We start from the raw sequence: 72089 nt of genomic DNA, 5'->3' as shown, positions 1-72089 counted from the left end.
GTGAGTTTACTTCACCTCAGGGAAAAGTTTGTTTAAATTACAGATTGCAATTTTGGGACATAAAGCATATCTTTGAAGGCTGTTTTGAAAACCCTAAATCATCTAATTCATATAGATTACACTCTGTAATTTGCACTTTTTTTTAAACTCAGTTTGCATAGTGTTTTTTTTGTTTSTTTSTTTSTTTSTTTCTTTGTTTTTTAATGTACTACCTGGAACACATGGGCAGATCAGGCAGAAGAAAGTAATAGCATATACAGTTCAGCAGCTAAAAATTATTTCATTACCGGGCTTGTGCTGATTGTGTTATAAAAATATGATCACTTAGCTGAAATCAGCCTTACAAAGTATATCTGAATTAGAGAGAATATTTTTTACATTTAATTAGTTAAAACATCTGAAAGCTTTTACTGGCATTGGACAATGAGTCAAAGCTCTGGTGAATGGTGTGCAAGGAAACTGAGAGCTCTGCTCTGAATCAGAAGGGTTTCTCATAAGTTGCTTTTATTTTTTAAAAAAGGTAACTCTACTGAAMGTTTTGATTCCACTAAAATTAAACCAAATAGTTAAACAAACTTTTGATGCCTGTAACATTTAGATTAATCTGATTCAAAGCTTTTTACATAAGRAAGGAAGGTAGAAAGGGAACCACTGCTTTTGGCAAGAGTCATATACACTATAGCATTCCTCTTTCTTGTAAAGATGCTAAACATAGTGCCTCTCTTATCACACTTCCCAGCAAGAGTATATGGACCAAGCCAAGTAGTTTTAAGCACTATCAGGTCTCCCACCAAAGCCCATGGGAGTTCTGGCTGAGGTTGAAGTACACAATGTAATAAAATGGATCTAGATGGAGAACTGATAGCTCTATGGGCCTTTACTGGCAAAGAGATGGATATCCATAACTTTGGAAATGAGTGAGATTAGCTGAAATGATGTGGGCTGCAATGAAAACAGCCATGATGGGCAGCAGAGGCAGATGGGCTGTAGTCTGTTCATTGCCAGTGGAGTTTACTCCACTGGCACTAGTATACTAGCAAAAGTATGGAGAGGCAGAAATTTAGAACTTAAATTTTACTTTTAAAATAAGAAATCCATATAAGTGGTAGCCACAGAAAATTCTTATTTACATGGAAGTTTCTGAATACAGACTATGGTATTCAGGCTGGTTTATGTTATAGAGYGAGAAAATTCTGAATTCTAGGGAAAGCAAGTCTATTTATTCCACTAGTTGCCATGGATAACACTTGTTTTTGCACATCTTAGAGCCAAAGGAGTGGAATTGCGTAAACAGTGGGACTGGAATTTAGAATACTTTCCAAACAGATGTAACTGGCATCTCCATAGCTGTTCAATTAGTGGCATTTTACTGGATAATCAAGTTCATCTCAGTCCTCCTGAATCCCCTCATGACTTGTAAATCAGCTCAATAACCTGTGGGTAGAGAAGGTGTGGAGGCAACTTCAACATTAATGTTATTTAGAGTGATAAACCACAGCTACTAATTAACATAGCAAAGGAGAAAAATTAATTTGTTCCTGGAAGCCATTGGGCTGCCTGAGTCCCTGTGAAAGCTAGCAGGACTTAGAGGGTCTTCACCACCTCAAAGTGTTGTCTGAGAGATACCAACACAGCAAACGTTTATGCACGAGAAGTGTGTTTGAGCTCAATTCTCCATTGTCCCAAAGCAGAGATCAAGCACAGAAGAGAGAAGAAAAATAGAGTCATCCTGAGGCTGCATGAATGGTAATGCAACAGCAGTTTCAGTGCAAAGGTGTACCTGAAAGATTTAATATCGGGTGGAATGAATGACAGCAAATCATGCTCTATCATGTCCATCTCTCCTACCACCTGCATCTCCTGATGGTGAAGCAGGGAAGGATTTAGCATCTTCAGGAGGCAGGAGATTCAGCTCTACTATCTCTTTTTGGGAGAAGGCCCTTCCACATAGTGAGAGATTTCTACTGCAATTTTCAAGAGCATTTTAATTTGAGAATCCACTCATTTGACTTTAGTGGGACAAATCTGACATGCATTGCTGAGCTGGATTCTTAGTGAGAAACCTACCACCTGTTGGCTCCTGTTGCATTTTGTAGACATTCAGCTCCTTCAGGCTAGGACCTACTTCTGTATTTGTACAACTCTGAACAGGTGGAGTCCTGGTGAAARTGTGGAGCTCACATGCACTACCCAATATAAGTGAATTTTTGTGAATCATAGCAATAGCTGCAGTAATAAACAGGCAAGTAAACAAATCCCCCAAGGTTAACCCTGAGCCCTGACTTTGCTGAGAGCATAACGTGAGCAGGTAGTTTGCACACTGCTGGGATTTTTTAAAGGAAATAAATATGGTGCGATAGATAATAAACCGATTTTTTTCCCTGATCTTTGCTCCCTGCAGTGTGCTTCTGCTCCCATTATAGTAGATACCCAAAACATCAAAACACAATTTCATTTTATTTTTCAAAGTTCATTTACTTGCACTTGAAGGCTTTTGTTACAAAGAACAAAGCACATGTGTCTAACAGTTTGACCCTTCCTTCATCCTTCCCTAGGGGCTGCAATTAAACTTTTATTTAAGTAGTCATTTGGTGTGTGGGATACTACGCTAAAATACTTYGAATTGCTGGTTTCTGTAAGGCCCCCAGCTGCTCTATCTACAGCACCCAGTAATACATCTGAACACACTGGAAAGACTTTGCTAACACTGGGTACTCTTGGGAGGACTGATTATTTGGATATAAGAAATGAAAATAGAGAAAGGATTCCTTTTAGGGAAAGGCACTGACTGCAAAGGACAACTGGAGAGTGTATTATGTGTCTATCCATTTCTTACCCATCATTTTGTTTCTGCCATGGGAATACATCAAAATATTGGCTTCCTGTGAATAAGGCGCGTATTCATGACTTAGGACCTTGTAAATTCCATATGTGATTGTGTTAAAATGTCCTTATGTTTCCCATGCTCATACTAGATTTCTATGTATGCCGGCACATTCTCCCTGCCCCTCCTCCCCATGCTGCTGTGCAGAGAAATGGAAAATTTCGCTTCCTAATTGGATTTGTGCAGCAAATTTTTGGGGGAAAAAAAGATAGAAAAAGGGAGGAAGGGTCAGAAAGCCTCTTCCCCACCAAACAAGCTCTTGTCCCTGTGTCTTTGTCATTCTTTTCTGCATTTTGGAAGAAACAATAGTCAAATTTGTTACTGAGTGGTTTTGGAGTTGTTTATCTCAAACTCCTAGCTTGGATGTTTTTGCTTCCTCTTCTCACTCATTTCCTTGAAACCTTCACACCAGAGGAACTTCTTTCACCAGTCTATGGTTGCAAAGTAGATTTCTTTTGGAGGAAATTAAGTCAAAAGTGATGCTCTAATATCAACATGCAACTTAGGAAGTCTTCCAGTGCACAACTAATACATTCATTCTAGAAAGTTTCACGTTTCGCATCACATGTTCAATGGCAGTATTCAACCTAGAGGTCCAAACTATATTTAATTAAGAGCCACATAAAATGGAGTTGTGAAGAGCCTAAGCACAGACTGGTGTCATCTACAAGATCTATTTCTGTTACACTGAATTATATGCTAAAGTAAGGTATAGGTGGAAATATCTGCAAAGTCTGCAGCCTTCCTCTCAGTTGAATCACTAAGAATCTCTTACTCTCTAGTAGGCTATTTTCACACAGTATATAAAASCTTTGAGACCTCTGGTTCACATTTTGTGAATGGACAGAGTGATACATACATGCAAGCTACATTTCCTCCAAAAAAATCATCTTGAGATCTAAATACATGTCTGCATAGAAATAGCAATGACAGTTCTCCAGAATTATACCAAAATACTTTTTTGTAAGGACATCATAGTTGTCAGTTCATAGGTTTCCACCAGATATGCAGTATAGGACTAAACTGAAACTCTGAATTTGGAATTTCCTAAAGTTTTGAGGGACATCTTTTTGAATCATATATGTGCATTTCATGAAGGGCTTAACCAAAACTCAATCAATTCCCACCTCACCAGCTTTAGAAAGAGATTTAAATCCAGTACTAGGTTTGGATCTGAATGTTGTGCCTTGGGGCTCATTTCTGTTATCAATTAGGAGTTGCTCTTGTGATGCATCAAAAGGCAGTAGCATATAGGCTGTTGTTTAGAGATGTACATAATGTAGCTTTAAATTTCATTGGGAAACTAAACAAAACCTCTGGCCTTAGGGCTGCATGTTCAAATACTACAGTCCCATAGTGCATTACACCAGTCAACATTTCTTTTCAAATACCACTCGCATAACAATTAACCTCACTTCAACCTTGAGGTCTCTGATTAGTGATGGCCTATTGTTTAAGTTCCATTAACATAGCCCCTGTGTTGCCCTATTCTCACTCAAATGGACTAATCAAATCAGTCACCAAGGACTTAAGCTGAGTCCAACTTCTTTAGTAAGCAGCGATTTTCAATTTAAGTAGAATGGTGGATGTCATCAACACAGTCACAATTAGTATAGCTCTGACATGGAAAACATTCTTAATGATCCCCAATTTGTGAAATATCAGGGGCCCCAGCAACTTGCAATATGAGAATTCCTATGTATACTAGAAAAATTACAATATCAATAGGGTAGTCATTAATGCATTCCCTTATACCAGACTAGTCTGTGAAAGGACAGAACCTCAATTGGATTCCATTTAATTTGAGGAAGCAAATACTGTTTTGAACCAGTAGAAATAAAAACATGTTGCAGCATTTTTAAAATGTTTTTTTTTCCCTACCCACACTACATTTATTATGTAAAAAGGAAAGCATTGTTTATTTTTCCAAATCTAGTTACAGAGTTGTTATTCTTGACATTCCTCTTATTCAGATTGTGCAACTATGTTTTCATTCACATTAGCTGATACTTGCTATTTCAATCATTTGTAATTAAAAATTGCCTAGTGTTATCTTTTTGGATTATTTTTAACATTATCATCTATTTCTGTCAAGGTAATAGATGTTTCTAGCACAAAATTCTGGGAAGATACAACTGGAAAAGTCACAGAGAATGAGAGTCGTCCTTCACTGGCAGAATTCAATGCCAAGTTTTCAAATGGGCAATGTGTATGTAATGAGAGCTACTGCCCAGTTATCAGCGTAGATGTCCATTATGCACAAGGAATTCTTTTTACTTCCCTGCACATGTAACTCCTGCAAGAGCAGGATTTTCCAACCCTTCAAATCTTGCTTTCCTTTGAATACGTGGCAGGGGAAAAAAAAAAAAAAAAAAAAAAAGTGGAAAGCCACCAGTCATTCAGCAGGAAGTTGATGGCACTGATAATTTTCAAAATGGATTTTGTGTGGCATATAAGAATTTGCTGAGATTGTAACTGGTACTGTCTATATAATGAAAAAGAACCATTTTTTTTCTTTTTTCTTATTGTCTTGTTTTCTTGCCAAACTGCATCTGCTTTCACAGTCAAATACGTTTTCAGAGGGTAGACTGCAGCAGAATCATGCTCTCTCACCTCTTCAGAATATGATGAAGTTTCTAGATAATGTTCACACGTAGCTTTTCTTTTATGATCAGCTAGAACATTGTGCGCAGAATAAACATTGCCAGATGCATTAAATGTTTTATTTCTGTGCTTCAGAGAATGAAATTTGGCAGAAATATTCCCTAATTTAAATCCAGCTTTTGTCTGCCTCATTGCTTTAYACACCATGTAGTGAAAGAACTGGCTTCACACTGCTCCCACACCACCAGTCCATCTGACTTACAATAGCTCCAATCTGCATTACATGGGAGGCCATGTGAGCGATCCATTCTGCTCCTCCATCTCCACCGACAGCTGGAACTGGACGTGGAGTAAATGCCAAGGGAATTTGCATGATAGTCCATTTGGATCACATATGCTATAAATTCGCCATTGCTGCAAAATGGCAAGATGCAGGCCTCGCCTACACAGAAGTTACATGAATTTAAATTAAAACCAATTTAGTTTAAACCAGAACAAACTTCTGTGTGAACACTCATAATGCTTTGAAATCATCTCATTTCAGTGTATCTGGCACTGGCAATGTTTCCCCATAGACAGTTAAACAAATGATAGAGAAGCATAGATGCTGTTGAGCAGCTTCCATCTTTAATTAAAATCACTTTAAAACACACCTTTAGCCCCTTTGCTGGTAGGGGACYCTGCCAAAGAGGCTTTTGCTATTCACACCTTTCACTCAGAGCAGGGGACAGCTTCTCCCACGGTCATTATTTTCTTTTGTGCATTACCCACATGCAGTCACTTCCTTCTCTTTGGAGGACTCCAGAGCTGGCATCAACATATCGCCCAAAGTTTGGTGGAGTTTTGCTCCTTCGAGCCCGCCAGCAAAGGCGCTGGGGCACTGGCTTGTGGAGTGGCAGAAGCTACACATTCTCCAGGCATTGTGTGGGCAACACTACCTCTMGGCACCGGCCCCCTGCCCGCACTGCCTCCTGTTGCTCTTTTGTTCAAGAGGAAACTCGTCATTTAGAGGCTGATTATTAGTTTTCTTTTCTCTTTCCCCCAAGTCCCCCTTTAACTGGATCATCACCAGTTTTAGAAGAGTTGCCCCTTTCTAAAGAAAACAAAACAGAATAAACAACCTCTTCCCAGTCCCTGTCAGAGCTCTCTTCTTTTCACCAACATCCATTTTCTCCCCAGCAAAATGAAAGGACAAGGAGAAAAAGACAGCTTCTTCCCTCTCCCCACAAGGAAACAACAAAGAACACAAACAAAATTAAAATTAGGCATTTAAGCTGATTTTCACCACTTAACTTTTGACATGTTTTTGCAAATTTCCTTCAAGTCCCCTCTGAAGATTCAACCAATGAAACCCACTGTATCAAGTGGTGTTTCTAAGTCTGTTTGCATAACTTCTGTGAAACAACCCATGCGTTGTTTGGAGCAGCAAAGGCACCTTTCTGTTCATGGTGAAATTCAGAGGCAACAGCGGCACAAACTATTTATCCCTTTGGGGAGAAGTCAGGGGTGAAATACATAATTTTTCAACTTTATGTAATTCTGAAAATATTTTGGGTCTGATGTATCCAAAGTAACTCCACAAAAGAATCTCCAGGTGGGTGATTTATTAGAAGTTAAAGCCATGGCCCAAAAGTTCTGTTCTTTTTTTATGCCCATGTAGCTTCAGTTCAACTTCATTGTCTAGTAATTGTTTTTCTCCCCAGAAATATATTTTTCTTCCAGTAAGTCTGCATCATATTCATCATTTGGAACATATTGGAACGCTGCACTGGGCTGAGCTTGCAGCTGCTCCCAATCATAACCAATGAACGGAGAGCGGACCTGCAAAATCCTCGGAGAACGAGGGTGGGAGCGCCTGCCCCGCGCCGCTCCTCCTCCCCACGTGCTGCACCAGCGCTCCAGAGACTCCTCTGCTTTCCACTTCATTTCCAGGTGTAATTCAAAATGGCATTTCTGATCCTCAAAGCCATTCGTGGTTTAAGAGCCTGTATTTCTTTGAGACTGCTTCTCCATTTCAACATCATGTTTCACCTGGCAGCCAAGATTGGCTGCAGTTGCATGAGACGAATAGCAATGTTGACTCTGTAAAATACATAAGAGTTTCCAGAATGACAGGCCATTCTCAGTGGATATACAGCATATGAGCAGTAGAAAGATGGAGAGTGTCTCATTTCATAGAGGAGAAAGGAAAGGAAGGTTTCATTTACAAAAAAATAGTATTTCTATTTTTTGGTGAAAATGTCAAAAAATGGAATCAATCTCCTGAAAATATTCTACAGATTTGTAGAATTCTTATACTTGTATATGTGATTTTTGCCCATGCTTTATTGTGGGCTATGCGAGTAGTAATATCTTTCCTTCAGAAGCTATTAGGTGCTTTAATGATCCTATTTAGATTTGAAGTGAATTTGGAAAATATCAATAAAAATATATATCACATATATATGAAAATTATGAGATGTTACAAGCACAGGAAATCATGCAAATGGAACTTTGATTGCTGAAAGCAAACGAGTAGAATCTCATTTAATGAAGAAATGTTTCAACAGGACAAAAAGAGAACAGACAGTGTATGCAAGGCAGGTGGCTGCATATTTCTTCACTGAGACCTGTTCCCTTGGTCTAGAAGAAACCTCCTCGCTCCAATCAGAKTCAGATGTCATGAGATGAGGGTATGCTTATATGTCTTTGCAATTGTCCAGCTTCTCTTGGGACTAATGTCTGGTTTTATATCCTGAATTATATATAAATCCTTAACTTTATAATGGAGACAGAACATAACACTTGTCATACTACACTCAAGACTCCTCCTCTGTGTAACCCCCAGGACCTGCTGCTTCCAGATGATATATSCTTTTTGCCTTTCCAAAGAGCACCAAGGCTTCCCCACATGCACTCATTCTCTCTTCTCCTTCATGCTTTCCTATGCAGTCAGTTTGAGGTGTCTCATCATTTTTTGTTGATGTGGCAGTCAGACAAGCATCTTATTTTAACAAAAAGTATGTTTTTGAGAGTTAACCAAATTTAATTTAATTTAATAAACTATTAATTTAAATTAATACAACAGGCTGAGTTATAACATACACCATATTGCCAAAGATTGGGGTTTTATTGCAGATCTATCAATATTTTGCGCTTTTGCTAAAGACRGACAGTCTGCATTATTCCGTCTTTTTAAAATAAAAAGAAATCTTCGACCCTTATGGCTTCAGGGTATTTCAAAAACAGAAGACAAGTGGAATTTTAGGAGTCTTCTCTAATTTTTTAAACTCCTTTAAAATCAAATTCCATGTTCTTTGTGGTATCAACAAGCTGTCACATGAATCTGATGTGCTTTGGRCTGGAAAAACTGCCCACAGCCCTGTGTAGGCTACAGCTCAGCCTCCCAAACTGTGGGGTAACCTGTGCTCATTATAATAGTTTCGGTTGCATTAAGCCAATTCAGTAAAAATAACTAAATTGAAGAAAACATCATTTTTCTTAGCTTAGACAAGACTTGAGTGGAAAGGGATAGTGAGCGCTCAACGCTACGTACAGCAGGAGGATGGGAAACTGTCTGCTCTACTGCTGCCRGCTTTTTGAGCCTAGGGACCTGAGAGATGCCCCAGGCTCCTCCGCAGCAGTTGCTAAGGAAACATTTTAGGGAACCTTTTTCATAAATTCATAGTAATCTCCATTTCTCAAATGTCAAGGCTAATGACTCACCCTTTGATTGCAAATGGGATTTACTACCACAGAATTGCTGGCAGCCTTCAAAGCTAAATTGTATTTGTCAGCATTTGAAGACTTTTAGTACGTTGGTTACCACTGCTCCCCTTGAGTGAGCAGAAAATGTAGATACATGAGTATCTGGCAGAATTCTCTCAGAAATATTTCAACCCTCCTTCCTAAGTTTCCACACAGAAATGAAGGTGGGGATTATTTCGGCTTGGTTCAGCGCAGCAGGAATGCCTCGTGGTAGGACAGTGCTGTCAGACATCTCCTGGCACCCTGTGCCGCCAGCTTGCACCCGCGGTGCTCACAGGAGCAACCCGACAGGAGAGAGCCTGCACCCCATGGAAAGCTGTCCCAGAGGAGGATCCACGGGCACATGTGCCCCACCTTTCCCTACAGACATCAGCTCAATCCAAATTCACTTTGAGGGACATGCCCATGGGKTTTATTGCAAGCTACACATGAATCAGCATCATGGACTTTTCTCTGATTAATCTCTGTAGTCTAATTGMAAGTCTAATAAGGCAGGTTTACCACTCATACATCTGGGATATCACCTGCAACCAGACCAAGAACCTGATACTCCATTACTTTGTGCGTTCACAATCATTCTTCTGTCAGGTGCCAAGTTTGTAAATACGCTCTGAGACTTCCTTCTTTAAAGTATTTGACAAGGTATCAACAAACCCAGACTTCAAGGATGATATCTACTGCTTTGAAGGCAATACATACTTAGAACAAGATTCTCTCTCAAGTAATACAGACCTCACTGCAGATGGATCTGTTTCCAAGTTAAAAGCTTATAGGCCAGAATACAATTTAAAGAGTGGATACTTTAACACCTAGTGCTTTAAAAATACATAAAAGGACCTCAAAGAAATACAGGCCTAACTATAAAGTTTCTGTAAATGATTTTACATAAAGTTTTCATATTTATATAAGTGCATATTATAAATCTATTTCAATATTGACTCACATTATATTTAATGTATTTCCATTTAGTATATTTCCAAATAAAATGTATTTTAAATGGATTCATATTATAAATCATTGTGGCATGTGGAAAGACTTTCTCCTTGGAATTGCCTGTTGCTGGTATGCAGAGGACACCACTGATGAGAGCAAAAACCTTGGTTTTAGTCAGTCCCGCCTTCCTTCATTTCCAGCTGGCCTTATCTAAAAAAAAAAAAAGTTAAAAAATATACGTAACTCAGAAAATAAGTCTTCAGACTTTAACACATGGCCCCAAAATGCAGAAGAAAAACGAACAAAYATCTGCATTATCATATTATTTACCAAATGCTGAAATCAAAGTCCAGTCTATAGAGAATTTCCTCTTTCTGTAACAAATACCAAAAAGTTTTCTTAGTTCTTAAACAGTCCAGAAAAAAACTACTATGGTATTATTTTAGTCACACTGAGTCTTCTTATTGCCCTCATGATTATTTAAAACATTTTCTGGCAAAAATCCTAATAATCTGACTGCTTTTAGTTTTAGATTCATCATTACCTATTCCTTCCGCATCTGTGTGCCTTACTTCATGTGAAGTAAACTGCCACGCRCACCACGGCATGGACAGCAGTATCTCTGAAATACGCAGACTGACCCATACTGGTATCAGTTCCTTTATCTGCAAATACTGAGATGATACCTGCACAATTAAAAGCAGCCACCTACTTGCATGGGACCATCGTACGTGTGACYGTGACTTAACCTTTTAAAAGGCTTGGGCTTTTGCTTCTATTATGAAATGGAGATATTGTCTCTGAGCACTTATGGCCAATTTTATACTCACATAGTACATCTGAAACCCCGAGGTCCTTTGGTGAATTTTCTAATTCAAATGAAGTTTTATTGTTTCCTGAAATGCAGCAACTATGAGAAAATCATCTAGGTAGACTGACTCTTTGCTGTCTTGTTTCTTAACACGCTAACAGCTGGATTTACAAGTACAACAAATGTTCCTAATGCTCCCCGTTCAGTTGAAGCAGGGAGTTTTCTCTAATTYTGGCAAATGATAGGCTGAGAGAAACGTTACTTAACTCACTACATAGCTATAAATCTGCTTTGTAGATCTTGCACTTTTTGGGACACCTATGGCTAAAAGTTTTGCTTCAGAAGAACATTAAGAGTTTTAGCTTTAATAAGGTTAAAAACCATCTGAGCATTTTGAGACTACAAAGAAATAATATATCTGTAGTGTCCCTTGCGATAGATTAGAGACAGGACTTGGTTGCAGTAATGAATATAAATGGGATTCTTTATTAAAGCCACTGGACACAGGCAGGACTGAAGCTCTCTTTACTCTCCAACTCCCAGGCTAACTGCGTACAACCTATGCTTTCTAATATCGCCRCACAAGATTGCCCTAAACCCTGGCCTAGATTAAACAGCAGTGGAAGGGACTGCCAGCATYCAAGAAACCTAGCTGCTGAAACTGCTCGACAGTGGAAACTGCTTCCAAACACCAACTGGCAATACTTGTCCAGTCCCTAAATTTGCATGCATGGGAATTAAACAAGGAAAAAGGTTGCAGATTCTACTGCTGGGAATAGAAATATCCACTGTACAAAAAACCCTTTGCTTTTCCTTGCAAGTTTGAGGATAAAAAGAGATCTGAGACTTCGAAGCCTAGGTATTTAATTTTTTAGCTACAAAAATAACTTGAACTATAAACATAAATATACAGTGGTGACAGGCAGTCAGCTTTCCATATGCTGCAGCTGGTATTACAGTCTCACTCCAGGTGCTTTTTTTGCTCATGAAGGATGGATAGGGGAGTTAGAGACCGTTTATGGCCTTTGAACAGAGTCTGGACCAGGCTCCAGGCATAGGCAAAGCAGGTAACTGATCATCCGCATCGCCTAGGCCAGGGGAAGCAGGAATTAGCTCCTAGAGGCAGGATGGCCCATTTTCACTGAGGCAACCCTTTGCTTGCTCCCATTGCCATGCAAAGGGGGGTTGTGAGCTTGTGACCCTCCTCCTGCTGCCTTCAGAGGCAGCAAGAGTAGAAAAGTCTCTCTCCTGAAAATCTGGCTGTCCTCCTCTTCCCCAGCATGGTGCGCAGCAGGGTGTGCGGGGGCTGCCGCGTGGCGGGAGGGAGGATGCTGCTCAGGTCCTGGGAAGGGAGGGGTGGACGGTAGCTGCCCCAGCTAGGGCAGAGCCTCTCCTTCGCCCCCCTCATCGCCCTCTCCTCAAACCTCCCGACTCCTCCTGGCCTTCCAGTTCCTTCGCCGCAAGGCCCAGTGTGCCGCAAAGACGGGTCTGGCCTCTGCCGCCAGAGAGCCTTGCGCCAGCCCTGGCGGCACCCGCGCTTGGGCAGTGGTCACAGATGCTTCCCCTTGAATTTCTTGAATTTCTATACTCCACAATTTTGGAGGCACTGCCATTTTTGAGGCATTAAACCTAGAGATGTGAATCACCTTTGCAACTTGTTCGTGATAGTATTAGCAGGCCTTACTTTTAAGGATGCTTAGCAGCAAAACAGCAGAAGGTAGCGCCTCTTTCTCATTTTCTGTGGAGCAAAGAAGAATAAGTTGAATGCTGTTCACTAGTAGATTCACACTAGCCAGCCGGATTCTTTCCTGAGGCTGAGGAATATCTGTCAGAAGCTCTTGAGAGCCATCCACAGAAATTAGACTGCTAAAGTCAAACATATTCAGTGAACTGTGGAAACTTCTCCAAAAAGGTCTGTGGCTATCACAATTTCTCATATTCGGATGATGCCCTCCCTTGAGTACCTGCATACACAATCACAGATACGCAGCTTCCTGAGGCAAATGCTCCCATCTTTATCTCGAGAGCCCTGCTCAGCAAAGGCTGAATAAATGGGAGAGTGCTGCATAGGTGTGGGATCTCAGGATATCAAAAGGTGAAAGGCTGCTTTCTGACTTGACGAGCTAACTTGAGGAAGGAAGGCCTATGATCACATCCGTTGGCCACATGTACCAAGTGAGTGTYGCACATGTTAATATATTAAACATATGTGATTCTTATCTCCTATRTTAAAGGAATACAGTTTGCAAGCATCAGGGTGCATCRTTATTTCAAATGCAGGGTAAAAGTGGATTAAGGGCACTTAAAGATTCACATGGTATCCATGCCTATGAATAACTGCAAYGTCCAACTTTGATTTTAAGTTTCACCTTACCTTTAAAATTTCTGCATTGTAACATTGGTGAGGGACATGGGTTCATTTAAAGGCTCTTAGAAACAGCCAGAGCAACAGGAACAATAACAGCACCCTTTTAGGAAAATACAGGAAATCTCTTCAGCCAGATGTACTACAGCACTGAGGCCACCATGAAAGTCTCACAGTTAAAGAAACCTCACAACAGCTTCTAGGCAAAAGCCAAAGGGGATCATCACGTCTTCTAACACTTCGTCTTGCATTAGAACTAACTCTTGCTCAAGGAAGAAAAAAGAGCCAATAAAATGTTCAAGCTTCATTCCTTTATTGGCTTTTTGTTGCCTTATGTTATTAATAAGAATTTACAACCTTATTTACAGCATAAGCTTTTAGCATGGGCTATGCTTGTACATAATTTGAACTTTAAAAATCCTTGGGGCATCATGAATTTAACAAAATCTTTTATGTCTTAATGAAATGTGATGTAGGGTCAGATTTTTCAAAAAAGCCCTCTATATTGGACCTCCATATTTTTGCATGAGAGGAAGTAGGATCTTCTGGGCACCTTATGATTGTATTTGGATATGAAAATATGGGATTTACATGTTACGAACATTGATGGTGAAAAGGTGCACGTGCGGACCTAAGGGCCAGCTTGCAGCCAGTTTGAAACAGACTTCCTGATTTGCAGTCAGAATGCACTTCTAAAGTCCACATCACGAGGGAAGGTGTGTTGCAGGGATGYTTTGGGGTTTTCATGTCACAAAACAGTGATATGATCACTTTGTCACCTATTTGACAGGCATGYGAAGACTATAGTTCTCTGAAGTAATAAATGTGGTGGGAAAATTCAGAAACCTTTTATTTGCACAGTATTGAATATTGGTAAGATTCCCCTACCAAAAACTAAGCAGCCAAAATCCAAGGCTCCTAAATTAGAGAATATACATAAAAATGTTGGCCAGAGGCTTCTGATTTATATATTCCCATCTCTTCCTCCCTCCCTTCCTTTCCAGTACTAATGCTGCATTGAGTTGGAAATGTATAAATGTTACATGTAAGATGCAGCCTTACTGTTGCATCTTTATTCAACATCAACTTCCAGATGGGAACTATTTTTCATGGTTCATAAAGCCAAATCCAGCTGCTACATTTGGACCTACATAAGGAATCCACATTTTATTGCCTTAGCAGTGCATATAAAACAATTGCTGTTGTTTCTTCAGTATTGGTGCATCTCACATTTCTCAATACATTTTAGATATTTAAATTTTTAAAACTATATTTTATAGTTGCTCATTTAGCAGTGCACCGTAACAAGATCCTGCTTTTACAACATTTTCCAGATATCTAACATAACTGGAAGAAAAACGATCTTGGTCAAATGCTATTCAATATAGCAGCCATATATTCAGTTACTTACTAAGAGTGTTCAGACAATTTCCTATGTAAACCACAATGATATTAAATACTTCTGGAATCTCAGCTTTATTAACAGACAGGAAGTGCAAACTCAGGATCCTTTCCCCTCCCCCTCCGCTAATCTGACTCTTTGATAGTCATGTGTTAGGAATAACCATGGAGTTTCTCCTAACGCAAAATATTCCCACAGCTAAGAGAAATTAACCCTTGAGAGACCTCAAAAGAGAGAGTGGAGTCCATGTGTTCAGAGATAAAAATTTCATTAAGAGGAAGTTTATATCACCAGCGGGCTTACACAATGCTACCAGCTATTATATTCAGGCATAATTCATTTGCATTTTAGATGGTATTGTCAAAACAACTACAGCACATCAATTGCAGAGGAGAATTATTCAGCCTGGCAAAATTAGCCATCTTTGTGCCTTTCTCACTAGCCGTAGCCTGGAAGCATTCGGCATTCGCTCGGGCATGTACGCAAAGGATTTTTCTTCCTAACCCTGAACAGGCAGATGTCAGTTATTTTGCTCGAAAGCAAACAAATCCTCACTAAATGCGATGTGGAGGGACAGAGAGAGTTAATGCACGGGTATGACAGGGAAGCAAGTTTTGCTGTGAATTGGGAAGCACAAACTATAGTAATCCCCACCCTGCTGAGTGGCTTCCCCAGAGGTCTGATACAGTGCCAAAGCCTCTTACGCATACTGAGACAAAGCTTATTTCAAGCAGAATTCAGCTCCTGAAGCCACCATACTGCTTCCTGACAGCCTCCAATTGCACTGCCTCTGTATTTGTGTTTCCTGCTGTTTATATTTACTTGTTCCCAGAGCCACAACAGCTACAAAAACAAATAGTTGCTATTTGCAGGGCTCTGTATCAACACAGGTAAAGAGCTTGCTTCCCTTTTGGTTTTACAAAGATTGTGCAAATAGGTTTTTAATACCTCAGAGAGATTAATTTGGTAATTATAAACCAGTTTAGGAACACATGCTAAACAATTGGTCATATAATCAGCATCCTTGTTTCAGCGCATTAGTGCGGCTGAGGCAAAAGGTTTTTAAACTATAAGGATATACAAACACTCCATCAATTATATCACTATTATTTCTTCATTCCACAGAGACATAAGCTTGAAATATTATTTTTCTGTTTGTCAGGTCCCTGTGGATACTCTCTGGATCTATGCTTCTGTGTCTCTTTGGCCTCTATACAGTTATTGTGATGGTGTCTGGTTTGGGTAATGGAGATCTTGTCTGATATACTCATTTAAAGGACCAGCTTTAGGAAGCCTGAGAGCCATCATTTCCCTTAATTAAATGCAGAGAAATGTTTAATACTACAAATACAAAATTAATTGGGAAAAAATTATGATACATAGGATTTAATACAGTTTGTTCAATCAATATTTAAGATATTAAAAAGGATAAGTGTGGTCCCGGGTAAAATGACCATAAGTGATTTATGCACCTCAGAAAATTCCCGTGGCAAGACAACGGGGCTGGATTCTCGGTTGTGCTGGGCAGTGCATTTCAGGCAGGTAAAGTTGCTTTTGCAAAAYCAGAAACTCCTCTATGAATGTGCCAATTTCAGCAGCTTTTCACTTTTTAAACCAAACAGAGAAAAAAGAAGTTTCAAAGCATTTTATTTTGACCTTAGACATCTTTGGCTGATGTTCTGTCTGAACAGAACATTTTTATTTCAAAACAGTTCCATTTAAAATTTGTTTCATTTCAAGTCATCTTAAAAAATGCAGAAGTTTCATTTGTCAGGAAGTTTAAAAAAATAGAAATGATTTTGATCCAGGCCWGAAGATGGGCCTCCAAGCCTTTCCTTTCAGAAGCATCAGTGCCAAATGTTCCCTTCTACTGAGAAAGAGGCAAAGAAAAATATCGGGCAGAGGGCAATTACATACTTCTCCCTTGAAGACCATGCCCCAGAGACAGGTGCAACCCAGAAAACCCCTCGGGTTTAGGCAAGCTGCCCATATCACCTTTGCGCCTCCCAAAATGTCAGGCCAACTTCTTCAGTCTTTATGGCAATAYCTACACCAGAGCCTCATTTACAGAGAGCGGCCAACCTGCGCACCCTGGTTTTGTGATTCCCACTTTCCACTCCGAAGRTCGGGCTCCTCGGCACTGCCAGCCCGACACGCCTGGCCTCTCTGCCGTATGGCATTCGAGCAGATGCACTTTGCTGTTGCAGCTCCCGTCACCAATAGGCACTTTCCAGTCTTTTACTCCGCACATGMCAATTCCTGTCACCCTAGTTGGGAATGACTCTGTCCAGCCAGGATTTTTTTGGTGAGGATATTCACAAACTGACTTAAAAGCTGAGGCAGTAAATCCAGTGATACTGTAACATCACTGACCTTTAGGCCCTTCTAGAAAMCAATACTTTTAGAGCTCAACCATAGGGCAATAGCAGAGACAGTATTTTTTTTTTCTTTCCATAACAACTAGTCTCATAAGTCTTCCTCGCATCCCTTCCCCCAGTCCCTGGAGATCAGCTTTATGGAAATATTGTCTCTTGAGATCATTTCCCAAGAACTCTGTGCTTTAGTCCACAAGAAATGCACTGCTAGATCCACCCACAGAGGCAGAAAGTTACTGACCTGATGAACAAAGGAAAAGCAAGACATCCTGGATCACAACTTTTGGAGGGGATGTTAAAGAGACAGGAATGTCTGTGGGCACTGCATTCATCCACAGAATGTCAGTCCACATACGGACAGCTAACTTCCATCCCCAAGGAATCCTGCTGACTTCTGCCTCATCTCYGTCCTGCATTTCCTTTTTTTTTACCAAGGATTAGCCACCACCCAACATGGGGTGCAAAGATATGCCACAGATCAGCCTTCCTCCACAGACACACGTTATGCTGTGGTGCAAAAGCTTTGATGCAAAGTTTGGCCAGACTTGTTCAACCATCACTGCAGCCTCAGCTTCAGCAAAGGCACAGAAGAGATACAACCACCCGGCAAGACCACTACAACACACCGAGCCTCTGCCTGAGCTAGCTAATCACGTACACTGGATCTTGCAGCAGAATAAGCACACTATTAGATCAACTCAGTTTCAGAAAGTGAAACAGCCCAAACATTACAAAAGTCCTGCAGAACACAGAGCCACATACAAACAAGTTATGGGCTGCCATATGGGTTGCCAGAACTGGGTATATGAAACTGCAGTGAGGTGACTGCTCAGATATTCTCAAACTAGGGCCAAACTAGCACTGTAACAGAGACTGACCAGTGTCTGGAGCAGCACTGCACTTTTATTGACCTTTGCAAGCTTATTAGAAAATGTAATCTTTTATCCTCCAATCTGCAAATAAGGAATAAACAGGTTCATCCACCAGCTGCATTGCAGAAACCGTCCCAAAGGCTCCCTCCTGTTTGCATCTCCCTGAGGCACAGCCAGCACCTGTGCAAAGACTCACAGAAGGAGGTGGTCACAGAATAAATGGGACCCTGAATAGGGTTGTCATGCACATATCTACAGTGAATCTGAGCACACAACAGGCAGAAGTGGCCGCCGTGGTGACCAGCAGCTTCAGAGACACCGGCATACCCTCTAACTGGCAGGCAATTAAAATAACAGTGAAACCTGAGAAATCTTTCATTCGCAGTCTGTAATGTAATAGTTCTCCACAGATCTTGGGGGAGGCATATGCTATGGCTGGTAGACTGAACCACAAATGGATATGAAGGAAAGAAGAGGGTTCAGAACAGGGAAGTAGCTGAGCACACAAGGTAAACTACAGGCCACAAAGTCATCTGAGCTCCTAACTGGGGCACATAATGTTGAAACTGTATGGCACACTTGAGTGCATCAGGAGCTAGAAGGGGCAACTTCAGCTGTGTTGCTAAACACCTAAAATCCACCTAAATCCCATACTTAAGTAATGTGAATACAGGTACATAAGTGTTTTAGACGAAGACCAAGACTTCTTTCAGAAAACTAGAACTAGGCTTCCATGTTCTCACCAGTGTCTAAGCAGGCAACACAGTGTGAGCAGAAAGCAATGCAGAGGAAGCTGCTTTCTGCAGCATGCACCCGTTCTGTGACCCCTTGGACAGTGGGCAGTGGATCCAGAAAGAACAAGCAATGGCAACATGGTGCCATAGAAGCAGTGGTACAAAGCACTACAGTGGCCCCTTAAACAGAGGTGATCAAAATTTGTTTTTTTCCATTGGATCCTCAGGCTTATTATAATTTCAGGGATGAGACCAATTTAATTTTTATAGAGATGTGTAATCCACCATTTCAACACAGTAATTGAAACAGGCTGACATGCAGCTATGTGCCCTAAGAGTCTTTCAAAGCACATATCTTGGCACTTCCCACTAGAGGATAAATGACATGACTAGAAACCATACCAGATACTCTATGTCTGTGCTTCTACGCTTTTGTTGCAATTGTTGCCTTTGCCAGCAAACATCCAAGTGGCATTTCTTTAACTAGTTCTTAAAGTCCTTCAGCAGTCCTTCATGCTTTTACACAACGCAATTTGATCTGTCCCTTAACTATGGCTAATCTAAGTTTCCCTTGAAGTACTTTAAGTTTATATTTTCTTACCAGCTCAGAGAAAATGTGTTAAATAGTTCATTTTGTTCCTGTCTGTAGCAACTCTTGGCATATTTGAAGGCTGCTATGTTCTCTTATGCATACTCTGGACAGACCCTATTCTTCCAATTTTCTTGTAGGCCGTTCTTATCCTTTGTCTCAGGACTTTCTCCTGTGGTCTACACAGTTTCTGAAAAACAATGCCCAGAGTTTTCCCATGCTGGGCAAGTATGGAGGACACATACGTCTACTTTCTAGCTTATTCTCTTAAAAAGAAAAATCTCAGTAAGGCATTCACCTCTTTCAGAACATCCTTTTGCTGATGGCTCATATTCAGGTTGAACCCATCATAACTTCTCATCCTTTTCTTTAGGATCAATCTTTTCCTCTCCATCCTGCATTTCTGCAGCTGACTCTTCCTCTGTATATACAGTAGGTACTTTCTCTCCTTACTGAATAGCTTTTTTTCAATCATTTCTCCTATCTGATTTTTGTACCTTCAGCCTTTCCATATTTACATTGCCTATGGATTTATCAAGCACAATCAGTTCTAGATCTGTTCCAGCTAGACACTAATCAATATCAGACCCTAGTAGGGGATCCTGCTTGGGACAGATTTCCATTTAAACTGTCACTGATAGCTCTTCAAGTGTAGCTTTCTAATCAGGAAAACAGTCCTGATTCAGGTTTCATCAAGATCATGGTTTTTTTACTTATGGGCATGGCAACAGASTTATCAACAGAGGGAAAGGTGAGATGTTTCCCCACCCAGTCTGCTTTCATCTCTTCCAGTACCTTCAAGCCTTTTTGAGCCTTGCCACTACAGTAGCTTGCCAGGAGTTCCCATGCTGACATGTCAGAGAAGGAGATGGAAAAGAGCATCAGGGATGGAAAGTGAAGATGGCATAGAAGTCCTCCCAGGCTGATGGGAGGGTGAAGTGGAACAGGGCTGATTTATTCTTTATTTATTTTTGCTCTAAGACACTTTACAAATCTTGAAGGCCTATTTGTGAGCAACGAAATAGTCTCACCTCAAACCAAGCTTTCTTTGTTACTGAACCAGTACAGCTGCTAAGAATATCAAAGAAGTGACTCTAAGCGACATGAAAGAACTGTCTTTGCAGATCCTAGAGAGTCTACTGCAGACATGAGACCAAATTCAATGAGATGGGGAATAGATAGCTTGCAATGTAAAAGATGTGCACACGGAAAATTAGAGAACTTACTGACACTCAAAACTTGCATGGTTTCACTGCAATTTTTCTTACTATTAATCTTGCAAGTAGATACCGATTTCTTTTCCACCATAAGTACAATCTTTTCTATAAGCTAGCACAGAAGGATCAGTATTTGAAATGAGGAAGAATACAGAAGAAATGATGACTCTTGAACCCTGTAGTGGTTCGAGGCAATTACTCTAGCCATACACAGAGCTATCTGTCAAAGAAATAAGGGAATGAATATGACACTTAGGAGAGCAGGCAATGGTAGCAGGAAAGCTAGATGTGAAACGCAAAAAGAAAATCCAACTCAAACTTTACTTCACAGTCTATGAACTTGTCAGAGGAATTGTGACATGAATCTTCAGGTGGTTTCCAGTGTTGCATTCCTCCTGTTTCTACCCCACCTTTCATGGACATCCATGGCAGAATAAAATACAAGCCAAAGATATTAATAAGCATCAGATATTGTTACAGAGACTATACATATAATTTGAACTTCACAACTAAAAGCATGGATGTATTCATAATCTTTGCTTAATGTTAAGCTATGTCTTTTTTAAAAAGAAATCATCAGTCTATGTGATTAAGATTTAGAGAAGATATTTCATTAGGAAAATTATAAATCACACTTCTCAGAAAGCAAACACTTGACAAACTGTTGAGCCTATGTTTAATGAATAGAGTCAGAGATGTACACTAAAATCTATATATTTAGAAATAAATTAGAGTTCAGTAACTAACATGACATGTAGAATATTTTGTTTTACTCAATGACAGCAATTACCATTACAAATTTTGATTATTCACATTTAAAATACTGGCAATCTGACAGCCTTTAAAACATCTATTTTGGTTGCTAGCTTAATTATCTTTTCAGCTGGCATAGTCATTGGTTTTACAAATTGGAAAAGAAGAGTTTACATGGGGAAAAAGCACAGCAGCGTATTAGTAGAATTTCTTGGGGTTTATCCCCAGACAACAGCTCTTAATTCATTGCTCAAGCTGCCAACTTCACTAAATTCAGATATAGGAACCCAGTTTCATCTGTTTACATTCTGTATCTGTGTAGTCAGCCATGAACCAGATGTTCTGCAGGATCATGCTAGACAAACTCCCATTCAGGCTGAAAGCCGTGTTCAGAACTGCTTTAAGTCAATYGCTTAAGCTTACAGAAGCCCTTTTGCTTCCCCTCCTTTTGATCCACTCTTTCCCTTGCACCTTTCAGCAATCCATGGTGATCTCATTTACCTTCTCCCCTCAGAGGCATCACCAAATCTTGTATCAAGTTGCTCTATATTTTCAAGAAAGACTCCAAATCAATCTGATAGTAAAGGCAATAGATTATTGGTTATACCTTGTCAATTTGATAGGTGCTACTGCCTGAAAAACGGTCTGAGTTCACAGAAAATGAGAGTAAATGGAATACTAGCTACATAATGGCTCCATGAGTAGAAATAAAGGTCTTATTTTACCATAATGCTCCTTTAACCCCGCTTTCATCCATGATTTTAATTTCATTTGAGTTCTTCAATATATTTTGCATTCCTACATGTCTCACACTGTCAAGAAAGCCTTCTTTGCAAAGAGAAATGCATGCCTGAAACGTTCTTTTCCCCCCACTGGGGATCAGCCAAAGTACATTCATTACCTTAAATTAAAAGGAAACACTCAAAAATAATATATTCAGGGATGTGTCTGCAGCAGTCCAGAGTGTCAGATAAATTTGAACYCAAATGTGCAATATTTCTATATGTGCAAGATGCTATGGTCCAGTGGAGCAAGCAGACTACTGAAAGCATGAGGCACATTATCTGTCAGCTACCCATACAACTTACATTTGTGCCAACAGGAACTACTTGTATAGAAAGAAGGGTCCACATAACTTGGGCCAGGACTTATCATCTCTTTCCTTTACCTTCCCCCTTCAGAAGGAATGACACTGCGCATGCCAGAAATGGCAAGGAGGGGAGGAAAAGGTATTCTGAATATCTGTAAAATGCAGGGACTACTAAATACTTGTTTATTAGCCACAGGCATTGTGTGATTTACTGACATAAACATTGCTTTCTTTCCTAAAGAAATGCAGAGCTGGATGAACATAAAATATCGGAAGAACATACCTAAAGTATCTTCGGTGCTTCTAGTACGTGGGGTGAAAGGCACGATCAGGTCAAAAACATAATGAGTGGTACCAAAGCAATTATCAAAAAAAAATCTGCAGTTTGTATTTTTGGACTTAGAACTTCATTTTTCCTACTCCAGCATTTCAACTAAGATGGACTCTGCAGTGAGCCATAAAGCGAGGATCAAAACACCTGGCTGGATAGGAGGGCGTGCATCATTATGACAGATACCCAGAATGAAAACAGGTTTTGCTGCACAAAGAAAAGTCTTATTGTCCTACGCTCTGTTGCATTAATAGCATAAACAAATGTCCACAATAGTCCTCTATTTCCTGCTTTGAAAGACATAACGAAAGACCTTTATGAAGCTTCTAGGGAGACAGAGGAGAAGGGCAGAATAGCTTCCCTCTCGCTTCTCTGACTGATGTCACAGTTCCTGTGGCCAAAACATGTTTGTTGCTAAGCAACTATGTATATATTACACTCTTCTGCTTCCATTTGGGATTTAACATATGCATTTTCACTTTCATCTCCGATGCATGGTTACATTTGTTTGCTGTGGGTGCCAGGATGAATGGAAGCTGTCCGGTATGGGATATGCATAAGAAGTGAAAGGCGCACAGAATGATTTACCAATGTGCATCATTGTTTTGCAGCATGGTTCAATGGGAAACCTACTGAGTGCCATTCACCAGTGGTTGGGCCAATTTTTTCATTCAGGAGTGATGCTGGCTGCTATATAGCAGCTATTGGTTCAGAAAGTGCAGCAGTTCTCAGATGTCATGAAGTAACATAGTGTGCAGATAGTCTGACTGGTAATTATTGCAGATGGATTCTTTCTAGGATGATAAAAGAGGTCTGTTCTTTCATCTGGAGTTTTGCGTTTTATGCATAAATCCACTTTTCCCTACACCTCTCACACTTACTTGGCAGGCAATGAAAAAAATCACCTTTTCCTTTTGAATTGCATGCAGATGACCCAAATCAGTGGCACGCATCACTCACATTTTTCTCTGAATCAATTCTAAAAAGAAATGAAAAGAGAGGGTCAGGAGAAAAAGAAGGCAGGATGTGAGAGTTCATTTATATTACAAACACTCTGTTACAGAAGAAAAAAAATCAGTTTTAAAAACCACATGTCTATTACTCTGTAATGAAATTATAAGAGAATGCTATTAGTCATGTCTGTACGTTTATTCACATTGTGAGTTCAATAATTAAATTAGAAGATCTGACATGGAGTTTACTAAACAAAAAACCATGCTACAACAAAAAAGAAAAAACAGGATATTGCTAGCTTCCTTTTGGGTTTAGTATTGTCTCTATTAATAAGCATTAAAGAATAAAACACTGGAGGAATTCTTGCAGTCTAGATTATTTGAGTTTTGTTATGCTTTTCAGTTTAGCTTAATTTCCCACTGGAAGCTTCTAAGTACAGGCCTAGGATTATCATCACGTAAAGGAAAAAAAGAAATCTTAAACTCAGTTTACTGCCGGAATTCAAGACAGGAGAGAGTGTGCAGAAATGAAGCAAGGCAGTCTTTAAACAAGCCACAGTTGTTACATAACTTTGGGGAAAACTGAAGGCTTTTTTCTTTCCCCTGAAGCTCAAGAAAAATAAGCTTATAAAAAAAGAATATTGTATGAACGCAACTGGCTTGCCCATTCTGTAATGCATTGATTTAGGGCAATCTCAGTTGAAAGAACAACTTTTCTGTGGGTGTGCATTGGTACAATGAGTTAGGATAGAGCAACTCACTCTTGTGGCTTTCTCTTCCACGCAAGATAGATCATGATAATTCAGTCAGTGTTATTTTTATGTGCTGGGCCCCTTTGCGCTGTGAATTTTCTGCACCTTGGGGTGCATTAAAGCCACTGAAGGATCCATGCAGACCCATGGCACTGCTGTTTCACTGGGATTTCCCTTTACACTGCTCAAACGGAGAAAACAAGCTGTAATTTAAGCAAGAATCCAGCCCCTCAAAAACAAAATTTGCTTTATAACTACGATGGTTAATAAAAAAAAAAAAAAAAAAAAAAGATTGCTCTACACCTTTAAATAGGCCTGTCAGGAACTATCTGCTGTTTGAAAACTGCCTTTATGTTGGAGAAGAGAGATATGTGGCATTTTCCTGTTAGTCTTAGTGCCACATTACCAGTTATTCAGTTACCAACATTTGTGACACATCAACGTTTGCCGTAAGCTATTACTTACATGTTAAATTGTTATCTAGAACCACAGAAATGTAAATGCTTGCCCCTGACACTGTACACACACTCTCCAAATTTTGAAATTCACTGCACAGATGAAGGATTGACAGCAGCTTCTGTGTTTAACTTTTGATCTCTGGGTATTTTGCCATCCTTCAAAAAGCACTGCTTTTCTAATTCACATTCCTGTTGCATTTGAGTCTGCCCAGTTCTAAAAGAGCGTGTGACTTACAGGATGGCTTATGATAATATGTACGGCTATAGTTCTGCCACTATCTGTAATAAGATGATCAGGAGTCCACTTATTAAAATGAAATATATTCTTGATCTCAAATATTTTATATTCTTGAATCTCCTTTAAAATATAAAAGAGTGGCTTAGGTCCATTTTATATAAATCAATGATTATTTTTTAGCCAGCTGAGCTGTGTCTTAGAAAGCAAATTAATTTGATATCCACAGTGACATAAGCAGTTCTCAGGAACAGTATCTTTGTTCAGCAACTGAGGCTGCTATGCCATAATGATCCTAGAAACACAGAAACACATCAGAAACAGTTAGCAAATATATTCTCTCTTCTATGAATTAGCACATCACCTGCTAATAAAATGTAAAAGTAATATTCAAAGCATGGGTATAGAGTACTATTTTTTCCAATTCAGAAGCCATCCTGAAGTGCTCAGCTGAAGGTATGATTTTTCACTGTTTTCCCCCAGAGTCTACATTTGGAGACTATTATGAAAAGCCGAAGCTAAGATAGATGCACACATTCCAGGGATTCATTCATACAGAGTCCTGCCACTGCAAGTCCAACTGAGGCGATGAACCTTTGTGGACCTTCCAGGAAGCTTGTGAATTTTGTTGCCAAGTTCAAGCAGCTCTAAAATACATAAGGAAGTGAGATCCTGTGGTATTTATACAAATTCCCATGTCAGACATAAAGGAATATCTTTGTCTACTGTTCAACAAAAACACAAACTTGCATGAATCTTTCCCAAATGTAAAAGTGATTATATCATTACTGTGCTAAATCTAACAAAAGGTACATAAAGTATATGCATGGAGACTTGTTTTGAGGGGCTTTGGGGGAGGGGGGATTGCTGTTGTTGTTATCCTGCATACCTTGGTCTGTTTTATCTGCTATTACCTTCTTATTATAAATATTTTTAAATATAGTCACATGCAATTAATAATCACATACTACTCTAATACTAGTTGTAACTCAGACATGCAAAATAGAAAATTTTTTATTGCTTTTTATGCTTAACTTCAAAAAAAAAACCCAACAAGTCATCCTGCCTTTAGGAAAATATTCATGAAGCAAAACTGGCAATAGAAAAATAATTATTTGAAAAACATTATATGAGGTGAGTTGTTGCTTCCCTACTGGATGCCAGTTTAAATTGAGCTAATTTGTTTTACCAGTAGCTTAAGAAAACCCCAGCACAGCAGCATGACAATTATATCCAGGTGCAAGGACTTAATTCAACAAATTCTAGGTGGATCCTTCCAGTCAGCTCTGTGGACCCCATCCTCAGCTGTGGCTAAGAACAGATGCCCTTGGAAAAAAAAAAATCTGTAATCATGATCCATTCAATCCTTGAATAGTGAAGCTGAAATGTGTCCAGAAAAAAAAAGAATATAAATGATATTTCTATGTCCAGAATATCAATTGAAGTGTGATTGAGAAACAAGAACACTTGACATAAGTAAATCTGAGGAAACACTTAGATACTTTTTTTGCAGGATTGTTAGACAGTATATGTAAAAACAATAGCTCGTCTGCAAAATATAAGCATATGTTTCACTGGTTCCCTAGGATTTAATAGCAGCACCTGTAAAATCAGAATCATAAAACCTAGCATTCTTAATTTTGTGAACATATTAAAAACTAGACTCTACAATTTGATCTTTTTATTAACTGGTCTATGTTTGATAGATCAAAAATTAAACCATAATCTTCAAAGGCAAGACTTCAAAATAAACAAGGACCATACAGGTATAGACTGTAATATGCAAAGTTTAGATGTGTAGGTTTTTTAATCTTTTAAGCCAGTAATTGTACAACTACAGTAAGTTTTAAGCTACATTTCTATGACAATCTGCAGTAAGACAAACATACTAGCTGTCTGGTTATTACTCAGGCAATGCTTATTAATTTCAAATCAAAATATTTTTATAACACTTTGCTTACATATCCTTCATTACAAATGGGTTAWGCCTAGGAAATAACTTATATCTAAATGCAGTGGAAAGTGTCACGGGATTATTTGATAATTGCTGAAATACTTCCAGATGTGTACACATTTTGTGCACAGTGTACAGTTAGTGTCAATTATTAGATTAGCAAAAACAACTAAAGTTCAAAAATGTATACTTGTGTATATGTATAGTATGTGTAGATACAGATACATTTTATATATTTATATATGTACACACATCTTGTATATATACATATATATACATACATACATATATATATATATATATATATATGCATGCCTAAATGAACAAAGATTAGCCTATTAGTCTTCAGGGCATTTTTCCAGGAACTTAGCTTACATTACAATAACAATATGTTACAATAACACTTTTGTTGTTGTGTTATTGTTAACATAACTCAGGTATTCAAATTTTTGAATAATATTGCAAATTATATTTTCCCTTCTACAATTTTACATTCATTAATTTACTAAATACCGCCCCAAAAATGCAACATTTTGTATTATGAATTCCAACTTTAACTAACACTAATTAGAGGTGTACCAGATGACTCTGATTAAACTAGTGGGTAGTGCTTATTCAGATTTAATGTCCGCAATCTGGACATTTTGAAAAACAGCCAAGCTGGGCTCAAATAAAAACCTGCCAAAAATCCAAACTCCAAATTCAGCCAGGCATGTAAGACTGGTTCCCATGAACATTAAAAATAAAATTAAAATCAGTTGGAAGTCTTAGTTTCCTTTAAACAAGCAAACATCCTCCCCATACCCTCAAGAAATAGTTCTGCCTTATAGATGCTGCCCTTTTAAAGCCACCTCTCAGCATCTAGAGCAAAATGAGGAAGATGAGCCAAAGAGGTGGTTGTTTTTGTTGAGAATATCAGCTCCTACATCTCTGAATACAGGTTTCTTGGTGAGCGTAGAGTAAAATAGGAAGAGGGCAGCTGCCAGTTGAAACACATTTTCCAAGACTGTCATCCAGAAAGAGAGACATGTTTTTCACTAGCTTTTAATTTAAAACACACTTTACAGAGACATATCTTATTCATCCGAACCTTTGAACATCTGAGGTAAGGTGAGATTTAGGAATCAAATATAGCGAGCTCAGTTTTCTGCTGATGTAAGATGACATAACCACTTCAGATAATGGACTTGTGGCTGCTTATACCCACATTTGGATTTTATATATTTTATTCACTCACAGAGAATGTTTTCCATTTACACTGGTGTTAACTTGGAATGTAAAATCAGAATCTAACCCACTATGAGATACTATCTTAACAAGACTACAGATAGAACTAAATCCATCAAGTTGGATAAATTTAAGCAACATTTAGGTCTCAGGTCAAAATTCAGATGATACTTGTCTCTGATTTGACCTCCAAAAATCATGTTTTTAAAGAGGAAAATACTGAAGGTTTACGAAAATCGTTACTCTTACACTGCCCATTCACTTTGCAGTACAAAGAACCAGAACTCCCCCTGGGGAGTTTATTTTCAAAACCTACATTTCTTCAAATCGGGATGTCCAGAGAAGTGTAAGGATTTTAATTGAAATTATCCAGTATGTTACAGCTTTCTAGAAAGGAAATGTGCATTGTAAGGCCAAAGGGTCTAATAGTTAAAATGTTTAAAATAAATGTCTAGCTGGTTTTGAGAAAAAGATAGATCATTTGAGGGGTGAGGGGAAAAAAAGAAAAAAAAAGAACAGGAGAAGTCCTGGTTTCTTTCCCACTGGGTTTCAATATGACTTTCCCTAAATTGTACTGGCTGGAAAAAAAAAAAAAAAAAAAAAAAAAGAGAGAGAGACTCAATAGGCTTAGGGGTTAAAAAGTTCTTACCAGATTTTTTTCTATTTTTAAAACCAAATTGCTCTTCTCAACAAAATCTTTTAAAAAATTTAATGTGTTTTATACTTAATTTGAACAGTAAAAGCATATTAGTCTACTGGAAACACCTTCAGTAGACCTTTTGGTTCTGCATACAAGCATAAGTCCTTTACATTGCTAAAGCTGAAGAGAAACGGGTGGGCTTTTCTTCATCTATAGTATTTTGTTTTACACAGTGAAACAGAATGAGAGAATTCTGGATTTAAGTTTCTCAAAAACTTATGCGTACAATAAACTGAATTTAAGTTCTAATTTTGGTTTGAAAATTCATCTTTAAAATAAAAACATTTAAAAACAAGCTATAACATTTTAAAAGTAGATTTCCTCAAAAAAATACATTGTGTAGGATTTTTACTCCTTAGCATAGCAGCCTTTTGAAGAAATGTTTTGGAAATAAAAAATAAAAAATGACTAACATTAGCATATGGATAAAAAAACTTGCTGTAGATTTTTCTGATCAACAGCTAAAATAGTTTTGGCATTGTTTAACAGCACAGATTAACAGATTTTTTTTTCCTATATTTCACAATAGATAATTACATCTATAATCATTATAGGTCATTGGTCATTAATTTATTTCAGACTATGTACCTCTGTGGGCAGTAATTACTGCACATCCTTCAAAAAGATATCATTAACAAAATGAGAAGAACAGAGAAAATATGTTAATTACTATAAATGTTCCACTGGTTCCTCTCTAGAAAAAAAACAAGCCTAGTGATTAAGATCCCACATACTTTTTCCTAGACAATRTCATGTAACAAAAAAAATGACAGAAAAATAAACACTGCTATAAGGACAAGACAGAACTTATCCTAGTTGTTCCAAATTTCAGTTTAAAAAACTTACAATAATCTTCATGACTCAAAATGAGAAAGGTCAATACACATCGAGTCAATTTTCCAATACTTTCAGGCAAAAGCCCTTTTAAATCAGCATTGTAAAAGCAAGAATCTTCAAACACTTGTGTACTCAGGTTTAAGCTCGTATGCCTGATTAGCTGACCACCATAAGTACTTACAGAATTGAGTCCTACATGCTTATGCACCCTCTCCTCCCCGCTGAATCCACTACATACATGTTTATCTCTAATAAGTGGCATTGGGCTGGATGGCTAGTCATGATTAAGGGCCTTGGTTAGCTGTTTCCTATAGGTAGAGAGKTTGGTTCAATGTTTCAGTAGGTCTCTGGCAGAAGCTGTTTATTTAGAGAGCTTACAGTGAAAATCCTGTTTGCCGGACAAAACAACAAAAACAGTTTCCAAATCCATTTTTCCAGCAAACATGAAGATTCAGTGTGAAACATCATTTGTACCAGTACATGAAGCATTGCTGTCACAACTTACAAGTTCAGAGTCGACCATTTTCAAAAGACTTAGAGCAGCTTTTGCGTAAAAACGAGGCTCATTACACTTCCTGTCCCACTGAGTCTTAAATTCAGTATTTGTTCAGTTAATTACAAGAAGACAGGGAATGTATTTTTCATATTCTTCTCTAAGATAGAGCAATGGTTAGATTTCAGTTCCTTCAAGAGCACTGTCCAGAATAGCTGAAGAGTGAGGGAAACATTTTGACTTAAAGCTGAACTTCTCCAAGACAAAACACATGCACAAAGCACAGTCTAACCAGGCTCTTTTCCTGCAAGATCAAGAAAGAACATGAGCAGTGAGGCAGGCACCTCCATGCCACCAATACTCTGTGTGCATTCTTCATTCTTAGCATGGTGCACCAACCTGCATATTCATAAACAAAAGGCAAAAAAAATATTTAAAACGTGTGGATGTGTGGTGGGGGAGGGTGCTAAGAGAGAATAATGATAYTCGGTTAAAGATCTGGTCATTGCCATGATCCTAAATCTCTTCAGACTTCCCAAGGAGGATAAGTATATGAAAACGTAGGAGAGGCAGGGAGGGAGATCATCTTTTCTACATGGTCAGGAGCACATCAGGAGGGACAGAAAGGCAGAGGGTGACCTTGCATCACAATAAAGCCAGAGAAAAAACTGAAGAGTCAGTTGAGATTTATGTCAGTGGGACTACACAGAAACTGGATGAGTGTGAATGGTTGTGGGGAAAAACAAAGCAAACAAAGCGTCATGATAGCCAACATGTATGTACAGGTTTCACCTGAATCAACACCTGCCAGCATCTTTGAGATATTTGCACAGCTCTATATGAAACACCACTGAGTGAATGCACTAAACTGAAAAAAATAATTCCTATACAGTAAAAAGAAATACTACACAGAAATCTGACTAAAAAAATATACCATGGCATAGCACAATGTTTTGTAGGTCATTGTGACTCCCTTAAAGCCCTTCACAAATTCAGAAATTGGCTACTTAACTGTAACAGAGATAGATCAAAAATTTCACTTCATACTAAAAGTCCAACTTCTCTTCAGAACTGAAGAGATTAAGTACCATCCGCTGGTGTCCTTTCTGACAGCTCCACACTTGAGTGGATCATATTGACTAAACATCACAGGCTAGACAAATTCTCAGCTTTTGAAATAACTTGAGCTCAGTTTTTAAGCTCTCTGACGCAGCAGTCAGAACTCTAACATGATTTACAGTTAAATTAAACATAAAAACATCTTCATTAAAATAACTGTGATAAGGTTAGGACCTAATGCCACATATGCTTTCTAAAGGCAGACAAAGATATAAACACTTTGGTCTGCTGTGCCCAGTCAGTACAGAAACATAACCACGTACACTGCATTTATGCAGCATCTGAGAGTTGTAGGCTTTCAATATTTTATAAAACATTCTCTTTCTTCAGGTTGACTCCTTTTAGTACATTCATAATTATTCATGCACTTTATCCATTAATGTTTTATTTGAAATAATTGACTTTGTGTCCTTTTTATATAATATTACAAGAAAGATCAGTTGTAGTTTGATTTTTAGACTACTGTGCAGCCAATACCAATCTATTTTAAGGGAGTGATAATATATTGTCATTCACAAAAACAGAAAAGAAACTTCTGTACTTTTCATGTAGCAGCAAACACTTAAATTCTTCTACTTCCAGATAGTTTTGTCAAAAGGTGGATGGAGGACATTATATTCACACCATATTCACACCTCACCAGCCACCTGCATTATTACCAGGGCACTCAGTAGTATAACCCTGATTAATCAGATAAAGATTTCAGATCACTAAAATTATAAAAAGAATACTTAATTGGCCCCGCAGACATTTCAACCTCACCTCATGCAGGAAGATTTCTAAAATAGAAAAGCAAGAGCCTTGAATACTCATTTACTGTCACAAATCATCTTTTTGCTAATATCATCTCAACAATATCTGGCTTGTACCCTTTGCATCCGGTGAAAATATGTTTTTTCTCCACTTTGTCAAAAAGTCCAGTACTTTGGATACCATTATTAAGAAAGAATGACCAGACTTGGAAATAAATTGCTTCTTCCTTCCTCATATCTCAAATCCTCACCCATTTTCAATAGGTAAAGTGCCTGGAATGCTCATGGAGATTACCAGCTATGGTAATTTGTCATAATAATAAAATACTAGCCTCTTGTATGCAGTTTTCATCAAAGCATTTTACAGGTGGTGTCATCATTGCCATTTCCTCTAATAGAGAAACCAAGATGCAGATATGATAAAGATGACTTTCTTACATCAACGTACACTAGCAGAGAATCTCAGATACCCTTTAACTTTCCTAAGTAAAAGCATAACCAGGAATCATCAGATGAGAATGAATGCTAASACAAGCTCTATATAGATCAGATTTGAGCCAAGTATCACAAAGGAAACAACTGAAGTCAAGGAAGTCTCTCCTGGAGAAAGTAAAGACAGGAAGAGAGAATATCTTGCATGGGGCTCTGTTAATGAGTGATGAGGATGAGGACCAGTTCTGATCTACCCTCATGAGGAAGACAGATGACAGCTCCCTATAGCTCCCTCAAAAACATTTTCAGATGTTTTCTCACCATTCCAGTAGTGTCCAGTTCATTGACTGGACTTTCTAAAATCCCTATCTTTACTAGCAGGTAATGTTTTTCTGGTCTCTTCAGATTTCCACAGCTCAACCTAAACATCAGACCTTTCTGCATTAATATTGCAGTAATGTTGGAGGACCCCACACAATTAGAGGCACTGTGCTGCATTTTTACACTCTTATCTGTGCTTTGGAAGACTTAGAAAATACCTGAAAAAATAGCCTAAATCTGCTTCTTTTCTGATCAAACCAAGAGCTATTACATCATCTTTCTCCACTTCTCAGCATACAAATTCCCCTTCAAGTTCCTTCAACGGCTTCCCCTTCACCTTTTGTATCATATTCTAGTATTTCATCTTTACTTCAAGGCACTGCACTCCACCAGTCCTTTCTGTGTGTCAGCCCTCTTTTCCTCATAGTAAACCTCCCGCTGGCTGTGCTCTTCTCATACTGCTCTTCCCAATGCCTCTTCATAACCTTCTCTCAAGATTTTTCTTAAATGTTGCCACTTTTACACGGAAAATCCGTTCCAGCTCTTGAGCCCCAACTACCCTCTCTTCAGTGAATTATTTCTATAAAAAAATTCCTTTTCAAAGCTTAGGATAAAGGATTAGGTATATACTGCAGAAGGACAGTTGTTTTTTTGTGTTTGTTGGTGAGAAGTGGGCTTGATACACAGTTTTAAACAAGAAATTACAGAATTACTGAACTTATGAAAWACACTGAAAATGAAAGGCAAAGAATGAAAGTCAGGATAACACTTCCAGAAAAAATAACTAGCAACTGTGGGAAACTGTACTGCTAATATGTGTTAATAGAGGCAAAGAAAGAGGCATGCAAGAAAAAAATAGCTCCATATATAAAGTGATTGGCTTTAAGCCATTTCCACTCAGATATGAAATCTTGGAGTTATGACAGTTCCACAAAAATGTCGGCTGAATACTTGGTAATAGTCAAGAAGTTCATTCAAATGTTAGAAATTATCAAGAATGGAACAGAAAACAAAAAAAGAAGGCATCTATTACGTCACTGTGCAAATCTGCACTTCCCCTACACCTTGTATCCTGTGTGTACTTCTAAGGCCTCCACTTCAAAAAGGATGTTTTAAAACTGGAAGAGATTCAGAGAAAGGCAATGAGGAAGAATGGTTTCCATACTAGGAACAGCTGAGCAGGGTGGGGCTTTTCATCCTAGAAAAGARATAGTTTAGGGGAAAAGTGATAGAGGGTTACAAAACCATAAGTGATCATGACAGCAGTGTAGAGACACTGGTTGCTCAATGCCTTTTTCTTTTCCTTTTCTTTTTTTTTTTTAAAAAAAAAAAAAAAGGAAGAACAAAGGCCATCAGATGAAGCTAGGTGATCCAAGGTCAAATCAGCAAGTGATTCCTCATTCATATATAGCAGAATTATATAAATCCCTGTCAAAAGATATTGTAGGAGTTATGGGTTCAAGGGTAGGCCTGATAAGTACTTGGAAGGGAGATCTACAGAAGGTTACTAAACAAGCAAGCCACAATGGGCTTAGAGTCCCTCAGCTGGAATAGTTAGAGACCAGAAAAGTACTCAGTGGAAGTATTTTAAATTTTTTCTTGTGTGTAAAGGGAAGAATTTATACTCTTCCACTGACACCAAATTCTGGCCACTCTTGAGAACAGAGTGCTGGCTAAACAAGTCCTCAGCCTGAGCTAGTACAGGTGCTCTTATGAACTAATTTCTGAACATTTTAACAAAAATACACAGAACAGAAACACACTTCATATTTCTGAAAGCATCATCTCTTTAAAGAACATAAATCACAAGGGGAGAAAGGAATGAGACTGATGCTTCATCAGGCTGTTCTATGATCCAAGGATGACTAAGACTTTAATAGCAGGAGGCAAACTCAGAATATCAGTCGGTTCAGAGATAATCTCACATGTACAAGACTGCTTATCTAAACCACTGTATGTAAGATCCAATTTAGGTTTTACACACTGTAAGGCAGACTGTCTCTCCCAAATTTATGATGGATTATGCTTGGGATCATTCTAAAACATACTGAATCTAGGTGAACAATCCTTGGCTCCAAGGGAAAGCTGAAGGGCTGTAAGGGAAGGTCTGAGCCTCCACTTACCCAAGAGATGCTAGCATGACGACATGCTGTCAGTAACTTGAAAATCTCGGCAATAAACAAATATAGGTCATCATCAAGAGCCATGTCTTTTCTCAATGTTCTGCTTGCCACTTAAGTAAGCAAGTATCATCTCCCTTTCTTGTTGCATATATCAGCGAGGCACCTTGTCAGGGATTAACAAAGAATAATCCAGCAATGAATTATAGCCAGAGAATGTGGAACAGATTTCATGGGATGATGAGACTTTGGCTTGAGTACAACACACACAACGCTTGGAACATCTCCTGTGTCAATGATTTAACACTTCCCTGAGTATTCTGAATACACAGGGTATTTCATAAGCAATAGCTGACCTCAATGAGGGTAAAAGATAACTCGGCTTTCCAAATCTYAGGAGAAAAAATGGCCTGGGAAGCTTTCAACCATGACAATATCCTGAGTCAATACATTGTCTCTACAGAAACAGGACTTCTTACAAAAATCCTTTGTGAAAGATGGCAAAAAAAAAAATCACTAATAGCTAACCTGCGTGTTCTTCCTTGCCCCACACATACTTAGAACAGGCTTGGAGTCTGCACRTTGCTGTGGCAAGATGAACACATCCATACTTTCACTGCAATAAGTGAGGGGAGCACACCTGTAATGCTAAAAAAGGTGTTAACTGGAAGCTGTTCAAGTATGACACATTGCACCCATCTCTGAATTGTAGAACACAGGTGAGGCTAATGGCTCTTTCTACACTTATTCAAAGCATCAGAGACCCCTTAGTCCTTAGATAGGGAGAATATTACTACAGTGAGATGACAAACAAGAATTCCATTGTTTTAACTATAAGCAATCCAGAGTGTGCTGTTTGAACGGACGTTGCTGAACAACACCTGTGACATCTTCTCTCTGGAGCACAGTAAAGAACTGATTCACATTGCAACAATAAGAGAGTTACTGCCAGAGGAGGAACGAGTACGTAAATAATGACTGGAATACACAGACCATTTCTAAAGTGCATTAGAAACAGAATATATAACTAAATACACTGCAATATTCAAAATGAGGTGTTGCTTTATGTTAGTGTTTTACATTTATGTAGAACTTCTTATCCAGACCAGTTCCTCTCTCCTCAGAGAAGTTATCATGCTGAAACCTGAAAACTCTAGGGCAGATATCAGCAACCCAAAACTGAGRGGAGAAAAAGATGTTTGAGGCTCAAATCAACACAGTCAATACTACTTCTTATAGAAGGTACTAAAACATCAATGCTGTCCTTGTGAAATGAGTTCTGGTTTTTAATTACACAGAGTTTTGACAATACTACTCTGATTCAGAGATAGAGAAAGAGGAGGTAAACCCACCCAGAGGATAAGCCAGGCACTGATAAACCATGTTAAAGACATTCAGGTGTCTATGGAGAGCAACTAGCCCTTCTAGCTTCCAAACTGCATTCAAATGAAAAATAAGTTTTCTTTTTTTTTTTAAAAAAAAAAAAGTGTACTGCAGATATGAGAGCTAAATCTCCTTATTCAATTGTCAAGCCTGCCACCCAGTACATACACAGACAATAAGATTTCCTCTGGCATCCCACATTCTCTCCTGCCTACACCCACCCACTGAACTTGATCTGTTGTGCTTGGCTAAAGCACATCTTCCCTTCACTGTTTTCCCTTTTCAGTCCCACTAGATAAGCTTTCCTACTGCCTTGAGTAAAGATCTCAATGCCAGGGAGAGCATAGCAAGGTTCTATTAAAAGTTAGAAAATAGAATAAAAGAAATAGAAAGAACATCCTGCTTCCTCAAAGAAACATAAAGGCCTTCCTTTTCKCATTCAATGCTCAGAAGAAAACAAGAATATTAAGTATTTATTCTTTTCAGCTAGTTACCTCTGCTTAGGTCGCCTCAGAGCTACAGTACCCACCCCAACTTACCTCCCCCTCCCTGAATCACTACAGGATTTAGAGCTACCCTGTGGTACCCCCCTTTAAAGACTGGCGGGTGAATCAATTAAATCCCCACAGCTGGCTACTCTGAAAATCCCTGCACTCAGTTCAGGCAGCTGTGGCCCTCCTTCTAGCAAAAGGGAGAAAATTAACTCCTTCCCTACCCTCTCCTGAATGTAGTTTATAATAACTCATTATATATATAATAACCCATTATATATACCATACTCACCAGTTGAGGACTCTAAGATCTTAACTCTTGAATAACATAGAAGGGGAAAAAATACCTAAGCTTCTATATTTTATCTATTTTTTTTTGTTTTATCTATTTTTTTTTTTTACCGCAAAGACCTAATCTATTAATTTCCATTAAGAAACTAAATTTGATAAATAGACAACATTATAAAAAGAAAATGTAATTAGCGTGTAGCCTTGGTAGATGTAAACTTACTGGTACCCAGGAGTAATAGCAGTTTATGTGAAAACTAGAATGTTACTATAATTATGAAAATGAATGTATAATTTATGCACAGATGATGGAAAATATGCAAGGTGTGTAGAGGATATGATTATATTACATTTTCTTGTTTCTATTGATAGATGATAAATCTTTAAAATATGTTGAAACTGTGCATTAGWCTGCATGATTTTTGGAGGGCCATGATTTCTGATAAAGTTTTTTTTCTTTTGTTTTTAATTAAACTCCATTTTACAACAGCAGCCCTTCCTCTGCTTTATTATGCCAAAGAAGCATATGGAAATATAAACTCTGAGATGTAACTGATTTATTTTGATGTTGGAGCATTTTGCTCTTGTGTAAACATTTCTTGTGACATGAATATGGATAGTTTCAAATCTTAGAAGAGTTCATTACTAAAGGTAGCATATGTTTTTGACTCCTGAACCATGAGGGAAATGAGAACACCCAGCTTGCCAAACAGTAAATTGTAAACAGTTGGTACACCCCTAAGCAAAAGATTGAAATAATTACTGTATCTGTGTTTCAGAGTAGCCAACTCATTTTTATGTCTCATTTTTGTTTTTTTCATTTTGCTGATTTAATGTTTTTCTGCGAGGTTTGTAGATGCAGACTAAATATATACTTTGGGCCTGCAGCATCGTGATTCTAAGTGTGCAGATGTCAGTGTGCATTCATGGATTCTCGGATACCCTACGACCATGTACAAAAGTCTACGCTGAAGGAGGCAGTCAGCTGTTTCACTACCAGACCTGCTCATAAAATATGTATTTGTTAACATCCATGGATTCTATATTGCAATGTACCAGGCTTCTCCACCCCACTGAGGAGTTATGAACACCTTCCCCACTTTGACTGTCATCAGAAACTGAGGCCACTAACTATTCTGGCACTCTTGCAGAACTTGTAAGAAAATGGCCAGAGCTGAGTGACATGAATAGTTATTTCATGTGTCATGTGTAAATTCTTACTGAGATTTTCCAAGGAGCCTGGCATCCCTGTGCTCCCGCCTCCTATGGAGTTTTCCTAACAAATGGCTCAGCTCATGCTGGAATTGTTTCCCTGTTCTGCCACAGCATCCAAGTCTTTTGCACTACCGTGCTTGGGGACACCCACACACAAATACCTGCCTCAGAGAGCCTCCTCTCTCCTCCGTGAGATAACAAAAAGCTTGGAAGGTAAAAAGACACAGAGGTAATTCTTCCAAGACACACGGACGTGACAGCCACAGCCTTGAGTACAGCCACAACCTTGAACCCTAGGTTATCAAAGCAGTTGGGTATCTAACTTGAAACGCCTTCTTAACGGCTTCGAGGTCCCAGCCACAGCAGAATTATATCATTTCTCTACATTCATAGCAGAAATGTATGTGCCCTTTGGAACATGCATTATTTAAGGATTTAGATGTATCTGAAATGCTGGATTTGGAGGAAGCACAGATATGGATTTAAATGTAGGAGAGAAAGCTGCCCAGTCACCCAGCTGCTACCTCATCACATGACTGCTTATGGGTTGTACTCAGCAGTCCAGATAAGTCCACCCTGGGCATCAGTATTTAAAGATTTTAGGTGCTTATCTCTGTGGATCTGGGTCAAGTGATTTGCCTAGGTCCAGGAAATGGGTTGACAGCATAGCCAGGATTAGAAGCCCTGAGTCCTGAGTCATGGGTTGTTGCTCTCTGTAGTGTGGCATAACCTCCTAAATACAGAAATCAGAAATACCATACCTACAATATATACTGGCCACAGACAAGACTTGAATGTAAGGAGCCACTATTCTGTGCATAATCCCATAAGCATGTATGGGTGCATAAGAACAAAAACCATTTCAAAAACAAGACACTTCCTTACGCTTACTCCTCCCCTGGGAGAGGAGAGAACAAGTAGCTACAGATGTGATTGACGTTGTTTAGCACGTTAAATGGAAGTCAGTCAGACACTGCAGTAAAGAATAGTGTGAGAACAGGGACAGATTGGCTAAATTTTACTGCTGAGTCAAAAAGACTGTAGTCCATCTCCTCCATTTACACTACTTGATGCAACACACCCTCATATCATATGGCCTTGCCCACCGTCCATCTCCCCACATCCATACCACAGCTGTGCTAAGCCTCAAGAACTCGTGCACAGTCAGATTCACATCACAGGTATCCGCTGAATATTCCTCCTGGGCTGGATCAGAGTGCGTTTACCCAATTTTGTGTTTCTTTACAAATACCAAGAAGAACTTACCAGGAGGAATGAAACCTTGACACACACCTAGCACACACATAATCAAATCACTTTATCTTAAAATTAGCTTGATGTTCTAACACCTGGGCCTGATCTCATGTTAAGTACTTTTGAATAAAGGCAAATGCACTCTAAGATTCAAGTTTGTAGCAATATAGTAAGTCAGGCAAGTATCATAAACCTTTCACACAGCTCTAGAAAGAATTCCTTTTGTCCCTACAAGAGTTATATATTTGGCAAATTCATCTCTTGTGTAACATTATTGTCTTCCACTGTAGTTACATGAAGGATGAATTAATCTGGTTACCAAACAATMTTTTACAAACAAATAATTGAGGATCACTGAATGAGGAATAAATAGACTCTGCTATTTAAAAGCCAAAGCAAGACAAAAACTGCTTCTCATATTAACTCCTTTAAATCTCTGTAAAAAAAAAAAAAAAAGTGTCAAAGGTCAGGAAATATAACACAACCCCGAACTGCAATGTTCCATGCTCTTTCAGCAAAAGAAGGAACTCAAGTACTAGTGAAGGACAAGGAATTGATCAAGCAGCAACAAGTTCATTCTTCTGACATATAAAGAGTAGAACATAGCTCCTTTGTTCCACATTTGTTCCATGCAGTTATCAACCAGAATTTACTTAGGCTTGTATTCAAGTGTCATTGTGTGGACTTATTCAAAGAGTAGGGCCAGAGTGATGGCACAGAGATAACTGCCACATTTCTCTCTCTCTCATCCACCCAGCAAATGGACTCCATTAAATGTGATCCATCTTGGGTTTTTAAGTAAAATAAAACGTCAAGTGGAAATGAAGAGGAAAGAAACATTTTAAGAGAAATAAGGTGGGTGTAAAATGTCACAAAGTGAAAAGCATTGCACTCTCTTAAGCATTGCAACTTTGAAAAGTCCTCAGAAAAGATCCAGGATGCTTGTGAATTATGTTGGAATTGCCTGAGTACAACAGATTTTATCATACTAGGTAACATCTGAGTGACAGCTCAGGCCAAAATTCATTCTACTTAATGGGTACAGAATAGGTATAGCATAAGGAGTGATGTAAAAACAGCTCGTTCATCTCTGAACATCTGGTGATGCTTTTTCCTTTGGTCATACAGCCTTCCCTCTGCCCTTTAATAAAGAGGCCCTCTGCCTCTTTAATAACTTGCAGAGAAAGCTTTTTTGTTTGACCCATCCCACTTGCTAATTATGTGATACAAACTACATTGCTGCTTCATATATCATGAAGGTATAGCACAGCTCACTATGTCTGAGGTGGCTGGCAAGGTCTCCCATGCAAGCACTAGGGTAGGRCTGCCCTGCTCTGAGCTCCAGACAGGACAGTCTGGACAGGAGGAGAAAGTAACCTCAAGGGAGAATTGCAGAAGAGWCCAATCATTGCTTCTCATTTGTTTTTCATTATATTTCAATTGTTCTGACTGTCTCAGGCACATTCCTCACCAGCATCATCCTTTTGTTTTCAGGCAATACAGACCAAGCTGTAGGACACCTCTGTCGTACAGCTCCTTTATGGAAGGATTTTTTTTTCCTATGGAAAATACATTCTGGTGAAAGATGGTAAAAGCTGGCATAGCACAAGACTACATTTGGCCAGTGGTTTTGATATGCTTTTCTTCCAGGTTTCAGTGTCTATCCAGCCCCCTTGTTTCTGTCTTGAAGGAAGTTTTCATCTTCATTAAAATTCATTGCTCCCTATTCTCCCTCCAGGGTTTCTTATTGTTATTTCTATCTTCAGTATATTCAGTATAGGATATATAKTCTATATATACTATAATTACCCAATGTCCTCCCCTGTGCGTGTCTTGACTTGTTCACAGGCATTGCCTACTATTTATGCTTTGCTGCCAACCAACTTTAAAGAACATTTCAGCATTTGTATCTCCCTGGGGATAAAGAACAGGACTGTGGCCTTATCCTACTTTTATTGACCTTTATTCATATGCTCCACAGTCCCTTCCAGCCTCTTCACTCAGAATTCTCTCGCATCTAGACCCTCTTGCCTCACCACCTCACTTTCTGTTAAGTAGTTTTCAATTTTACAGGTAGGAAAAACCAGAGAGCAAGTGAATCACCCAAGAGCACACAGAGAGCATACACCAGGTTTTCTAAATCTTTGGTTTGTTGACTATGAACTAAACCACTCTTCTTTCCTTTGTGATATCCTATACTGTAAAGATTTTCTTCCCCTTGTCTATACACCCACATTATCACCCTTCTTCTGAAACACTTCTGTTCTTAAAACTCAACTGAAAACTTTTCAATTCCCTTTCCCTTTTTTTTCATTGCACACAACTCATTTCMTTTTCATTCTTTCCTTTTTCTCTTCTTCTCTAGCCCTTACACTGGATCTAGGTTTCAAGAATAATTTTGTTGGTATTTCTTCCTTATTTCTGATTTTCTTACATTCAGAGTGCTCTGTCTTCAGAGATTGTTTTTCATTTTTGCCTCTTTGGCAGTCACTTTGGCAATCTGTGTAAAACATTCCTTTTCCTCTTTATCTGTCTCTCTGCAAAGCATTTTGCACTACTTTTCAGGGAGGATGCTTTTAAATAAATAAATTAGATTTTGATTGTATGGAAAATGAATAGACTATAGCAAGCAAGCTCTGAGAACACTGAAAGCATCATAAGTAGCAACATTTTTCTTTAGCCATCCTTATTAAAAAAATAAACCTTTTAAAATCTTTAAAATTTTGGTATATAGAATATAATTGGTGCCTTCTTGTCATACTTAGTGTAAAATCAATTTTATAACTAGGTAGCCCAATTTGGGAAACCACTCAGAACAAGTATTTATAGAAGGAAATTCAGAGAGAGAATCATCTGCAGTTAAAATGCAAGTCTGTACTTTCAGAAAATTCAGTATTTTTCCTTGTCCTCATACAGATTTTATTTTCCATATTACATCTCTTACATCCTGTCTTCAACATGTAACCTTTCAGGTATAGGTGCTCAGTTGCTTCAGTGTCACTAACAGCAAAAGAAAATAATACTTAAATCTATAGCAGCTGCAAAAGCCTCCCCTTAAATGGAATGCACTGTAGATGTGCAAGCCTTCACTATTAAATATTTTCAGCTGCTTATGTGATCTACACATGCGGCAAGTTAGYGAAGTGTTAGCTTGCAATGCTTCCAGCCAGTCATATATCTTTTTTCTCCATGTGTTGTTGTCTTCTATCTTATACACATCAATATAATCTTTACTACCCATCTCCACTTTTTATAATGCTCCTAATATAAATCTACCTGAATGTTTGCATAATAGAGAAAAAAAGATATGGCTTAATATGTAGAGTTAGACAATTAGATGAGGAAATCCATTTTATGAAATTTCCCTCCAATGAAGATAGGTATTTGAGAAACATTTGGTTTTGGAAAGAAAGAAATATTTTGGTCCCTTATGAAATTCTGATATTTGAGAAATGAGCCAGCCCTGCCAGCTCTCACACATAAAAAAAACATACTTGCATCAGTGTCTTCCGGATCATAAACGCTACTCACCCTGGCTGCAGCACCTCGCACTAGGGAGGATGATGGGCCGCTCAAGGGAGGCAGAGCTTCCAACGCRCTTGGGCAGGAGGGACACACATTGCACAAGCACTCCTTCCTGCGGCGCACGGATACGGTTTCTAGCATCCTCGGAGCCATCATCCTGTCCACCTTGCACCTCTTCAATTCACTATGCATAAACTTCAGAGGACACAGAGCTTGTTCTGAGCAAAGACTTAAAATCTCGACTGCAGAAACACTAACATCCACAAACATCCACAACAGTCATTCATACTTGTCTTCTTATCATCTGAATAGCCACGGCCCACTCATTGCTGCTATACAATGCCTACAGGAATCCTATAGGTTAGGATGGTTTAAGGATATGAACAAGGAAAAGGAAGGACAGTAATCCTCTTTTTATCAATCCAGTAGAGTTGATTAAGGCTGATTAAGGCTGATTAAGGCTGACAAGCCACTGGCACACAAGCCTTTTTCAGTTCTTACAGAACAAAAACACCTAAGCTTTTACTTCTGTTGTCGTTCTGTCTAATAAGCAATATTACTTTTTTCTCCAGACCTGATCTCAATATTTTATGGAGCTTCAACATAAAAAACTTCATTTGCCATCATCCCGCYATGTACAAAGATCCCTCAGAAATCATCACAGCGGTTTAGTAGCTCTATATGCAGTGAGTGATGAAGGATTTTCACTCGGGGGCTGGTCTGCTCACAGGGCTGATGACATGGGCGCACTAACCTGTCCTATTCCTTCATGCCTGTTAGCACTCACAGAACTGACTGTGTTTCCTGACACAGTAAAGCAATTATCAAGTTCTGCTCTTCATATGTGGACCATAGTGAATTTGAACCAACTCTGGCAAAACACAGAGAGAGTTACTCTGGATTTCCATATGTGCTGGAATATAATTTGACCTGTCCCTGGCCCACAACTTCTACTTCTTAATCACGAAAATCCCTTGAAAAAGTTGATGTGTAAAGTTATATGCAGACCCGTTAGTTTTTTGCCCCCATTATTACACCAACAGACAAATTCAGACAGTCTTCAAGAGGTACAAAKAGTTGAAGGACAACATGTCCTATAGATAGCCACTTGTATTACTTCATATATGGCTATAGCTAGAAAAATTCACTGCTCCTTGTGAGAAGACCTCAGGTTAGCAAGAGCTTTGAGGTGGCCTTGTTTAGACCTGTATCTTATAATGAGCTCTCTGACTAAGACAAGAGAGCATTTAAATGAGAAAGTCAGATCTTATTATAATATTAATTAGAAAACTTAATTTTTCATATGGAGAAACATGCAAATAAAACAAATACTATCACAGATGCCTAAGGCAGTAAGACTATTATATCCAAATTCAGGCTTCTGTATAAAACTGACTGTTCACAGGCAGGAACCAAATGGAACCTCTGATTTCAACAGAAAGTTGTGAGTGTTGGGTACATAGTCATTCACAATTAGGAAACATAATGTAAATTTAGGATCTAATTTTCAACTTGAACATTTGAAAATTTTAGTCTGTGTATATGAATATACTGGCTTTTCTTATGTGGCTTTGTTCCAGTGTGTCTAGATACATATCTTCAACAGTTCTGCAAAAATGTAAATTCAGCCACGTCCCAGTGGCTTACTATGTTTCTSCTGTTAATAACAAACAGTTTTAAGAGTTACCCATATGTTTTTTGTCAATCTTCAGCTTTCTAGGATTACCTGTGTACCACATCTTGAATGACAGAAATATTATGATCTCATAATTTATACATTGTTGAGCACTATGTATTGTGCCCATGTGAACCTTGTGYCGTTCTCCAGATGCAGAAATCTGAAGGGAGATGGCAGTATTAGTACAGATGTATGACAAAGCAACACTACTGCTGGTCAGAGAAAGTCACAATTTTATGTTTTAGGTACAGTTTTGTACATGTCCTTTAGTTACCCTGCTTACCCAAGCTTAGCAGTGCTATGGCATTGAGAATGGACTTTCTGTGGTTTATTTTTTAGGTCCCACTGGTTCATATAACAGCAGTTAAATGTACAGATTGTGTAAAATCATAAAAGTAGCACAGATAGTATTGAGATAACATTTACTTTTTTACCTATTAACTCAGTCAACCTTCTGTTGTTGACTTCAAAGTGAAAAAGATGTAATCATAAATGTGAAATTAGTGCAGTTCAGCTCTCCTATAAACACACTTCTCTGTCTTTTTAAAAGTCACAAGGATGCTTTCTCTATTACCTGTTAGGGCTCTTKACTAAATCTCTCCATTCATTTCCAAAAGGACTTTAGTCCTGTGCTGTATATTGAGAGATAATGTTTAATGTCAGAAAAGTGCCATTTTCAAAAGATGGCAATGTGATGAAAATATTGTTATTGCTTATATAACAAGAAATAAAGATTCTACAAAAGTATACAAATTCATATAATGATCCAGATGTAGATCGTATTTTCATATAATTGTTTCCTAATGTGAACTTACTGAATGAGCATTTTCAGTAAACATTTGTGCTAAATTTAGGTCAACATTTTCAAAAGCAAGTAGTGCTCATCAGTGATTTTGAACCACCTCAGAGGGCTCAAAAAATGTCTGCTCACAAACCCCTTAAATGGATCTTTGCTTGGTCACCCCAGAACTTCAGGATCATGCAACTTTAATCACTCTTTTACAATCTTGGGAAAAGTGATATGATTGCAAGCTGTTTCTGWCTTTTTGGAATGTATTCACTCTTCTTAGCATTCATAAGCACCAGTGCTAGGAGTTTGGCACAGAGCTTATGGATTGCACAGTGTTTACAGTGTTCATATTCATTGCTGGCTTGTGAGGAGAGTCCTAATTCACACAGCATCATTTCTGCCCCACGGCTGATTGACTAAAATCTTTTTGAAGGGGTTAAAATCAGTTATTCTATACATAGTAAGTAACATATCTTGAAATTCTCAAATATAATTCTGTACACTGCCAGTATCATTTCTGAAACATTTGGACTTCACATAAGTCTTCACAAATATTTGCAGAACCTGTAAATACCCAAGTAGAGTAAATAAAATAAGCCCCAATTCATATTAGGCCAGTCCAGGATTATTTTCAATTTAATTCATTCTTTACTTTGAATTTTTTTTCACCTGATATCATTAGAAATAATTATTGTTCTTCTAAGTTGCAGTCAGGATCAAGGTTTAGCTGTGGTAAGTGCTGAATATGTGTTAGAGTCCCTGCTCCAAGCAGGCTGCTAGTTTAAGAGACAAAAAACAAAATCCAGATGGGGAAATGTGATATAACACACAAGCACAGTGGTTAAGGTGATGATAGCTTCAAATCTTAGCCAGGAGCCTGCAAACTGCACAGAAAACCCCTACAGTAACCCATTGATTCCAGTGGGGCTCTGACAGGCAGCTAGAGCTTCCTTTAAAGCACTAGTGCCAAGTCAAGGGTATGTTAATTCCCTTGCTAAGATTTTTTTCATCCTTCTTTTTTTATTAATTCCATTTTTTGTTACTTTTTCCTATTTAATTTTAGCCCTCTGCCTATTCTTGTAATCAACTATGACTGCTTCTATTTTCAGATATAATTAAAACTATTTGATTTAACTTTGTTTTTTTAATTAAAAAATTAACTTTGGCTATTTTTGCTTCTAACTTTCAAACATTTCTTTCATTCTTTTAATTAAACTCTTTTCAGTTGAATAAAGTTATGCCTTTTATAGTCTTTTTTTTTCACTATTTAATTCCATCCCCCCCCACACCAACCTCAGAGTGACTGCAAACTTTTAGTTCTTGTTCTCTCCCTCTCAACAAATTCTGAAAGAATAAAGTGATTTCTTCTACAGTCAGCACAATGTCTTGATTATCATTATGTTGTCTAATTTGATCTCTACTAACCCATTCAACAACATGAATTTCAAAATAAAGCATTATATGAAAAATAGTGTGAAAACAAACTATCTAGTAATGATTAGAACTCCTGCTGATTGCCTGGCTCTATGTGGCATGTTCGAAGCACGCCAAAGAAGTGTGGCTACCATAGTTAGCAGTTCAGTTTCTTCTGTGATASTAGTATGAAATACAGAAAATAAACTTTCTGGGGCAGTAATGACTTATATGGTACTTAATGAGAAAGCTGTGTCAGAACTTATGGCTAATATGGATTTTTAATATAACAATAGATAAGCTAATGAACGTGAGAGGAAAAGGTTTTGTGATGAAAAGCAAACAAGCTGTTTGTTTCTATAAGAAAACTTGCTATTTATTGAGGTCTGGTTAAACTGGACTATTTCAGGGTTACTGCATTTCAGCCCAAGACTGGAAGGGTCAGATACCTCTTCAATTATGATTTAACAAACTATAAGCTGAAGAAATTAAATGGGTGTGTGTTTAAAAGGTGAAAACATCTGTATCAGGTTGACCACAGATAACTCAAAGGGAGGAGCAAACATTCTGGATGTCAGTGACTCTGACTCAGGCCCTACTCTTCTGTGTAAGTCTTTCACTGTAACATTCAAGGAGCTTTGTGCTGTGGAGCATGGACAAGGGTCCATATCAGCTGGCTCTGCTCCATCCCATCCTCCCCCTCAAGGAAAGGACCAGGCAAAGTGCAAGATTTCAGTTCGGGGGCTTGTACTTTTCTCTGATTTTACATGGCCAAGTGTTCAGTGTTAGGTGTTACAGGAACAAAGACTAGGAAAAGAGCTATGTTCTCTTGGGAGCGGAGGAAGGTTTGTGAAGCTCCTATTTCCGGTATGAGCTCACAGGAAAGTTAAGACATTTCGTCTTAACTTTTTATACTGTATCTCCATCAGACAGGAGTTGTAATTTTGGTGGTACTGTACTGGCAAACATTCCTGTTGTCAARAAATGTCATTTTGTCAGCATAATTTTTCCACTCAGGAAACTAGCATAAACTATGCTGACAAAAGGACATTTTTGCTGGTATACGGTGAATCTACCTGAGAAAGGCCTGCTGATAAAACTACTCTAACAAACATTGTATGGGTAGACTAAGCTTTGAACTGATTCTCAAGAAATTTCTGGCTTCTGCAGAAATGAGTTTCCTTTCCTAGGAGATACTTTTGTTGCTCCTCAAGAGTCACAGTGGATACAACTTTCATCTCAGAAATTAAAATAATCTAACTGAACACTGAATTTGGACTAATGATGAAATACCTAACAGAAGAGTGGATTTCAGAGTTTCTGTAGTCTAGTCAGGAAACAAGCAGAAAAGAAAAAAACCCTCAAGTGAAATATGTGATTACAGTGTGTTTACAACTTGACATGGAAGTACCATATACTGTGTTGGACGCCTTCGCTGTATAAACCACAGTCTKTTCCCCTGTATACAATAAGCTTCAGAAGTTGTCATTTTTGCATGTAGAGGGTCCCTCAAAATTCTCAAGCCTCTTCCCAGCAGTTGGCCATGCAACAAATTGTAGGATCAGACCTAAGGATCYGAGAGAAATCTGTACTCACACAGTGCACTCTATGGCAATTCTTAGGTAATTCAGTGATAAATTGTTTCTAGAGCAAGAATAAATATCACGGTACAAACAGAGAGATGAGAAAAGTGCTATAAAGAGCGTTTGATGCGTGCCATTCTGAAAAGTCATTTGAACCTCCTAGAATTTCAGTTTATTTTACCCATATAATTAAACATTCTTGACCATTTGTTTATACCATACTTTAAATGAGTTTTTTAGCTTCCCTATTAGAGGACTGCATCCTGCTTATGGGCTGGGAATGACACAGTATCTAATTGACCACCTCTGACTTACAACTCTCTGAGACAATGCTTTAGTTGTTAGTACAATTATTGGTTACATACAAAGATCTTAAAGAATAGCCTAGGCTTTAGCCATGCRACTTGCATTAAAAGCAGCTGGAATAGTAAATCTTGTCTGACTAAAATGTAAGGATACATCTTTGCTAGTAATATGCCTCTCAGTCTTTGCAACTAATCAGTCTCATCTGTGACAGCGTGACACAGGTAACTGTGAGGGACACTTTCATTTTACTGTGATTCTTTATGTTGTAAATTGATCAACTTTTTGGAAAGTGACACTGATACTGGCATATAAGAGTGCTACCCCAGATGCCCTCAAAGCACACATGCTACAGACCTGTTTCACACAATCCATAAAGAGGTATTCCCTGTCCTCAAGTTGTACAAAAGGTCTTAACCACCTTGAAGCTCTTCCCACCTTCAGAGGATGAACCACAGGGAGAGAAAGTAGATGAGAAGGTGGAAGGAATGGTTTCTATTGTATTTAATTTTCAGTGACATGTTCCTCCTTTAAGTAAYAGAAGTCCTCAGAGATGCTTTGTGAGGGGTAAGACTCCAAGATTATCCATGATGTAATGTCTGTTGCMGAAAATCAAACTCTGGCTCAGCTAGCACATGAAAGTACAATGGTAATTTTATTGCAGTCTTTATGGAGTAGGGACTGGCATTCTTACAGAATAATGACCAGGAAAAGTGTCAGTAAAAGAAAAAGATGCATGACAATTATTTGAAATGACTATTTAAACCCAGAATTTCTTAACACTCAAAGTTTGACAAGTACATACACTTTTGCGTAACTAAGTGGAGATTTGGACTTCAACGGCACAGATATGATGCAACTGTGTGAGTTCCTCTGTATGGAGTACAAACGGTCAATTTTTAAAGGTATTTAGGAGTTTTGAGTTAGAGAGGGAGTTAAGAAGCTAAGTACCTTTAAAAATCTGCCCTGAGTTTTAAACCACCAGCATTTGTGGGTTCATTCAATCATTTGCAGTGCATACATGATTCATTCATTTAAATTCTACCAGGACATGATTTGGGATTGACTACATCAGGGATTAAGCTTTTGAATATTCTGAAAGTTGTATCAGTCAGTTCATGTCATGTTTTGCCAAAGCCATTGAACAAATATATTTTTTCCAAATGTAATAATCCTATTGTTGAACATTTATATCATTTTCTCTTGTGCATTTTGCTAAGGGCATACATTTGTAATCTGAGAAGTTATAAATAATTAATATGATTTAATTTTCAATATCACTGAGAAGGATATAGTATCTATAATTTTAATAAAGTACATTGCAGCAAAATGGACATGTGAGAGTTGACTGAATAGAAGGTTAATATAACCTGTGATATTTTCCAAATGTCCAAAAAAATGTTTTGGTTGGCAAGAGTTGTATAATGTAGCTATTAATTTCAGTGGGGTTATGCCACAACAGAATTCACTCAGTGATTTTAAATATGTTTGCACAGAATGACCCCAGCAGCTGAAAGAATGAATCGTATTTTGTTCCTACAATATCAAGTCCAAAATTAGTATCTGTGTATAATTGATTGTACTCATCAAATTTTGAAATTTAAGTATATAGTCATAAATATTTAAATATATATTTCTATTTGTAATTTCCAGTGTATTATTATGAAATTACATAAAGTCAAACATCCATAGCTGTGACTGATATAAGTTGGGTGGCTTCATCAACAGTTACGCTGATTAACATCAGCTGTGGATGTGGCCTAATAAATAGCAAACTACATAATGAGCAAAATAACTCACTCTGATATTAATTAGAAAAAAAGAGCTAACAAATACTTAATCCAAATGTTGGGGTTTACAGAGGGTGTTCCAAAGCATATAGGAGTTGTGGGCAATTTGGAAGCAGATCAATGTGTTAAGATGTAGAGTTCCCACATTTCTCTTCTTGACTCTAAACCCCTTGCATATTTTGGGAGTAAAAGAGGACTCTACAGTTTTTTTTACAGATGCTGGAACCATGCCAGATCCTCCTGTTACAAATATTTCTATATACTGCTAAATACTCCCACCGGGCATACTCTTTGTATCCCCATAACTACTGGTTTTGCTCAGTCCATTACTCAATTAAACTAGCCACTAGTCCAGCTGGAATGATCTGGTCAGAGAAATAGGGCATCAAAAATTCAGACATATCAGGCTGAAGAAACTAGTCTCTTAATAAATCCTGTATGCAGAGATTTATTATGCATTTTTTGCATGAGAAGAAAATAAAAAGCACTGCCACACAGGTGCAAATATGTTTTACTAAGGMTCATGTAATGACATGACTTGAAATGATAGCAGTATTTAAAAGTACGATGTGAGAGAAACAGTCTAGTGATAATAGCTATAAATTTCTTTTAGACCTGTATTTTCCACTCATTCATCTATCACTGACTTCAGTGGGGCCAAGAGTTCAACTCTGATGTCCTAATGGTTTGGGAAAAATTGAAAGCATCTCAGCTTAAACTTTTTTTTTTTTATTTTCCACCTATGAACAGTACTTGAGATCAAGCATGTTTTCCCTGGTGAATGTGAAAAAAAGAAAATTCATATATTTACTACCTTCTACATGCAATTTTTCTATTTTCTTATCATTCTGTAACAATGAAAGATGCCACATTAGTGTGTAGAGCCTTAATCTTAACCTGTCAGATGCATTCATTCTTTTCACTATAAAAACTTGCATTTTACATTTTCTTTCCTTAGACCCCAAATTTGCAAACGCTTAAGCATGTGCTTAATATTAAGTCTCATTCAGTACAGAATGAGAAAGCAATGAACTGTACTTAAGAGACATCAGTGCTCTATAGATACATTTTGTAGCTGTTTTTCTAGACTACATTTAATTATTTTAATGCCATATTGAACTGTTTCATCTCTTCTGCAATATATGAGAGAAATCTTGAAGCTGCTCTTTAGACTTCTTTTGATCTGGTGAATATTTTCTGTGTTTTTGAGAATTTCTTCAAACAACCCAATGATTTAATTGCAGTCTTTTTCCTCTAGTCTAGCAACTAAGCCAGAGTCATCCCACATTAAAGGCAAGGAAAATAGACTAGATTCATATACAATAAAAATATTTATATTTAATATTAGTATTCTTATAGTAGGTCACTAAAGGAATAATAAAGATGGTAGACTGTTGTTACTGCTTTAAAAAAGGGATTTTTATTTAAGCAAATCATGTCAGTGTCTGAAGCCTACTGGATTATCTTCTAACATATGGTAAGTATTGGTTATGTGGTGTGCTGGCTTGCATTTCATTGTTGGAAAAGCATAGAAAACTGATTTTAGTATGCCTTTGCTCTTAGCAGCAGGGTATAATCATTTTTAAAAGAAATTATGGAATCAAGCATTAGCATACTGTGTAAATTTAGGATTTATGGAAGGATGTCATATATCACACACATATATTGCTTTGGGATGCTTAGGAAATCTCCAGTACCACATGTCAATGTTTTGTAGTTGTTTAAAATGGTAACTAAGCACATGCAAAAAGATAGCAGTCCTAGGAGAGTCTTCTAAAAATCACGTTGTTAAGTATTTAATAAACATACTGAAATGTTAATATATTATCCATTCTACAACCACTGAACTTTAAAGATTTTTTTTTTCTGCTAATATGTCAGTTATTATTATCCCTGAGGGTATTAGTTAAGCTTCAGATATTTAGCACCTTGCAGCCTTGCCATTTTTATAGGATTTTGTTCAGGTGCCTAGAGGTGGGAGGTTCCATGTAGGTGGAAGCAGGGCCTTGCACCCACAGGAAAGAGAATTGGGTTCGCAAGAGCTACAGACAACCTAATTCTCTTTTCTCAACACAAGGCAGACAAACYCTTGCTTTTCCAGCCTTCTTTCCCAATAATCCCTTCTTTTGTGCTCCCACTTTCTGGTACTGCTGTGAACAGGAGTGAGTAGGGCCAGTCAACACAATTTGTGCTTCTTCCCATCCCCTCAACATCAACTCTTGTCTTCCTTCAGTAGGTCCTGCAAAATCTTCATCCTCCCAGTCCTTCACCCTGCTACTGCTGCAGGAACCTCCCGCTGCCTCCCTGGCTCTYGCCCTGGGCATCACCCATGCGGATGCTCCTATTAACTCTTCAGTGCAGCGGGAAACTTCCTATGGGCTTTGGATTGGGCCATGAGGCCACTCCTCTGCTGATGCTCTTATGCCTTTTCTTTCATGCCACCCCCAGCATCGACTCTGTTTCAAGAAGTGATGTTGTCTTGGTGGCCACCTTCCCACACCTCCKGCTGACCTCAGTTCTACCTGGTGCAGAGTGAACACATAGACCTTCTACTCAGCGAAGCACTGAAAAACATCAGTGAATTTTGGCCAGATGCTCTAAGACACGTACAGCCAATTAAACAGCTTGYAAATTTTCATTCTAAATAGGAAATCGAATTTGTAATTAAAAGGTGAGAGAAAAGCACACATTAGATACTTGCAAGCTCACACTTACTGCTAATGGTARACTTCACTTTAGATTTCAGAGGCATAATTAATCTACTAATGTCAAAAAATAAAAATAATCTATTTCAGGCATCCATTCTAAATGCTTAATAAATACTTGTGTGTGCTCTGAAACTTTGTTTCAAAATTCATCTCACCTTTATGAAAGCAAACGTACAATTCAAAAGACAGACAAAAAAAAGAATTTTGTGACCTTTCACTACTGTACCTTTTGGTCCATTGAATCTCTGTAACTTATCACCTCCCATTCAATCATTGCTATTTATTCTGTATTTATATCTAAATATGTCTATAAGTATGTTCTTCATCCACACAGTGAGAGCTGAGCCACAAAACCCCCAAATTAGGGGGATTTATCCTACTCTGTTGGATTACRGCTATACGGAGGTTTGTAATGAAGCCACTGTGGTGGAGAGTCCTGGCAGCAGGCTATGAAAAGAGGGTAGCAAGTCAGGATATGTCCCTCTTTACTTGTTACTTCAGGCCTCTGCTGTACTAATGACAACAAGCTGCCTGTTTTAGATGCTCAGCAGTGAGGGACTGAAGTCCTTTGAGATATGAGACTAACATACTTCTTGGCTGTTAAGTGATAGGCAGAAAATGACACCGTATGAGTAACAAACACTACCACTGCCTGGAGGACAGGTCACAAACACTGAGGAGCTAGGATGAGAGAGCAGGGAATTTGGTCTGCACAAGACTGTTCCATTCAGAGATACAAAAGACTAATCRGTGGGAGTTATTGATGCCAATGATGGCAGACAGCCATGTAGGAGAGGCCCTGAGCTGTTGTGTTCAGATAATGACTGCCCAAAGGTGATTGCTTAAAGGTGACAAACCTTGACATTTCACTATGTGTCAGCCCTAGTCTCCTGCCCTCAGCTAGGCACTTGCTTGTCATAARACAGAAAGATAAATCAAGAACCAAAATGCTCTCCTGTTGCATCTCTTAAGTTTTAAACTGCTAACTGCTTGTGGAAGAAACTGGCACAGTCAGAAGTAGTATCAATTATTTTAAATTATAATATGCAATGCCAGAATTAGCAATCACATCAGCAACTTTTCTGAACTGTTTGAAATTCTATAAGTGTTTAAGAGTAAAATCTTCTCTAGTGTCTCATCCTGCACAACACTAGCCCACCATGCTTACAGTGACCATAGCTCAAATTTGCAGCCATCCCCTAAACAGCAATCAGCAGACCTACATATCTAAAATATTATTACCTTTGGGATACTGAAAATCCTTGGTCCTTCTGGGATGCTAAAAGGTGCTTTTACCTCTAATCTTGTAGGCAGTGAAAAAGGCGGGGGGGGGAATCTGTTTGCAGTAACTGTTCTTTTACTGAATTACCTTTTTTGATGCTTCACAGGTAGTTATCTTTGTATGTGTTCAGTAGGTACCAAATCGAAGGATTTGGTTCAGCMCTGAGATATAAACCATCAGATGACAGAATCACCAGGCTTGGAAAAAGGTTGGTTCAGTGAAATTCCCCACTGGGCTGGAGAGGGAATATTTAGTTCTCTAACTGCCTTCACTCATATCCCTTGTTGCTGTTTCTTTCATTTTCTGTGTCCAGGCATGGATCTTGTGGCCTGCACATGGTTTTCTCCTTAAGAACAAGGAAGGAACATTTAGTCCTCTAACTACCAGATTTGACCAGTGGTGGCCAATAATTACTGAAGTTAACCCTAAGAATCACCACTGATAAGAAATTCCATAAACATGTATGTGAGCTATCTGCATACATTAGATCTAATGTTCAAAACAGTTACTCTGTTCAGTAATATTTTCTAGAATGGGAATTTCTATACTGTACTTTTCCAGTGAAAGGTGATTCATCCATTTGTGGGGTGTGGAGATGCCATGGAGGTAGATATATTTCTTTGTATTAAAGCACAGCATTTTGTTCCTGTTATTCCCCAAATATCTTCTAGAGTTTTTGACCAACATCATCTCATTGTTACATTTTGTTAATTATGTCTGATTTTGGCACTTCAGTGTCTATTTCAAGTCTTTATCTGACTTTTCTGTGGTGTACTTGTAAATGAATTTCATTTCCTCAATTTTGTTAGGCAACACCAATATTAAACAGCTGCAAATTCACTCCCATAGACCCACAGATTTACATCTACGGTCAAAAAAAAGAAAAGAAACATTACTAAACCATTTTGAATTCTACGACTATAAAGCCAAACTCAAAAGGGCAGTGGAAGCAGCAAATACAAAAACATACAGTGAAAGCAGTCAAAGCCTTTTCACAAATACATGCGTTTTCGGTTTTTCCTTTACACATCATGTTTTTTAAACAGTAAAGTAACACAACTGCCACAGAAGAGGTACAAAATTCTGTCTGTGCAGAAAAAGGGAGGAAAAACGTCCCAGAGCAGAGTCTGATTCAGATGAAGGAGTCCATCATCTGCTCTTTAAGATGTAAATTTCTGGGTGAAAATTAAATGTTCTACAACCCTGACATAGGCTGTGACCTACCACCCAGCAACATCCCTACTTTTACATTACTGCATATGACATTCATCTGTAATAACCTAATGAAGCCGCAACCTCTGCTGTTGCTCCATGGCCCAGTATCACAACTCCCCAGCCAAGGTTCCTGGATAACAGCTCTCCGGATATAGCTATGCAGGACCATGGAGGACATTGGCCAAGTTGCAAGAAAGGGGACCCCAACTTACAGCCAAAGGAAAGCCACCCCTGGAGTCAGATGTATACCTCCAATGTCTGCTGCTCATGAGAAAGGATTTTTTTTCTCCTTGTGTCCCCTGTAGCCCCTGGTTACTAAGACACGTTTTGCAAAGTCCTGCTGGTCTGAGGGCAAGTTGACAATGTCTGCCCAAGTGTCTAAGAGGGCAGTGCCAGAGCATGGCTCTCTGATCCGTTAAATCATTTTGAAAATGCAATTATATCTAATTAGTGTTTAGCGTTGGCTGTCTTCAGTGTTTACACTGGTTTGTTTCCATGAAGTGAGATTTCAGGGTTATTTATTATTGCTAATATGTTATGTCCTGCTTTGACAGTCACCTTATGTTCACCCATTTTTTTGTCAATTATCCAATTATCCTAATTTCAAGTATGACTCCTGATCTTTATCTACACATTCTTTTCACCAAGTCCTCTCAGGACAAGAGTTTGTCCTTACTGCCAGATCAGTTATACAGGCTGGACCGTAGAATAACTGCACAAGATATAAGGAATTTGTTTACAAACAGTTTGACAGGATAAGTTTGCTCAAGCACACAAGCTTTCCAAATTTCACAGAAAACAGATCTCTTACTTGAAGGAGAGTAAAGAAAAGCTGTGGTTAGGTTTATAGTTGCATTTTCCTTCAAGCGGAATATCTGATCCTCTCTGCAGGGAGCATTTACTTGAAAGATGGGTCTCAGCCACAAAGTGTAATTCAATTTTACTCTTCCAAAAAGTTTGAGGTTATTCAGAACTCCCAGGTTTTGATCCTAGTCCATTCCAAACTTAGTTTAGGGAACAAGAGCTGTCTTCCTTTACATTTCAGCTGTCTTTTTAATATACACTGCTCTCTTTCACTGTTAATCATATCTCAGCCTCTTGCTSACATGCGAAAACATCAGCTCAAGCATATGCAACAAACTCATAATTCAAAATTACTTGGCTCCACAAGATAATATTGAGGAACAACTATGGCAAGTTAAATATTGTAATACAGTATTCATATATATGTTATCCAATGGTATACGCTGTGACTTAAATCTCATTACTGTCAAATTATTGGAATCATTAAATAGATGATAACCAACGGATAGCCTATTCATTTTCAAAATGTTTTGATATTTTGGAATAAAAAAGTCTTTAGTATGGTTAGTTAACTTCTTTAGAAATTGTTTTACAGTATACTGCATAAACTAAGAACGCTATCAGTTAAGGTGAATTCTCATTTTTAACGCAGGACTATTGGAGTATGTAAGAAATTKCATATTCAACAGTAGAAGTTCTCTAGAAAAGGATAACTTTCACAATTCATTAAAAAAGTAATGATTGTTGCATTATGGAAGGCTGAGATATTATGATCCCAACTTTTCTCCCCAACCCCCCCCCTTTTTTTTTAATTCTAACTGAAGAAAAAAAAACATATTTGACTTCAGGAAGCTACCAAGGTTGCAGGCATTCCAGTGTTATGAGTGAGCTGTACAGCTGGATTAGATCAATTAGCGCCAAAAGAGAACATTAAATAAGCTTTTACTAATATTAGTTCATGTAGTTGCATTCTGTTACAAAAGCAATATTTTAAGGGTGAACAGCAATAMGTTTTCAATTTCCTTGTAGACACTGAGTACAAAGTCAGAATCTGGAGTGTAACACATTTAATAGCACAAACAGTTCATCCTGCTTATTCTCCTGAAGCTCTAGTAACACTTTATTTTTACTTTTTTATATCCTTACCTAGTAATGGTAGCTTAAATGCTGTTATATCGTCTACAGCCAACACTTCAAAGGGATGAGATGAGGAGAGGTGTGAAAAAAAAAATGCAGTTTTATCACAGTTGTGTAGGTAACAATTGTATTATCAAATATTTTCTTTATCCTTTTTACTGAAGCCCACTAATGGTACAGATGTACATTTACCCATATGTTATGAATTTAGGACAAGCTTCCAACAAAACTGCTTTATTTAAATACAGGCGGATGGATCCAGCTACCATGTGGGCCCTGCACCCCACTCTTGTTCACTTTTGAAAGTGGGCACAGTGGGTTCTGCCTTACTTTCTTTGAAAACAAATGAGAACCACCACTCATGTGAATGGAAGCAGAACTGGATTTTGTAAGGTGAGCACAGCTGGCATCTGCAAAGTTCAAGAAAGAGGGATAGAGCRGTTGAGATTCTACAAGATAGACCATAGTTTTGACAAAGTTCAGCTAAGGTTTAAATAGTTTTCTTCCGACTCAGCCAAACTCCCTTCTGCACCAGGGAGATATTCGTTTACAGGTAGATGGCAAGACTAAAGATTTTAACAGTAAAGGTTGTTTTTCAGGAAAAAATGAGACAGTACTGATATTTTCATGGATAATTCTTTTTTCTCATATATATTAACGTTGTGCCTCACATTTCAGTGACTTTTATTCAAACTTGCTACAGCTGAGTTGCAAAATGTTGTCTTTGTCCTTAAGACCATGACAGAGAACTTTATCTGCATTCAGATGCCTACTGGTTTGTGGTATTTCAATAATAAAACAGCAGGATTGAAGGCTCATGATGAGAAATCTGACTAATTACCTGTTAGATGATAGATGGTTGTAACTCGGCAGTGCCAGTCACTGAAAACAAAACACTTCTAGATATCAATCAGCTTCCTGACAAATTCAATTTCCATCACATTCAGTGGACAATAAACATGAATTTTACCTCAACAAAGCTCTATGGCTTTGACTTTTAACTTTCCAATATGCATAATGATATTTTAATAAAGTAGAGATTTTTTAAAGTAAATTAGTATTTAAATACCTGACATATTCATATTTCAGGCTCAAAGCTAGTGGAAATAATTAATGTTGCAAATCTGTCTTGTGTTCTACTGCCGACAGCAAAGATGGATTTAATAGCAGTTTTTTCTGTTTTCCCCATATATTTTTATTTAAGATCAACTATTTACAATGCTTGTAACTCTCGCTCTTTTTCCAGCATCTTTATCTGTATGCCAACGAGWTGGGTGTGTATTCTACGTATGACTCAAAACCCAAAATGTCCAATTATGACCATGACATACTAGTATGTGAGCAAAGCTAAAACAAAGCAGGATTGAGGCATGGAAATTGAATATGGGCTTGAAGAAACACCCCTCTCTCTTTCCACATCATTCCCAATTGCATTGTCAACATCTGGAAGTCATGGATAACCTTGTCCAACTCGGAATGGATCTGAGTCCACTTACACTGTTATAAATCAGGAGAGGTCAATTACAGTGTGTTTTATATCCAGATCAAATACACAAGGTGAGAATTAGGCTCCAGAGGTCCTTGACCGCTTTGTTACATTAGACACAGTAAACTGAAAGCTAAGAGAAAATATTAGTATTGCCCCACACTGTTATTTGCATCCTAGTATCCCCACAACAAATCACCCTGATCAGAGATCCTCGCATCATACATGCATCAAGCAGGTACGATAGGCTCTGTCCCAAACATCAGCAATCTTCGCRTATGGGGAGATACAAATTCAAATTAAATCATCACCTATGCTTTAYGATGAGTGGCATCAACACAACAGCAAGAGCAGCAAAATGCCCATTTTGGAGCACCGTGGCTCCCCCATTCTATTTTATCTAATAAGAATCTGCAAAAAATAAAAACAACCCATTGTGCAGTGACATTTTGTGGAGATGGAGACGTTCGGTGCAGTTTTAACRCACTGCCTCCACTGCCAGTGGCAAAGCCTGGTTCAGAGGAAGAGCTGCATAGGTGCTTTGCCAGCCCTTGGGGCAGGGACTACAGGAAGCTATGTCCTTGGGAAATAAGATGGCTATTAACTAGGCAACATCTGGGACCTACTTCTCTCAAAGAACATAGGGGAAAGATAACTGTGTTAGCGTAAATATCTGCTGAGGGTTTCCAGGGCTGGCCGTTTGTCTGTGTATCCCATTTGATTTATTGGTAGGCTSCAGAAGAAGCCTTGTCTGCTCATTTCCTCCTACCAGGAACAGCCTCATCCTTCATCCCAAGCTTCCATCGCAAATCCCTGCTCCACGTAGCAGCCTCGGGTGGCTGCAGGGACAGGTACCAGCAGGCAGGCAGCCACATGGACAACCCGCCCCAGGCCCAAAACAGGTAGCCCAGTAGGAAGGGTGCACTGAACGGCAGGTGGGATCAGGCTGTGGGGAGACCCATGTTCAAGGCAAGCCTCACTGGAAGATGACATAAAATGCAAACAGAGGAAATGCTTGAGATTTTTTTCACTGAAGTGAGAATTTAATCAAGAAAGACCCCATGGCACAACCATTACTCCTGATGCGGGTCTCCTCCTCTTTGAAGGCCACCTTGCTGTGGTGCCATGAACACTTCATCCCTGAGCAGGTCCTGGGCCTTGAGGACTCACTGCAAAGGCAAAAYTTCTTTCAATTTCAGTGGGCAAGACCAGGGTGCCAGCCCTCAAGCCTATTCAAAGCACACGCCATAACTTCTGGTTTCCCAGAACCTTGCAGGTCACACGCATACGGATCTGATTTGGCTGCATGGTGTTATGATTGGTTTGAATGGTTTAACAGTGGAAGCTGTGGCTAATTTGCCCTAAACCACATCCCTCTCTGAAGCTGCAGCCTGGCATTTTGCAAGTAASTGTTATTTTCCAACTGCAGTAATGCATGTTGTTGTTTCTGAATATTCAAAAACTATTTCTACTTTCTATCGAGAAAAATCCTTACTAGTGCTATCAGAATTTTCTCTTTTTTGTATCTAATCTGACTATCACTCTAGAAGGCACCAATATATCTATTAGAGATTTAGTGCATCAACGAGAAATTATATTCTCAAATAGAGATTTTTAAAGATTATGCCACCAAATTGTGTACTTTTATATATATAATGCGTGTGTATATACATAATTTACACACACACACACACACACACACACACATACATATACATGTCCACACACAGGTAGCCAAATGGCCATAGCTTATATAATATTGTTTTGGAAAACAATGATAGTTTTATCAACAAATACTTCTGTTTCTGATATAATAAATTACTAGGTTTGTGTTTATATACTACATTTAATCATATATTTACACGAGACTTTGTAGTGATTTTTATCTTAATCAAACTGATTGACAGAAAAAGTCTACTTAGGTAGACTTCATAAATGAGGTTTTTCATAAATGAGGCTAACCTTAAAAGATTGCAAAAGAACAAATATTGATCTAAAAAGCTAACATACCATTATGATTTTAAATGGATGAGATATCATTCAGTCTGCTTTATTACAGATATTATAAATGATGTTTCATATAAGAATATTATTCTCTCACTGCTTTCCAGGTAGAATTTCCACTGGCTTCATTAAAAAGCCTGAACGTAAAACAGCTGCAGATCTATGAATTGGGTCCTGGCAAGTGAAAACAATGCATTTTTATATCAGATTATTTGACGTGGCAATATGGCAGCTATTTAATTACAGACGTGCAAGAACAATAAATAGAAGTCACACAGCCTATGTTTCAATAAAATAAAAACCACTTATTCTCTTTAACTAAAATGTCATTTTCCATTTATTTTCCTGTGATACGGTTGCCAGTGTCCAATTTTTAGGCTCAATGCACAACAGTGATAAGGTCAAAACCTGAGACACAGTGACATGATTAGCCCCGTCCTAGGCTACCTCATAAAAATGTCTTCCACACAGCCCATGCTCTGCCATGCAAGAAAAATTGTTTACCAAAGAGTTCAACTGAACAGAGAGAAGTATGAAAAATACAGTGCTACTCTTAGTTTTAAGAGTTTCCTCTCAACTGGTTTGAACAAGATGTGAATAAAGAAAAAAGAAAAAAAGAAAAAGAAAAAAAGAAAAAAGAAAAAAAAAGGAAATGAAAATGAAAGACTTTAAAATGGAGAAATAGAAAACAAAATTAGACTCTCAGAGAATCAAAAACTGAGGTGGGTGGTCTGGCAGCTCACATAACAGTTGCAGATGACCTTATGAAGAAGAGGAGTGATTCATCAATCCTATATACTTGTGATATGCAATATATTCTCTACTTCAGAATAGGCACTAACCCAAACAAAACCTGACCTGATGAGGTGTCATTCACAGAGGTCCCATCTCTCCATGAGAATAGGTGGAATTACAAGCCTCAGAACACTAACACGGTACCACAGACACAGACTTTATTTATCATGCAGAGAGTGAAAACAAAGCTTTCTAATAGATTTATTAGTAAAAGAGAACAGAAGAATCTAGTATGGACAAACTGCCTATTCCCCACGTCTCAGCTGCCAGGACTTCCTGCCCTCAGGCTTAGATATATTTATCTGGTTATAATTCAGTAAAGTTGTGTGATTTCAAGCCATTCCAAGCAAATAATACATCTAGGATATGATTCAAGTATGTCCTGACATCGCAATATTTCACATTTCAGATTAAAATAAAAAATGGAGATGCTAATTGAATGTTCTTGCAAAGACGACTTGTTCTTCTGAGAAATTGTTTTTATTAATTTTATTTTTTAACATTTTAGGACTATAAAAATAATATGATGACAGTTTTAGCTGGATGAAATTACTGCAATATGTACATCACTTGGAGACAGAGAAAAGCATATGTAACATATATATACGTGTGTGTGTGTGTATTCAGAGCTTGATTGTGCTGTTTCATTGTATTCAAAGGCCTCTTTGACTTCACTAGAAATTTTACATATGTGACAGTKGCAGAAACAAGTCCTCAAATTGTACAGAAATCAAATCTCCATGTTAAAGAGATCTTGTTTCTAATTTTACTTGGAAAATCATTTTTTCATATATTCTCCTTGATCCCCCAAATCTCGTTTTTCAGTCTTTCTAAACATTGGGGCTTTTCATAAGTGAGGGACGCTGAAAAAAAAATCACTTTATATTTACTAGGGACAAATATAAGCCACTGGAACAAGTGTTTCATGTCAACAGTAGTGTCAGGAGTAAAGAGAAACACAGGTATTATCGTTTGTGCCCCAGTGTTCAAAATACAATATTAATGGCAGCATTTCTTGAGAAATTAAATTACTAGGAAAAAAAATCTGAAAAATATGCATTCCATTGTCTTTTTGAAAACCCTTGCACAAATTATGGTCAAATTACACATACTTTATGACCTTGAGAGAAGTTCCCAGGTAAATGTGTGATGTTTTCTTATTTAAAAGTAGTCATATTTTACATGTACTCACTGACCTACGAAAAAAGTATGACTGTCAGCAAGATCTGGTCTGAATGGGTGAAAGCCAGTTGTKTGCCAGAGTCACAAGAAACTCTGCATTCTGTTTAGGCCTCATTCAAACCTCCAATACAACTTAAATTTTAGCGAATCTTGAAATGACATTAAGTGCATTGATGCCAAAGTTTGGTCAGCTAAGCCATGCTAAGCTGGTTTGTCTCTTTTTATTCTGCCTCTTCAAAGTTTTTTTATTGGTTTCTCTCATCATTGTTACTTTCTTCTTTCTCATCTTTTTTCCTCCTACAAGGTTTAGCCCATGCTTTCTAAAAGAAGACTCCACTTATGAGTTAAAGAAGACCTATCTTCATTCCTACACAACCATTAGCAGTGGTTATTAGATAATTTCATTTCTCACTAACCTGAAAATAAAAAGAATCAAGGTCCATTCTAATATAATTTCTCCAGATGTGATAAATTATAGCTACTATACCTCTAAGAGAAGTATAATTATCTTAAGTATAATCCATTATCTCAAGTTTCCAGTATACACTGTATGATCAACGTGAGTCCAAAAAAAAAAGCAAGTTTATATATTGCTACTATTTCAAAAAGACAATCATGAATTAAAGGAAGGGAACATTATGATTCATCTACCAATTTTCCATTAGTCATATTCAATTCTATCTGAACAATTTTTCATGAAAAATTCAACGACCTTCCAATAAATTAAAAACGTTAAYGTATTTTAGATACATTTAAATCATGTTCCAAGTAGATTAATAATATCCCACAAGCCTCATAAGCAGTGAAGGAAGCAACCTTCATTTGATACTTTGACCATGTGATGCTGTGACAGACCTACTCCAGTTGGGTCTATGGGGGGGCTAAAATGTTCCTTTTTCTCATAATAAGGTGACCAAGAAACACAGATATTTTGGATATAAATCAGCAATTGGATGAGTACTGTCAAATGAGGAAATTCAGAGTTCCTCACAAGGTGTTTAGATCTTGCAAAACACTAGTACACTGACTTAAGGCAAGAGCAAAAGTCTATCTCCTACTCCTGCTTTACCACAAGGTCATCCATCTCTACCACTGTTGCTATTAARATGATATAAATAAATGTCTTCCATAGCCATAAATATTTTTTCCAGCAAGCTTTTTAGCTATTGTTCCACATTTGCAGATATAACRCACTCTGGTAAATTTTAAGGACACTTTTCCAGAATTGATGTAAACATGGTTAAATCTAAGATCCCACAGGAATATAATAAATATTCATCAGTATTGCCTTTGCTTTTATATAATTCCCAAGCTTCAAAATAGCTAAATGACACAAATTTGTTACAGTGGTAACAGTAACACAATTATGGTTAGTGGCCTGTCGCTGCTGCCATCCAAACTTCAGCTCACAATAACATAAAACTCTTGACAGGCCATTCATGGATCAAACTTAAAATATGAGGAAAAAGTAGAAATGATTTTAACAACTGAAAATTTTTTGAACTGCCAGATGACAAACCAACATATGGATCAGAAAAAGAAATATACAATGAGAAAAAAAGAATTCATGCATTGCATGTAGATTTTCTGCTTATCCATATAGTTATCTTAACACTTCTGAAAAAGAATATGTTTCTTAAAAGGCATGRTAAGAAGCAATGAACCTGAGGGGTTATCCTCCTTCATGTCACCAGCTCAGTCCGAGCTTGGGAGAGATGGAAGTCAGCCCAGCCTGACGGTACATTTGGTAGCTGAGCAGCTGGCAGCACCTGGGAATACAGGGGACATCTCAGAGGAGGATCTGGGAATGCTGTARGCAGCTAACGCTACCCTCCTCTCCAGAACCTGAACTGCCTACTAGTGTAGAAAAGCTTCTCCTCCTTCATTTGTTATTAAACATTACATTGGAAACAAAATAGGTAGAAAGATACAACTTGGAGTTGTGCATACTACTCCCTGTAGTCACTTAGTCCAACTAGGCTTGCTCTACAGACAGGGAAAGGAGGAAGAAGGCAGGGGAGAGAGAAGGAGAAGCAGAGGCAGAAATTTCCTTCAGAAAGTGACTTACAGCACCCAAGTTAGGCTCCTGCTCAAACCTGCCCAGGGTAAGTTTCTCTCTCTCAATCAGCTCTTGGGAGGTCAGCAAAGGTAAGACCTTCTGAAGGTGACAAAACCTTCCCTGGGGCTTCTCCTGTGTTGGGTCAAGCTGACCCTGAGTACTCAAGGATGTTCTCAGGGATTATCTCTGAATTAAGGGCCCCCACTAAAGGAAAAACTCACCCACCTTCTCACAAAGTATTTAGTATCAGAGTGCTACAACAGGGGGTTGGGTAACCAAAAATTTTTTTTTTTTTTAATGCATTCCATACCTGCATGTGCTAGAACACAATGAATTATTAACACAAATAATTAAAACTAATATATGGTTGCAAAAATAAATGAATAAAGTATATTTCATTATGCAGTATCCCTGATTTTATGGTGTTTGTTTGATTACTCACTAATTTGCAAAATGTGGTAATCTGCAGTATGCATCCCAGTCATTAGTGAAATCATACTGTACTTTAGTCAATAGGCTGATGAACTGACATGTTGCATCAGCAACCAATATTCCTTATAAAAAAAAACGAAGAAACAAATTAATTCTTGTTTTATATAAAAAACAGTTTACAASATTCAGACAATGAAGAGTAACCACTGAGTTATTGAAGAAAGGCCTTTAGTATGATTTGGTGATATAAATGAACACTTAAGCAAATAATAATATGACCAAAGTCTACTCTGAATTTTTGTGCACATATTTTATATTTTATATCTCTGATTAAAACTGGTGAGAAAATCTAGGTGACACCCAGAGGGTAAATATAACTCAGTACAGATCAACAGCCTAAGTTCCAACACCCAATTTTAAGAAACATATGTTCTCTTCAACAGATATACGAGTGTTATCATTGGCATGGCTATAAATAAACATTAAATCCTCATCAGTCAAAATAAGGAGCGCTCTAACGTTTCACTTTCATCAGATAACAATAACACCTCTGGAAAAACATTAAGTCTAAATGATAGCATATTTATTATTTGACAAAAACTATCTTACAAAATATTTTGTTTTAATTCCCAGATGATTTACATAATAGATTATAACAGCTGCTGTAACAAATCCAAAGATTTTTTTTTCTGAGAACTCTTTGAATCCTCTCACACTAAAGCGGTTTTCCATGTCTTTTTTTTTCAATTAGCATGTCATGAGAAAATACCTACACGTATTTTCCTATAGCCACGCTAGCCCCAAAAAAGTGAAAGAATTCATAGGTCACTTCTAAGTCACCTGTTGAACTACAGTTCAGAGAAGAAATATTTCTTCGCCACCAGCCTGGAACCTGCCAGAGGGCAGTGCAAAGCCTTTGCAGAGTACGTATGAATTGCAGTGTACGGCCAGAGCAGAGCATGATGTCAGATACGACTGAATTTCAGAATTTTAGTCAGAATACTAAAATAAATGGGCCTATCCTTAATTCATTCTCAGGCAAAATTCCTCTTGAAACAGTATTAGGCCTTTTATTTAATTCTGTTCACGTGCAAATTTATTTAGGGGTGAACAAATAATTAATGTATCAAAAGGTTCACTAAGACATTCCAAAAGTTGCCATGTAAAATTACTGTCAGGGCAGAGCTGAGATGCTGCATTACAGAATTAACTCATAAAATAGTATCATGTGTAATTGCATTCATGTTGTCACTGTCTCTTTGTAAATCTCTAGAGATTTACAGCACCACACACTGGAGCAAGACTATCTAATATTTATAATGTTTCATTATTTTCATCTACTTGGAGCAAAACCCATAGACTTATATAAAATCCAGCATGATGTGTCAGAAATAGCAGTGTCCACTTGCAGGATTTATAGCAATACACAGAGCGCTGGCAGACAGAATACCACAGTAATTGCAAGCTACCAAACAGCTGCATGGCATTTACTCAAAATACTTTATGCATTTAGCACACTTATTGAGCGGAACTTGAAATAGGCTCATTGTTTATTTGGGCATGGCAGAGGGGAAATTTTGTTTCTTTACTAGACCTTTAGAATATAAACAGATCTGGATTGTAAAACCCTTTCATCGTACTTCTACAGGTAAAAATAATATTTTAACTAATGACAGCTTTGGCTGGGGAAAAGTTAAAAGACTTCAGAACTTTTCCTACAGTTTAACTCAAAGCCCTTTTTGGAAGAAGACAGCCAAATTGTTCTTGCATAGCTTTCATATCCGAAGTAAATTGTTTACAGCTTTTTGAAATGTTTAGGATTTCATATTAGTATTTTCTAATTTATGACCAGAAAAACTATGAGCTTGTAGCTTTCTGATTGTTATCGTCAGTCAACATGCAAACACTGCACTAATAGTAAAACATTTTCTTTATAATTGGTGTGACCTTAAAATATGTGTCCAAGCTTCGTAAAGAACATAGCATTGATGTCAATGGGAGTTTTGCCAGAATAAGAAATGAAGAATTTGGCCCTTTCTCTGCAACTACTGACAACATTGTACAATATTGTGCTGTTAGGATTTTTAAATTAAATGTGCTATCAGACTCAGTACACAAAGGAACCTGAAAGCAGTATCTAAATATGGAGCTAAGTTGGTAAAGGAGTCAGTAAGTCCTGGGTTACAAAGGGAAGAAAATTAGAAATTCTAGTGAAAGTAAGATATCCTAGATGAGCAAGTTAACATATTTTTAAAGAGCATTTTCAGTTTGTTTGTTTTTTAATAGCTGTGCTCTTTGCTACAGACAATAAATATCATGAGAAGGAGAAAGACAATATTAAACAGTGTTTGTTCCTAAGCTTATGACTCCAGTAGGAACAGACTAAAAGCCATTCATAGCGTATCCCAATAGAAACACTGCATTTGCTACAGGAGTGCTTACTGCACCTGAATCCTCCTAGCATAAAACATTGTTTTCACAGTCAAATTCTAATATTAGCAGGGAATTAATTATTAAGTGATACTTGTGAAAGAGTGATAAGGTGKGGGGGGGTAGTTCCCTCATTGCTGTTACTTCTTGGCAAATAAGAAATTTGTTTTGGCAATCTGGTCAATTTTCAACTTTTAGTTATGTGGCTGAAAGAATCATTTTTACTGGAAAGGACCTGACCAACTCTTTTAGGTAGCTGCTACGTGTATATGAAAGTACACCTTTATCTAAAAGAACACAAATTTAAGAAAAATCCTAAAAACAATCTGTGCCCAGATAAGGTGAACCTTGCATATATTTCCAGCAACTCCACAATACCAGTCCAGACTCACTACGGGTGCTTATATCTGGAGATCTCTTTACCCCTGAGACGAATCAGTAAAATTTAACCTAGTTCGAGAATGCTAGCTGCCTGTAAATAATGTACTGTAAACCAAAGCAAAATTGGAAAGAGATTAAAATTGCTGAACCTGTTAAGTTCTGTACACTGTGCCTGAAGCCTGTTCCAACTCAACAGGAGCCTCCCATTGATTTCAGTGGGTATTGGTTAAAGCCCTTTCAGAGTTCACATGTTTCACCAGTTTAATATAGTTACATCTACTGGTAACCTTTTTCCTTTGCTGTTTACAGATGCATTCAACAATTCACTGTATGATAAAAAATGTTTATGAAAGTATGAACCATGTTGTATACAGATCAAAAGTACGGACTGAACAACTGCTACAGATAACATAGTTGAAAACTGATTCAACATCAGAAAAAAATATGTTTCTTTTAGTTTTAAAAGTTTTCCTAAGTTTTTTTAGCCAAGTAGCCCAACAGTTCTAGGTGCTCATATTAGGAATACTCATCTCAGTGGAGTTCTTCCTACAAGCAGAAATGGTAAACAAAAATAAGTAACTAAATCTATATGATCTGAAAATATGACTGACATTAAAACTACTATAAGTTAATAACCTACTTCACTCACCCACATAAAATATGATTTTGATTTAAATGGAGACACTAAAATTAAGTGTGTAACTGCCTGTATTATAGCCTCACTTCCTAAACCAAGCCTGCCAGTAATCAAAAGTCAAAGAGTTCAACAACTTTCAATAAAGCATAAATTCAAGACAAGGAAAACCCAGACTTGCATACTAAAACATATATTTTTGCAGATATGAAAAGCTTTGTGATGTAAGGATTGTGATACTGACCCTGTATTTACACATTATTGATTTATCAATAATAAAATATATTTGTAATGTGTCTTGATTGGTACTACAGAGTAGGGGGAAATAAATTTCTATTCAGTGCTTATATTATCTAGAAAATGATTAATTTTAGGATATTTATTTTAGATAATAAGCAGAAATTACACTCGCTCTTTTAGGATTATTTTTTAATTCATAATACTTTAAAACCTAAAATTTGAGTGTAAGCACCCTCCCGTACAATGCTTTGTCCTGACATTGGTGTAAAATTTCACCGTCTAAGTGTCAAAGAAAGGTGAAATTTTACATTCAAAATAATAGCTGTTTCCAGAAAAATGTTCTTCTTTCAGAGACATCTAGCCCAAGTTTACTTCTAATGTATGAGCTATTTGAGGTCTGTTGGCCTGCAACTTGCATAGGTATACTATCAGGGTAGCTCTTCCATTTTTCACTATGAATTGTAAGTAAAATCTACTCGAAATAAAATGGAGGAGGAGGTATTCAGTAACATCTGAGGGGGGGGGTATCAACATCTGAGGTGACCGTTTTACATTCTGACTGTAAATTGTGGACAAAAAAATGGGCCTTATGAGGAATTCTGAACCTTACATCATTTGGTTTATATTTTTGAATGGATGTTTAGTGTCTGGCACATCATTCATTTCCTTCTGGAAGGTGCAGATTTGAGGACATGCTCAACCCTGCTCTAAGTTTAGAAAGTTTCAAAATAAAAGAGAAGTATTCCCAAAGCCCCTGCCCTCTAGTTTGTCTTTTAGATAATGAAGTTTCTGAGGGTATTGCTCAACACAGACCGACTGAAGAGGGGAAAAAATGGGGGGGGGGAGAAAATGACAGAAAAGCATGTTTTTGCATTTCTTCTGAGTTTATTCAGAATTATATCCATCTGGGTGAAACAGCCAATTCCCCAGTAAATTAACGGTCTGATGATTCAGGGAAATGTAGAGCTAGATTCTTAGTTGTAAAATACATGTAAATGAAGGAAGGGGTGCAYAGAGGTGAATCTAGTTTGCTCGAATGCACACTTTTCATAGATTAAGTATTAATTTGGAAACAACAACCTCCAAATAAAAAAGCCAACCTTACAGCCCTTTTATTAAAACCCACCTTCAAATGAAAGCTCAAATTCGCAAACTCAGCTGCGGAGCGCTTAGGAACCTGAGCGGAGGCGTCATTTATTAGCAGAGGAGACTCATGAGAGGGGGGGGATCGCTGCCGCCTGGGCGCTCGGTCCTTGTTTGAGCGGGAGCTGCAGACCGAGGAGCCCAGAGTCGGGCCCTCCGCTTTGCCCCTTCCCCCGTCCCGTCCCCGCGCAGGCAGGGTCTGTCCCCCGCCTCCTCCGGCAGGGAAAAGAGGGCATTAGCCCGCGCTTGTGAAACGCTCCGCTGTCTCTGAAACAGCAACCCCTGGCCCGCCTGCGCGAGCAGAGCAGCAATGTCAGCAGATGCTCCCCAACCGAGCGGTTAAAACCTGCAACGCTGCTTTGGGTGGGTTTGGGGGGGGTTCTTTGGGGGTTTTTGTTTGTTTGTTTGACAACAGCTTCCGGGGATTGAGCCCTCCGCGGAGTTTGCCCGCGCCTTGTCGTGAGCGCAGCGGCGCGCCGGGGCCGGGGCCGGGCTCGCCGCGGCAGGCAGCGCGCCGGCGGAGCGGCCGCGGAGCGCCCCGGGCTGGCCCGCGCTGGCCGCTGCCGGGCGGGCGGCTCTGCGGCCGGCGTTCATTAGTGGGCGATTATCGGGCTTATTTATAACGGGCGCAGCGCGGCGGGCGCGGNACAACAGCTTCCGGGGATTGAGCCCTCCGCGGAGTTTGCCCGCGCCTTGTCGTGAGCGCAGCGGCGCGCCGGGGCCGGGGCCGGGCTCGCCGCTGCCGGGCGGGCGGCTCTGCGGCCGGCGTTCATTAGTGGGCGATTATCGGGCTTATTTATAACGGGCGCAGCGCGGCGGGCGCGGAGCGCCGTGAACTTGGCGGTGCCAAGCAGCTCGCGGCGCCTCCGCCGGGACCTGCCGCCGCCGCCGCCGCTCCCCCCGGCGCTCCGCGAGGCTCTCGGGGCTGCGGGGCAGCTCTTGCCCCGGCTCTGTTCAGCGGAATCTGGACGCCGAGGATCAGTTTACTCGGAGAACTCTAGTGTCTAATTTATCCAGTCCTCATTTGCAAACAGTCTCCTGCTAAATTATGTCAGCCAAAGGTCAGCCGGACTCAGMAGCTCTCTTCATTTTCTTAATTTTAAAACAAAAAAGGGGGAGGGGGAAAGGTGGTGGGGGAGGGCGGGGGAAAGAAACCAGCAAGTTATTCAAATTCCACCTCATCTGAATAATCGTGAATTTGATCCAGTCAGAGCTGCAGACTGTACATTAAAAATAAATGTCCAGGAGGCATTTACTTTAGTTGATTTAAAAAAAAATACAGAGGTTTCAAAAAKGCAGCGTCTCTCCAACCCCTCCCCCAAATATGGCGTGAGTTTTCAGGTATTGCACAAACCTTGCAGAGTGGTATCAGTGTGTCTGCAAC

The sequence above is a fragment of the Rhea americana genome, unplaced genomic scaffold (genome assembly GCF_003343005.1).
Source record: "Rhea americana isolate MKP2758 unplaced genomic scaffold, rheAme1 scaffold_14, whole genome shotgun sequence".
In the NCBI taxonomy this organism is placed as follows: Eukaryota; Metazoa; Chordata; class Aves; order Rheiformes; family Rheidae; genus Rhea; species Rhea americana.
Note: the sequence above shows the minus strand (reverse complement) of the source record.